Source organism: Sycon ciliatum, chromosome 3 (assembly GCF_964019385.1).
Source record: "Sycon ciliatum chromosome 3, ocSycCili1.1, whole genome shotgun sequence".
NCBI lineage: Eukaryota > Metazoa > Porifera > Calcarea > Leucosolenida > Sycettidae > Sycon > Sycon ciliatum.
This window is the reverse complement of record NC_088645.1, coordinates 44,678,687-44,750,775: the sequence shown is the minus strand read 5'-3', so window position 1 is coordinate 44,750,775 and position 72,089 is coordinate 44,678,687. Positions and strand designations below refer to the sequence as shown.

Below are 72,089 nucleotides of genomic sequence, written 5' to 3'. Positions count from 1 at the left end.
CAAATCCAAGTCGGCTAGCAAACCAACGATAGCAAGTATCCAAATTTACATGACTATCCAAAATATATGTGATGTGTATACACGCGCCTGAACCCCATTCTCCGGTTCTCTGATGACGTGTATACACGCACTTCGATTTGCATCAGGTATCGCGGTGTATAGATCAGTGTACAAACTTTCAATACTCTGTGAAACAACATCGAATCTCCACAAACGACACAATGGTGGAAAGGTCTTGATCTCAGCTTTAAAGAGATATAGAGTTTTACGCGATAGGTATAGGATATTGACCAAGACGAGGTCTATATGGGAAATATAGGCCGAGTAAAAGACCGCGGTCCGCCGAGGTCTTTTACGAGGCCTATATTTCCCATATAGACGGAAGTCGAGGTCAATATCCTATTTATTACGATTCCTTTGCCATAACCCCAAAATTTGAACCTTTAGGAGCTATATTTACCTTTTTAGTATAGCATTTGTACTATAGTGTACATAGGATGTTGCCTATTTTGGGTACAAGACAACATGAACACGGAAATCACGGACTGGATTGATCATGATTTTTTTTGTTCGTGACTTCGCAGTTTTTTGTAGCATGCCAGGAGATTTCCTTTTCTCACAGCACATGTGTCATGGCAGTCAAATGAATCGCGTGGATCTCAGCTTTGCGGAGCAGTTCGAATTGTGAAAACTGGTTGAATTTGAGCAAAGAGACGAAAAAGAGTATGTGATTGAGTTGTTGTTTCATTCCGAGGCATGGTTGGCCAGTTTTGAGAGGTTGCTGATGTCGCTTTGGTGGGGCTATGGAGCTGAGAGCCTCCTGGATGGATTAACTTGGTCCTGATCTTTCCAACAAGCCCAGGATGATGAAATTCCATCCAGGTGAACAGAAATGGTACTAAATTTCGCTAGGAGCAGTGCACCCAAACTCGACGAGGAGATTCCGTGCGCTGGAGTGCCAAAGTACTAGGGAAAACAGGCCAGCATGCAAAGGGTTAATTTTTCGTTTCAGGGGGGGGGGGGGGGAGTGGGAGGTGGTGGTGGGTCATAACTAAACTTTAACATTTCGTGAAAATGATCGATATTTACGGATGCCCCTTAATAGGTTCTTCATTAACATACCTTCGGTTAAATCCGCTGACACTTCGTGATGTTGACACTCATTATAATGTCCTTATTTCTGCAGGCGCTGAAAGCTTATCTAACCCAAGACGATGCAAAAATGTGACCCTTTACTATCGACAAGGATATGGAGAACTCGCGAATTCTGCTGAAGCCCGTGAGATGTGCCAGTCATGGGGAATGGACCTGCCCACAATGCGGCAGTATAATGGGCATCCTCTTACTCACCATTGCTTATTCGACGTGATTCAACCCTGGCCTCAGGATATTGTGACGCACAATGGTCATGATGTGCAGGTCAAAGGTGTTTTTGTTTGGGCACTTTATGATGACCAAGAAGCTATTCTATCGGAATGGACATCAGGAAAAGTTTGTTGAGGAAGCAGCACATCACCGGGTCGTTTGTGCTGGTACGTTGTTCCTTGTACTCATCATATCTGTACTGTTTTGAATCGGTTTAAGGCATACAGTCTTTCTTTGCAGCGGATCACGGGGCAAAAGAGCTCTGTCAAAATTCTTCATCTGTCAGAGGGTTAACGGTTTGTCATGAACCAGCACAACAAAACTGCGCTCACCAGCCAACCTTCCTGCGCTGCCACAGTATACCACCAGCAAAGCGACATATCCGTTGGTACTGGCATTTGTCGCATTGTGCGTCGAATAATTAACGGCATGGTTTACATCGCAGTACTGTGATGGTCCCGGTCTCACGCTAGCCCTTTCACACCTTTGGCTTTGTGGCTCGTGTAAAAACTATCTCATTTCCTCTGTCAAGCGTCTAGTACGGTCTAGTACGGCTGTGTACCACGTTCACGTGTGTAACAAACAACCCCACAACTAAAGTACAAACGAAACTGCCCACCATTGTGTGTGAACAGCTAGTCCGACTCATCCGACATAGTCGGCAGACTCCATGCCGGAGTCGGTGTCGAGCATGGACCAAAAAATCGGCCTAGTGTGAACCAGGCTTAACACAACGGGGCGAAATTACACTACACACTCGAGCACAAGAGAACAAGGTTCTACGGACTTCCTGCCGGGATCCAAGTCACCAGACACAAAACAATTTGAAAAATTCGAAATCAAATACAAGGTACGGCAACACATTGCGCAGAGCAGACAACTACAAAGGCATGCTCACCTGAGTAGGAGCTCTCATGAGAGGCTTGGACTGTCATGGGACACAAGCAGCTGGGCCATGGCTTGGACGGTCGTGAGACACAAGCAGCTGGGCCATGGCGAGGACGGTCGTGAGACACAAGCAGCTGGGCCATGGCTTGGACGGTCGTGAGACACAAGCAGCTGGGCCATGGCTTGGACGGTCGTGAGACACAAGCAGCTGGGCCATGGCGAGGACGGTCGTGAGACACAAGCAGCTGGGCCATGGCTTGGACGGTCGTGGGACACAAGCAGCTGGGCCATGGCGAGGACGGTCGTGAGACACAAGCAGCTGGGCCATGGCGAGGACGGTCGTGAGACACAAGCAGCTGGGCCATGGCGAGGACGCAAAGAGGACATAAAACAAACGCGGACACGAAGACGAACTCAGGGTCATGGATCGATGTGTTGGGCGCCAGCTGTCGTCTTGCCCGAAGGACAAGCTATTTCTCCACACACTCGCCACACCACACAACAAAAGGACCGGGAAAATAGTTGTTCTCGATACCGAGAAAGAAAGCTATTCAGTACCACACTTCATGAGCCGCCGAGAGAAGTGGCAACTGACAACTGGCAAGAGGAAACATTTTAGAAAGGTGGTGCCCTCATCAGCACAAAAGTGGTGTACGTGTCAGCAATACAATAAAGCAGCACAGCAGCATGCACCATGTGCAAGGGTCAGCAGCATGTGTGACACAGAGACACAAATACAGCAGTAGGTACGACAAAGAGACACAAGTGACAAGCGCAGCAGCATGTATGACGAAGAGCTACCTGCACAGCCAAATGTACAACATTGGTTCGAAGTCGGGTTATGCATTGAAAAAAAGGATAGAAAAAATGAAATAAGCTGTCATTATAGCATAATTTGAAAGATCTTAAAAGCTCTGAGCACTCGCTACGCTTTTCCCTGGCTCGTAATGTACATTAATCAAACTGATGGAAACGTTATTTAAAACACAATGATGGCTGAAATATGATGGCGGTACAGTGATGGCTGTAACACTATCAACTGTAACATAACACTAATCAACATTGGGTCTCCCGATGTTAGTTACCAGTGTTCTATGTGCCCTCTTCTGCAGACTATACGTGGTGTGCCCCTCCTGCCCCACATGCTAGCTTTCGTAATTTCTCATACATTAGTGGCTCGACAACTAAAGGAACAATGGACTGTAACCCTGAATTCATTCGCATTGGTACCCTGCCGATGATGTGCAGGGGTGGAAACAAGTGGAGTTCTCAATGCAAACGTGAGTCCAGAATCAACATTTACCATAATATTTTGCCCTTTTTTCCTGTATTTGTTCAAGTCACATCTTGCTCCATTTCGTGGTTTGTCACCCTTTCCTATACACCCGCACACTCATTTTTAGTGAAAGTGAGTTTGACGTGAGCGGCACTCAGGTCAACAAACCAGACTTTACCAAATTTGGGAATTGTTGCTGCTTGCGCATCGCCGATGGTGACGTATAGGAATTCAAAACAGAAGAAGTAGCAACCATTCCTGGCCAAGACATAACGCTTACTTGGTCCGCGTCAACAATATTGTCGCTTATCTTTCAGCTTTGTTTTTATGTCCCCGATGTTCACTTGGCAGCCCATTTCATCCCAATTTCGATTAGTGAGTTAGTTTACTAGTGTCTGAAAGGTCTAGCTAGATTTCGAGGTGTTTTTGAGAGCGACGGGTGAGTGAATTTGATTGATACCACTCCACATCAAAACAGATTATCTTGTCACACTGCACAGGCAAACTCAGTGTGACAAACAAGAAAGTAATCGGCCACTCGGAATCAGTTCTAATTTTCAAAACGGCTGAGGTCGCTCACTCGGAGTGTCCAGCGCATCGTGGAGATTTGCAAATAGTGTAAGCGTCGCCGACGTTCAATATAAAATCTTGCAAAGACTGGCGACTGATTTGAACCACACAGGTTGCTGTGCCGCCCAAGTGACGTCCTATAGAGAAGGCAACCGTCACGATCGACTTCCCTTTGGAAAATAGCCAGGCAGCTGGGAGGAAGAGAGATGAGCTTGCAAAAGCGAGAGAGTCGATCCAGAGCAAACATATTTTTCACCAGTGCCGAGAGCAGCGACGAGGAGGACCAAGAAAAGCATGAACCCTTCCTTTGACAATAAATTCCTCGTGTCCAGCTGTCATTCTATACCTTACTTTCAATCATATCAAGTTTATCACCTCAAGTGCATTCATTGCTGTCCAAAGTCTCAATTCAAATTGTAGAAAGATAAGCGACAATATTGCTGACGCGGACCAATTCACCGATTTCTTTATCAAACAATAAGAGGACGGAAAAGGGGTTTTAAGAGAGCATGTCTGAGAATACCAAAGTATGTGTGGAAGGTGGATCTCTCTAATCTCGCTCAAAAAGTTGCAGGAATGTTCCCTTTGCGGTGTAGATCGATTGTGCAAAGCCCTTGAAGAAAAGGTTCCTGAAGGGAACCTTGAAACTTGCATACCCCTCAGAAATGGCCAAAATATTACATTATTTATGGGTCTACAACCGAGTAACCCTACAGGTTATACAAACAAGCTACGAACAAAACTCCATCAAGCCGACATTCCCTTACCTTAGAAGAGTTCCTGGAGCAGTACTACTAAGCCACGCCAGGATCCCAGATGACGAGGGCCATCACCCCCTGACGCAACAAATGATCGTCTTCAAAGTAGCCAATTTACAAGCGATAGCAAAACAGCCAGCTATGTCCTCAATTGGCAAGAACTATACACCAGCAGATAGTAGAACACCTCTTCTACCATTGAGGGCATGCTCCCCCCCCCCCTCTTCCTTTCTGCTGTTTTCTTGAAATAAACCTTTTTGAATTTTTCCACTCGACCATGCTGAAATATGGCCAAAATCATCACCGGGCAGGAAAGCTCGCCTTTACGCGACGTCTCTTCAGCAATTTCTACTCCAACACAACTCCCAACGCCGCAGAACATAGTGGATTCTTGACTCAGACAAAGAAAAGCAGTAGTGGTCACTTGTCACTCCAAATGACAAGCTTCTCCTTGCGCCATCAACAATTTGTTGTGCGACTGTCGATGCAAAAGTGGCTGAAGTCCTGAGCGCAATTCTTGAATTTTTTACTACAAGAGGCACGGTGGAATCACGTGCCTTGTTACGCAAGAATGCCAAGTCGCGTGGATCACGGCTCACGAGATTTCAGAGACACCTTCATCATGTGCACTTGTTACTCTCCATGTACATCCATTGGTCTGGAAACGATCACACTCATCTTTTTACTGCACTCAAGAAACCTCTGACTGTGTTGTAGGCCTACGAGCAGGGACTTTCCCTGACCGTCTTGTAGGCCTACGAGCAGGGACTTTCCCCGACCATGTAGCTCAAAGACTAGGGAAATGATGACGTTTTTTTACGACGTAAGAAATCTGTTATGCAGTTCACGCGACAGGTGCATGCGGCCAGTGCTGTTAGCGTACCAGCCAACACAAAGGGACCAAGCTAGCAGCAGACATGAAAACAAGGGACTTTTACTGCTGGACTATGTTCGGTGTTGCAGGAGGTAATTATGAAAGAGGCATAACTCGCCCTGCTGTACGGAGGATATTTCATGGGCTTGCTGCCATTGCAACACTCCTAGGACAGTGTGTGGTTGTTCCGGTAAAGACTTCCAGACGAAAATCCAGCTTCAAATAGTTTTGTTCTAGATTCCTGCACTGATGACGTGTATGCATAATGAAGCCTGCCTGGGAAATGAAATTGAAGACACCACTGCAGCTGTACTTACCTGGGAAATGGGGGCAAAATCTTAGAAATTGCCTGGTGTTCCCCCTCTATTTTGACACTCCCAGACATGACGCCCACTTCAGGATAAGTGTTTTGTATGGTTGGTTGACCGGATGTGGATCTGTGTGTTTGTATGTATGTGTTTTTGTGTGTTCTGTTTTTCAGCCGTGTGCTCCCTGCCTGTAATTGCCAATAGTTCTACAGTCACGGGGGAGAATGAATTAAATGGAAAGTTTTACAAATACCGAGTCAAGTGTTCTGAAGGCTTTTACCCATCAACAAAATTTCCCCTGCCATGTAATGAAAGTGCAGGGACCTTCCTAAACCCGGTGACCTGTGATAGTGAGTCCACCATGTACAATTAAAACTCTTTTCTATGTAATTTTAAAACGCAATAAATAGAGTAAGCTGCGTACTCAGTACAAACACCATTAGCAAACACTTGTTGTCACGTATAAAACCTTGTTCCTTGAGCGTTTTCGGGGCCACCTTTTCTAAAGAAATGGCCACGAGATGGCCATGAACACGTTCAAGGAACAAGGTTTGCTAATGGTGTTGGTACTGAGTACGCAGCTTACTCTATTTATTGAGTTAATTACATTTCTATATCCACTTAAGCTTTCTATGTTATGCTAATGATATTTTGCGCATCAGATTATTTGGCCATGATCCCGTTTCACCTCGCGAAGTAAAAATAAAGTGTATGAACGCTGCGGAGACAACAGTAATAATTCAAAATAGGAATAAAAGAAAGTATCAATTCTTCCGTCATCTCAGCATCAATGAAGTCATTGAGGTTTAAAAAAATGTGAAATGCATAAAATGTTTTCAGTGTTAATGTCAATGTTTGTTACGACCAAACATCACCCGATATGGCCACATTTCCGATTGCGCTCAAAGTTGGCTCCTTTTCTCCCTCGGTGGACATCATTCACCCGGTATGACAGTTTGTGTAGAAACCCTACGTTCTTGAGAATATTGACCAAAATAAAAATCGATAAAAACACGAACTAACACAGCTTCAAAAAGGTACAAGTAGCAGGGGTCACTGCTGATCACAACAGCACAGCACAGCGCAGCGCAGCACAGCGCAGCACAGCGCAGCACAGCACAGCGCAGCACAGCGCAGCACAGCGCAGCACAGCGCAGCACAGCGCAGCGCAGCGCAGCGCAGCGCAGCACAGCGCAGCACAGCGCAGCACAGCGCAGCACAGCGCAGCACAGCGCAGCACAGCGCAGCGCAGCGCAGCGCAGCGCAGCACAGCGCAGCACAGCGCAGCACAGAGCAGCACAGAGCAGCACAGAGCAGCACAGCGCAGCACAGCACAGCGCAGCGCAGCGCAGCGCAGCGCAGCGCAGCGCAGCGCAGCCCAACCAACCATGGTCGCACAACAACCCAAGTCCACTTGGGAAATATTCCAATGTCGAACTCTCCAATGGGCATGCAACAGCTGAATCCAAACTTGTGGCAGTAAAGCACACACACAGAGTGTCTTCATATACGTTTTCGCTACACTACACGGAGACACAATGGGAATAATCCCTGCCTTCGTACCAACTCGAACGAAGCTGCCACGAAACTTTACTTGCCGAGGTCAGAAAGATATGCTGCACACGTTCTCCATGACATCTGTAGATAACAAACACAATCACACGCAGTGGTAAAGAATCTGCTGCGAAGACACATGTCGTGGTTTCCACAGGACTGGTCGCGCTAACTACAGACACCGCGCTAACATTTTCAACTGACGTAATGCCAAGTCATGGCTTTCTCTGTTCAACAAGCAGGCATACAAGCACTTACGGGAATTCGTACATCTGTACAATGTGCACAAGGACCATTGATTCACCTTCACTATTTGAGCAATACAAATTCATATTTCCCGCGGAAACAAAAACGTCTTGACTTTTTGACTACTTTTCGCTGCTTATATGTCGCTCTTTCTCTTATGTTTCTGTCAGCCAGAAACATTGACATGACATTTCTTAATCGTAGGAAAGCATGATGAATATAATTATTATGAGTAATCGGCTGAGTAAACCATACTAAGAGCGAATTTTGATAATGTCGGAATGAGCGAAAAAAACAAAAAAATTAAAATTCGATTCGATTTTGAGCTCGTGTGCAGTCGATCGAGACGACAGAAAAAGTTCTTGTCATCTTTGTTCTCATCTTGTTCAAGTGGCGGCGATTAGTTTGAAAAGGGCAGGAGAACATCAATAATGAGCAGTCAGAGACTAAGTATCCACCGGCAAAACGCTCCTGCCAGGCATCGACAGCAGCAGCCATCGCCATCCCCTGCAGTGATGACAATGAGTTCTTCTCTCAATGCGAAGAGAGCGGCTGCGATCAAGCAACTGGACAGGCTAGTCTGAAACAATACGTGTTGGGCCAGTTAGCTTGCAGCGTTTTTTTCAACAAGGTCATGTTATACAAACAATGCAATGAAGTTCTAAAAGAAAGTGGTGTGCATGAAGTCGGTTATGGTTCATTCCGGCAGGTGTGGAAGATGCATCTTCCCCATATCCGCGTCATGAACCTACCTGGAAAAAGAAATCCCTCCTTTTCTCCCAACTGAACCTGGTGACGATCTCCATTGGGCGTGGTTCATGTGATTGTCTTCCTAGAATGGCCTGTCAACTCCACCAGCCAATGCTCAGAATAGAAACGGTGACATACATTTGCTGGAATGCTGGATTTGTATGTGCTATACTTCAAGTATTGATTTGGACCATTTATATGTGTGAGATGGACCCACATTTCGGCTGCAGAAGCGAAAATTGAATTGACCCAAAAAGTCCTTATATGAGGCATCGGCAGTCCTGGCGATTTTTCAAAATACCAATATTTGCGAAAAACCGAAATGATGTCGTTTTTTAGTCACCGTGATCAAAGCGGAAAGACTTCTTGCGATATCGAAAGTGCTCTCCTCTTGGTGGCTTCGCTATAATTTGTTGTCATCGCCGTTGTAGTTTATCCACCACGCACTTAGGACGTCCAGGTAGGCGTTTTCAGCCACCATGGAGGCGTTTGCGCTCTGGGTAGCGTCTGCAAATCATGCGCTCAAAAGAGAGCGGAACAAATAATTTCTTGGCGGAACAATCCCGTCACAAATTCGCGAGCGACTAGAATATTTGGCAGCTGGACCTCCAGAGATACTCCGCTGCCTGTGATAGTCCCCCACAAGAAGAATCAGGTGAAAGTGAAGAGGTTTCGCTCAGATGACAAGCCATCAGCGGAGGCAGCGCAGACGATGAGTTTGAGAGCTCCGTGACACGAAGTGGCGACGCGGACAGCAGCGCTGAGAGTGACGAACGAGATTCAATACTCCGTGGCGACTATTCGCAGCTGGATAAGTTGGTGAGATACGGAGACAGCCCTGAATGAACTAAACCTTACTTGATACAAGATATTTTGTGAATAAAATTGTTGCAAGTAAGTCAACTCCAAAGCACGAAAAAGGCCAAAAACTAAACCAAGAACATATGCAATAACATGTTATTTATAAAGACAGGACAAGTGAATAATTAGTCAGTCCATTGTTCATGATGATCTCCGACGGTTACGTCGGCAAGCGAGCCTCCGCCACTGCCAAAGCAGCGTGGGCACCGCAGGAGGGTGCAAATTTCAAACCAAAATTTAAACGCCTACAACCGCGAATGCACATGATACAGGATTTCAGAAGGCTGAAGGAAATCCTGCATCTAACAAATGCCATAACATGAGAGTAATGCTCACCCCTCTTCTCCGCCAACAGATGAGCAATTCGTTTGTACAGTGCTGTTGATGCTGGACCCATTCCGCCACTGGCTGACATGACCGCCGGAACAAAGGAGGCTTGCTCAACCTGCCTCACCCGCTCCTCATAGTGCCTTCTCTTTTCTTTTTCACTCAGCCCATGTCTCATATGAAGCCAGAGAGGGCCAAGTATGTCTCCTATTTTGATGGTTTTGATGACGTCACGTGTGATAAGTATTCAAATTCTCTAAAACCAGAAAATGTGAATGGCTACAATTCCTAACCATACCACAACGAATCGATTGGCTACATCATTGTATTGAGAAAAGTTTCCATCTGTGCAAACAACATTCATGATGAGCTAGCAAAAAAACATAGCGTAGGGCCTTGAGCGAAAGAAATAAACTTTCTCTTTGCATTCGAGGGTAGTACGACACCGTCTACCACCTTGATGACCTAAGCAAAAAAGGATAGGGATGTTATAAATTTTTCATTTCTCCAATTTTTTTCAAGACATAACCTAGGATTCGAACCCACGCTATCGCCCTGCATGCATTCCTCTAATACACTTAGCATACATACTGTATAGCAGGAAATTTTCGGACGGAATTCATTTTCGTACGATTTCGTACACGGCCTCTTTTGTACTAAAATTAATTCCGTACTAAAATTTGTTCATGTGAAATTATGTACACTACGCATGGGTACTGCTTGCAAACACGTGCATTTAGCATGCAGCACTGTTCGAAAATAAAACCCGGACGAAGGTCGAAATTCGGCTTTGTCCGAAAATATTTCCGTCCGAAAATTTCCTGCTATACAGTACTCATTCTTCCAAGCTGATTCATGCTATCATCTTGCATTTGAGAGCCCTATTTGAATATTGTGGCCTGCTGTCTTTGATGGTACAGTATGCGACAGGTACAGGATAGCGCCAGGCATGCCGACTGCACAAACACACACCTTGATGGTACGGTACGGGACAGGTACGGGATAGCGCCAGTCATGCACAAACAAACAAACGCACACCTTGATGATACGGTGTGGTACAGGTGCGGGATAGCGCCAGGCATGCCGACGGCACAAGCAAACAAACGCACACCTTGACGATACGGTACGGGACAGGTACGGGATAGCGCCAGGCATGCCGACGGCACAAACAAACAAACGCACACCTTGACGATACGGTACGGAACAGGTACGGGATAGCGCCAGGCATGCCGACGGTGCAAACAAACAAACAGTCAAACAAAATCGGAATTAAAGCTGTGTGGATCCTGGCTAGCGCCAGACGTTACTGAAGCAACGTCTTTTGCTTAGCTACGGGAATAAACCTAATATTGCGCTCATAATCGGTTAATATATGAAATATAGACATTGTAAAGACCTCGGCGGACCTCTGTCTTTTGCCTGTTCTATATTTCATATATTGACCGCTTTAATAGTGCAATCATACTAATACCACGAAATTGTCGTTTAGGAAATTTCATTGCCATATATGTTCAACATTCCTTCTTCATACACACTTGGGGTGGTGCTCACTGTATTCCTTAGTGTTTGAGCTTCGGAAGTAATATCACATTCCAAAGACTAAACAGGTATCCAAATTTTCATGAATATCCAAAATAGTTGTGGGTCAAGCCCGTTTACCGCTCATCATGTTGTTAAAGAGACTTGTTCTCAGAGTGATTGTTGTGTACCATTTTTCTGAACTTGGTTTGCATTTGTGCAGGTTGGCAGCGCTGTGATAATGTGACTGATTTGGATTATTTGGTAGTTTCATCTCAGAAGACCAAATCTGAAGCATCTCAGCATTGCCAGAGTTCCTCACAGGGAGGGGAAATCGCTTCTCCCCGGAATCAAGCTGAAAATGATTGCCTGCAAAGGTTTTACCCGTCGACTTCAATCTATTTGGGAATCTCTCTTGTAGATAACAAATGGCAATCTTCTTCTGGAGAAGTAACTTGGTCGAACTTTGCGCCACGTGAACCTAGCGGAAATGGTTATTGTCTACAAATGTATAATGCCGCTTATCCTGGCAAATGGGATGACTTGCATTGTGTGCACACATTACATTTTGTTTGTCAAAGAGGTAAGGGACTTTTCCTGTTTTAACTCTCAGCGTTTTTTCTTACGAATTTTATCCCAGCACCTTTTCAGACTCAGCCGTTTTCTCTCCTTCTGTGGAATGTTGCTCAAAGTGCTTCGGCGGTGGTGCTGACCTGTCTATCAGCTGGCTCGTGATCATGACAAGAGCGTTGAAGTTTGCTGACAATTAGAAAAGTTTATCTTAACATCTGTAAAGTTCAACTCGGAAAACAACTATAAGTGATTGTAAATACAGACCCATTCAGTTTCTGAAATGTTTATCCATCAGAATTAAAAATAACATGGCCAAAATTGTCAAAGCGTTCATCAGGAAAATCAAACCACTTATATGCCCATAAGACTCATTTGGCAAGATTACGAGGCAGTAAAACAATGTGCACAGTGTTTGGCACCGATGTATTAACTGCAGAGAACGCAAGTTGACTGAAGCATCTACACGAAATGATGTTGATCTTAAAGGCAAGAACAAGAGGGTGGAGCGAATGAGGCCTGCGTTCGCAAAATGCAGAGTCAAACTTCGAACGCTCCACACGGCATTTGTTGAATGCGTGACCCACATATTTTGGCCCCTATGTCAAGTTGACGATCTCCGTGACCTGACTGGAAAGTTTGAGCCTAGTACGACCATCTTAACGGCCTAAACTCAACTTCCTCTTGTATAATGTCTCCAACCGTACTGGTTCAAAGGCTCCTGGGCCTAATACGCATTTGGGCCACCACATGCCATTCACGGGCTTGGAGGAAATGCTGAATACACCGTCGTGGCTGCGTTGGCTCTGAAATAGGGGGAACTGGTACAAGCACCAGGAGGTATATCTTACCCCTATCATACTACTATGCAGCTCAACGGGATTGGCCAGAGTTGTGTAGCAAAGCTGTGAAACATTGACAATGTCACAAAGTATAAAAATGTAAAAATCACTGATTAATCTGAGTATCCACACTTTTATAATAGCAATAAAAAGAACAAATCCTGCAGTCATCGCCACACTACAACGAAGTCATGAAAGTTTACCGGAATTAATTTTCTTGTCACATTCATCAGTGGAAAGTCGTGACTGAAGAGTAACCATGCTGAATAATGATTAAATATACATTCAATGATGTGTTACGAGAACAAAATACAGTGCCAAAATAGAATGAGGGAAGGTGAGACAATAGAAGTGAAGTGAGAGCTAAGTGCAACGGTGGGTGAAAAACTAATAATTATAACGCTAAAACTGTGTAGTGAGACAAACAATCATGCTGTGCACCTACGAAAACAATTTTAACGCAACTACATGTTTCTTCTGCTTACAAAGATCAGGCTTATGCAAACGAATACAAACAGCCTCAAGTACTTTCAACTGACTAGCATACCGTGCACGACAAAGAACAGAAAAACTAAAATCATCATACACCTGCAGACACTTAGGGTGAGACAACAAGTGAAGAAAAACGGCAGACTTCTTACGATCACAATCACCATCTGATTCCTCGTCTCCAACAACCGCAGCCTCGTCCTCCGTCTCATCTCCCAACTCGTCCTCCATGTCGTCCTCAGTGCCATTCTCCTCATCAACACTGATCGGTCCCAGGCTCGTTTGACGTTGTTTAACCTCCGTTCGTTGACTCCTCCTTTGATCTTGATGGCAACTTGTTGTTGTTGTTGTTGTTGTTAAATCTTGTGTTCCCAGTGTCCTCGCCAATGCTTGATCTCCAGTACTGTAATAATTCATTGAATAATTAGCCGTTGATCGTCTAGGTCTTTGAATGTTGATCGTGTTACTTTCTTTGTTGAATTCCGTTCCCTTCAGCCTTCTTTCTCGTTGTTCACAATCAGTGCTTGCCTCATCCATATATGCACGTGCCACCGACACCACAGACTCAGCCCCAGTACCGCCGATGATAGATGTAGGTGGCATGGACGTCAAAGAGTGAAATAGTATTATTCAGCTGAGGTGATGTTCACATGGTGGTTGTTCGGTCGCAGTCGACTCGGATTGTACTGGCACTTGCTTTTGGTCCCAAACTGCAGATATATTTTGGGTCCATTTCAACTGAGGTGATTCACAGTGTCGATGTGACATAGCGACTTTTCGTGCAGACGGACCGTGGTATCTTTACAATTCTTGAAGCCCTTGGAAATGAAGGCCGAGTCCTTCGACGGCGCTCTCAGCTTCCCTTGCTGATCAGCAACGGAACACAAATGGCAGGTCACAGAATCTCTCGACTCGTCGTAGTGCATCCAGTTGAATTAATCGAACCAAGCTAGTTGAAACGGACGCTCGACGATCGATGTCCTACCGAAACTTCGCTTTGGAAACGCAAAATTCCGAAGCTGATCAGCCTCCATGGTGTCCGCACAAACAGCAATCAAAGAGGAAAATGACTCACAACTTCGAGAAGTATTTGGGAAATGCAGAAAATAAAGGCAGTGAAGGCATGCAAGCGAAAAGCTTTTGTGGATGCGCACCCCACTTTCAGGGGCCCCTACACATACCCAGTATGTCTACGGCCCCCATTCACTGTGTGCCGCACACCTGTATAGCCTAGACCAGAGAGGCCTACACATATCCGCTATGTGTAGGGCTCCCTGGTCTAGCTCCCTGGTCTAACTCCCTGGTCTAACTCCCTGGTCTAACTCCCTGGTCTAACTCCCTGGTCTAACTCCCTGGTCTAACTCCCTGGTCTAACTCCCTGGTCTAACTCCCTGGTCTAACTCACAGTACACGGTGGTGGAGTTGCAATCTGGGTGCGATCTACTCTCCCAGCCTTGTTCATCGATGAACTGGCCGGCCCTCAGCATGAAGTCTTGTGGGTATCCATCCAGCTCAGCGTCGGGCACAAGATTGTCCTGGGAGGTGTCTACCGGCCGGGTTCTTGCGGGCCCGGTGACCTCTCACTTATCCATCATCTCAACGACACCCTTCCTTTGGCCCGTCAACATGGCGCTAGTTCTTGCTGGGGACTTTAACGTTCACAACTGTGCCTGGCTAAACAGCTCTAAGACCACACCGGCGGGCGAAGCACTTGAGGACACTTGTGCCGCGCACCTCCTTACGCAGCATGTTCAGACTCCTACTCGTGGCGACAATACCCTTGACCTCGTGATGTCTACCTTCAACTCCCCAGTATTGACAACCGCCACACCCCATCTTGGGCGGTCTGATCACGTTATCATTCTATCCGACTTCGTAGGCATATTACCTTGCCACGAACCTGCAGCAAAGCGAACTGTCTGGCGGTACAAGAGCGCAGACTGGCATCGCCTCCGAGCTTTCCTTCGCAACTCTCCATGGCACGACATCATAACTGATGACCCGGACACCTCCTGTGAGCGGGTAACCTCCACTATCAGAGGCGCAATAGCCAGGTTTGTCCCATCTAATGAACCGATTGATCCAAAATGGTGGACACCGGAATGTACAGCTGCTATGAGGGAAAAGGACAAACGTTGGCGTTCCTGGAGAAAACACCCGAACGATCTCTCACTCAAACAAGCTTTCCTCCGCTCCGTTACCACAGCCGTCAACATCCTAAGGCGATCCCAGGAAGCTAAAGAGGCCACTATTCGTCACAGCCTGTCCACGGGCTCACTCAAGAACAAAGAATGGTGGACCAAGTTAAAGTATGCTAGTGGGGACGGACGTAACACGGACATTCCTCTTATTGTTGATGCGGGCGGACGGGAGTTGGCGACAAGCCATGAGAAATCGGAGGCCTTTGCCACCTTCTTCTCCAGGAAGTGCAGTGTCACTGGCCAGGATCTTACTTCTGACAACTTACCCGACCTTGTTGCAACCGGAGCACCGGCACTCGCAGCCGTTCATTTTCGCCCCGCCACTGTCTACTGTCTGGTAGCGCGACTCGACATATCAAAGGCGACTGGTCCTGACGGCATTTCAGCCCGGGTCCTGAAAGAGTGTGCCAAAGAACTTGCGAAGCCTTTGTCCCAGCTATTCGCTCTCTGTTTCAGGCGCGGAGTTCAACCAGAATCTTGGAAGACAGCTAACGTGGTACCGATCCACAAACGGTCCTCGCGCTCTGTTCTGAAGAACTACCGCCCAGTCTCGTTATTATGCATAATGTCCAAAGTAATGGAAACTATTGTCAATCGCCAACTGATGAACCATCTTAACCAAATGTGTGTAAGGGGTGTAGTAGGTTGCGTGTATTGAGGCTCCCGTTTTTCCGTAGTTTTTAGGTAGCTTTTGGGGACTAGCCCCAACCGCCTGGGTGGGATGGCTAGCCCAGATCACACTGAGCAGCTGGTGAGCGCCGAACAGGTCCATACACAGCTTCGCTCATTGCCTGGCATCGAACACAATGTTGTAGAAGTGCTGAGAACTCTAGCTCGTCTTGAAAGCCAACTTCAGGACCAGGAGAAACGATATCAACGAAGGATTAGTGGATTGAGCTCCGAACTTTCCCAGCTGAGAGAGGACCTGGCCGACACTCGCCTGTGCCAAAATTTGGACATCGGCAATGTTACGTGTGCGTCTTGTAAATCAAACTCCTCCGCCATTGCAGACCTAGAGAGAGAGCAAGAAACAACCAGCCAGAGGCAGCGCCGAAATCGAAAGAAACGTAGTACAGGCACAGAAAGTCGTTCACAGTCCGCCGTACCCGTAGAGAGTTCACGACCCATTGATCCCGAGATGGACCTGACTAGCAGTGTCAGATCCGATGTTGACAGCTCAAACAACAAGCCATCCAACTCCCGTACACATGGTACACCCGGACCCAGCTCGGAGTTGACCCCGCCACGTGTGGATCGCTTGCCGAAATTTGAAGAGATGAGTGAGGATTCGGACGCCACATGGCGACTCATCACCTCCACCAAACCCACAGCGAAGAAGAGAGTCTTGTTTGTCGGAAATCTGATGCATGCAATTACTGCAGACCAGCTGAAGGAGTTCATCGCAGCAAGAGCAGCTGAGGCTGACCACAATGTCCAAGTGTTTGACGTAAAAATATTTCAAAAAGAAAAATCCTCCACTGCGCGTATTGTTGCCAGTGCAGCGGACGAATCGTTTCTCAGCAACAAGCGCTTCTGGCCAAGGCCTGTGTACACAAGAGAGTGGAACTTCGATAAGTACACCCAGTCTGATGCCAGTGGAGATCAACAAACAGCGCAGAGCAGCACCACGACCACCAACAGCAGCAGCAGCCGCACGGACGACAGTAAGAGCGGATACGGCGTGGATTGCGATATCCTAGATGACACCTGTGGAGCACCGGCCCGGACTCCAGGCCAGAAATCACGGGGCTATCAGCGTGACTCGCCGCCCGAGACGCAAGCTGCGAAGTTTAGTGTCACTGTTGGCAACGCATTTGCATCTCTAAGTCAGGATGTGGATAATATATCTGTGCAATGACTGGAAGAAGATTAGGCAACGACCCTGCTGCTCATGAACTGAATATGCAAACGCAAACTCCAACAATTCGAATTTTACTGCTGAACATTAGGAGCCTGAGGAACAAAGTTGGAGAGCTGGCATGGCTTGCCGACCTTCACAGTCCTGACATCATCTGTGTAAACGAGACCTGGCTAGACGACACCGTGTCTGATGGAGAGATAGCTTTGGATGGCTTCAACATACTGCGCTCAGACAGAAAAGATCAGGCCGGTGGAGGAGTCTGCCTGTACTCCAAGGCATCCCTCCTGGTCAAGCCAAGAATGGACCTCACAGAATCGGCAATTGAGAGCTGCTGGGGAGAAATCCATTGCCAATCTGGAACTTGTTTGATAGGAACCATTTATCGACCTCCATCTGAGCCAGTTCGATACTGGGACTGCCTGGACGACCATCTCCATTCAGCTATAATGCCCGGGAAGAACGTGATTTTTTGTGGCGACATCAACATAAACACCAATCCAACAGCACCTCCAGATCCACAGCTTCATTATCTATCTGACCTCGTGGCCAGCTACAGTTTATATCCCGGAGTTCACCAGCCGACTCGGTTCTCAGCAAACTCTGCACCAACCACACTGGATCAATTTTACAATACATTCGACCCTCTAAATATGGCTACTGTTATCCCCATCGCGTTCAGTGACCATGCAGCAGTTCTCAGTGAATTTCAACTCAGCCCAGTAAGAAGTACTGTAACTTCTGGGCTACGGCGACACTACCGAAACATAAATCATGACCAGTTCAAGGCAGATTTGGTCCAACAGGATTTTTGTGAAATTGACGGAAGCCCAACTGTCATGTGGACTGAGTGGGCCAGCCGCTTTCTACAAGTGTTAGACAGACATGCCCCTCTTGCACCAAGCCCTCGACGCAAGAAAAAATCAGTACCATGGATGAACCGCCAGTTATTACACCTCTTGACCAAGCGCAACCGGCTCCATAGGAGGTGGCTTAGTGATGGAACAGAACATTCCCACTCAGCTTTCAAGGCTGCCAGGCGGGAAGCTACCAGCTATAATAGGCAACAGAAAGAGACCTACTACCAATCCAAGTTTCGAGCTGCGTCTGGCAATACCAAACAGACATGGCACACGATCAAAGAATTGAGTGGTAAACATCGACAATCTCAGCCACCTCAATGTTCTGTTGATGCCATCCGAAACACCTTTGCAGAGATAGTAGAGGACGCCAGCCGCCCAGTGCATCTCTCATTTCCCTACGGGCCCGCCTCAAGCACTGATCTGACAGCCTTTGCGCCAGTGTCTATTGCCAGAGTGAGGAAGCTCCTCGAACGTTTAAATCCGGCCAAGTCCAGCGGTGATGATGACATTTCTGCAGCCCTTCTCCGCGCACATGCAGACGTACTGGCGCCATCCCTGACTTTGATCTTTAACAAGTCCCTGAGAGAGGGCATATTTCCTGCCCAGATGAAAAGTGCTAGGATATCGCCACTCTTCAAAGGCGGAGATCCGAGCATGCCAAAGAATCATCGACCAGTGTCCTTGTTATCGATTGCATCCAAAGTGTTGGAAAGGATAGTCCACGAGCAACTCACACGATATCTAGTCCAGAGCAATTTATTCCCGCCTACTCAATTCGGCTACCGATCCCACCACTCTACATCCGACGCACTAGTGCTAGCTGTGGAAGGTATCTGTGAGGCCCGTATGAACAAACTCAACACAGGTGTAGCCTTTGTTGATATGTCAAAGGCATTCGATAAAGTGAAACATCAAACTCTTGTGCAAGATCTGTTCGAACTTGGCATCTGCGACACGGCACTCTGTTGGCTGGTGGATTACCTCTCTGATAGAGAACAGTACGTTCAGGTTGGCCAGACTAGAAGTCTCCCGTACACCAGTTACTCAGGTGTCCCCCAGGGGTCGGTACTGGGCCCACTGCTATTTATTGTCTATGCCCGCGGCATAGCAGAAGAACTATCGCCGTTTAATGTGGGAGCAATTCAGTTTGCTGATGACATCTCTATACGATGTAGCAGGGAGTCTGCGGAAGCTGTTTCTGCACACCTTTCAGCTGCTGTTCAGCACCTGGCCACCTGGCTGAAGGGCCGTGGTTTAATTCTTAATGAAAGAAAGACACAGATATTGCCTATTCCCCCATCCCCATCTCAAGCACTTGAGCTGCATGTCATTTGTAATGGGCAGACGCTGCCTGTTGTGAAAACGGCCAAGTATCTTGGCCTACATTTCGACTCAGACATGAGCTGGAACACCATGACAAGCCATGTTGCACGCCGCGTTGCCACTAAGATTGGGCTACTAAATCGAAGTGCAGCATGTTTGCCTTTTTCTTGCCGTGTTCAGTTTTTCAGGTCCTTTATACTATCAGAATTTGACTATGCATCTGCTGCCTATGCCCCTTTCTTATCGTCTTATCAGGATAAGCGCCTAAATAGTTTGTTCAAACGTGCGGCTCGCTCGGTGTGCAGGGCAGCCCCTCGCACTCACACGGCTCCCTTACTTGAACGCATGAATGCCCATACCCTCAGCATATACACCCACATGCACATTCTTGTATTCATTTGGCGCTGCCTGAACAAATCTTCAAGTACTCTGTTTGCAAGCTTTTTCACCCGTAGTCCCTCTCTCCGAACACGAGGAGGGAGCAGCAAGTTACTCATCATTCCTGTCTCCCCCACTGCATCCTCAGCTAAGCGCATTAGCCATGCTGGAGCTATCCTGTGGAACCAGCTCCCAGACACAGCATGCCTCGAAAGAAAGCGCTCCACTTTCAAATCGCTAAGCCTGGCCTTTCTGTTAGGCAGTACCGCCAACTAGGATGAGCTCATCTGCTTCACTACCTCTCTCTCTCCCTCTCTCTCTCTCTCTCTCTCTCTCTCTCTCTCTCTCTCTCTCTCTCTCTCTCTCTCTCTCACTCACTCACTCCTTTCTTCCCGGTTGCCGTGCTTGTGACTTTTTTTCCCCTGCTGCCGTGCTCAAATTAGTTATCTAACTACAGCTGTATCTTCTTCTTGGTTCTGTTTGTCCGCTTATTATTATATATTTTTCTTTTCTCTTATTATCAGTGGGACCATTGTCATTAGGTTTAGGCCTGTTTTGGAACTCCACTTTAAATAAAGCCAAACAACAACAACACATCTTGAGCGCCAGCAGCTCCTCACTCCCAACCAGTTTGGGTTCCGTAGAGGTCTCGGCACGGCAGACGCACTACAAGCACTTCATAACGCCTGGGTGGACAATGTTGGCCAAGGTGGCGCGGCACGAATTCTCGCAGTCGATATAGCCGGGGCCTTTGACCGGGTCTCCCACGTGGGCCTCCTCTACAAGGTCCGGCAGCTCGGCATTACTGGCACTCTCCATAGCTGGCTATCGTCTCATCTTGACGGCCGTTCACTCCAGCGCTTAGTCGGCGGTCAGATTTCTTCTCTCTACCCAATCTCTGCAGGGGTGCCCCAAGGCAGTATATTGGGCCCCACGTTGTTTCTAATATACGTGAATGACGCTGCCGATGTTCTTGATGGCAATGGTCTAACTCCCTGGTCTAACTCCCTGGTCTAACTCCCTGGTGTAACTCCCTGGTGTAACTCCCTGGTCTAACACCCGGTCTAACTCCCTGGTCTAACTCCCTGGTCTAACTCCCTGGTCTAGCTCCCTGGTCTAACTCCCTGGTCTAACTCCCTGGTCTAACTCCCTGGTCTAACTCCCTGGTCTAACTCCCGGTCTAACTCCCTGGTCTAACTCCCTGGTCTAACTCCCTGGTCTAACTCCCTGGTCTAACTCACTGGTCTAATTCTCTGGTCTAACTCCCTGGTCTAACTCCCTGGTCTAACTCCCTGGTCTAACTCCCTGGTCTAACTCCCTGGTCTAACTCCCTGGTCTAACTCCCTGGTCTAACTCCCTGGTCTAACTCCCTGGTCTAACTCCCTGGTCTAACTCCTTGGTCTAACTCCCTGGTCTAACACACTGGTCTAACTCTCTGGTCTAACTCCCGGTCTAACTCCCTGGTCTAACTCCCTGGTCTAACTCCCTGGTCTAACTCCCTGGTCTAACTCTCTGGTCTAACTCCCTGGTCTAACTCCCTGGTCTAACTCCCTGGTCTAGGCCATACAGCTACACTAGGTAACCGTGCATGTATGTACTGTGCACTTGTAGGACTCCCTTGGGCAGGCTACGGAGTCGTACAACCCACTGATGCATGCCAAGCATCCTTGCAGGGCCTTAAAAAAACGTGGTCGGGCGCAACAAATGGTCCGGCCAAAGCCGGACCGGCCGGTGCGGCTGCTACGCCGCTGATCCGTTGACAGTTTCTTGCCACTGTTTGCATGGGCTTGGGTCTGGGCGTTCCTGATGGTAAGTTTGACGCCTCGAGATCTTTTCGGACATTGTCGATGCAACACGAGGAGGGGGGTGGGGGGTGGGGGGGGGGGGGGGGGGCGTCCGCGTGGCTTCTTGTTCTTGATGTAGGAGATGTAAGTTGCTGACATCAGTGCCTGGTATGATGTTTTGGCCTTGTTATGGAATCACAGCCATTCCGTTACCCAGGCCGCAGGACACAAAGGACAAGACTTGTTTGTTACAGCATTTATATTGACAAGACGGAAAAGCAAACTGCTCTGACAGAGACGAACAAGAAGACTGACAAAAGGACTCTCAACTACAAAATCGCGCATGCTCATAATTACACATGCACGCGACTAGACGAGACAGTTTGGGGAATGCCATCACACAGAAAAACAACGCATCATTTTACAACAGCCTGTCGGACAACGTGGCCGCTCTGATTCATAGCCATCACTAAAAAAACTCATGCCTTTTATTCCATCAGCAGCAACCAAACTTACACAGCTAAATTCAATGAAGTGCACTGGGCATGTTACGGCTAAAAAAGGTCATTTCAAGACAGAGGTAGTTCCGCAGCCAGCGCAGATCTCGCAATGATCTTGTATTCTTTGCAAATGTACTGAGTTGTTGATGAAGTAGAATGTCAAGGACATTGTTGGGGCTAGAGAGGGACTGGAAATTTGTATCAAGCAGAATGCCTGAAAATCGCTTGGCGACATTGGTGGGTTCGCTCGAGGAAATGGGATTAGCCTTTTGGATGATGGTAGAAACATCTGCTCATGATTAATCAGCCAGAGCAGGCGCCATGCGTAGGAGCTCGTGTCCTGTGGAGAAATTCAAAGTGTGTGAGGCTAGGCGCGACCAAATTTCAACCTTCCTGGAACTTGATTGTTCGGAACGATATTGTTTTGTCCATTAATATCAGCAACGATGCCTTCAGCTCCACGTGAATCTCTCAGTCCGACAGAGTGTAGTCCTGGGACGTTATTCTAGACTTCAGGCAATCATCTTGTGCAATAATTCTCGTTTGTTGTAGCTTCCAATGTTATCTGTAACTATTTACACATCAGTACTTAGATGGTGAGGCAAGGAAAATATTAAATGTGGAAACAAGGGAAATTTTGGGGCACAAGTTATGGGTTAGAGTTCACGAAATAAACCAGATTTTGAAGACTCAAATGGGCACAAGGCAGCGCCAGACTGACAAGGAGTACTGAGACATTCCACGGCAAAAAAAGCAGTTATCACTAATATCCATGAACCTTCCTAGTTAGAAGGCTGTTGGTTAGCGCTATCGACTCGTGCTCAAAGCTCACTTCCTTTGTCGTGGAATGTCTCAGTACTCCCTGTCAGACTGGCTTTACCTTGTGCACATTTGACTGTTCCCAATCTGGGTAGTTGGTGAACTCTAACGCAAAACTTGCTGCCCAAATTTTTCCTGTGTTTCAATTAATTTTAATAATAATTATACAAGTCAAAGAGAAAAGGATATATGGATACGAGTTTAGAGTAACTCTCCATCACTGTAACATGATACTGTATACAGTCAGAAAGTGCAATAACTAGGCACAAAACTGACAGAGTACTGAGACATTCGACGTCCTGACACCTAACTTTAACACATCTCCGTAGCGCTAACCGACAGCCTTCCAACTTGGAAGGTTCAAGGTTATGGAAAGACCAAAGAGGGGAAGGCAAGCGCAACGAAAACGAGCAAAAGCTACAGTCCCAACGGAACAAAGAATGTCGATTGTTACTGGACGATGACGAGACCAGTACGATATTTGACAAAGCGGTCTAACTACAATTCGAAGCAGCAAAGCAGCACACCACCCAACTTGGGTGGGTCATAAATATCAAAGATAAGTAAAGAAAGGGAAGCTTTGCGAAAACGAATTGTACGAGCCGAAAGCCAAACTCCTACAGTACGTACTCCTCATGCATGACATTGTGATGGACTAGTTGACTACAAAACAAGTTGTTTCACACGACGTATGTTTCGCCGTATGGTTCGTGACGGCTCATGGTGTCAGGACGTCGAATGTCTCAGTACTCTGTCAGTTTTGTGCCTAGTTATTGCACTTTCTGACTGTATATAGTATCATGTTACAGTGATAGAGAGTTACTCTAAACTCGTATCCATATGTCCTTTTCTCTTTTACATTTATTTATGGCTCAACATCCGAGTTTCAAATATACAAGTCACTAGGAAAACTGCTACAATTTCGATGCTGCGGAGGAAGTAGTGTACAGGAAGCTTGAACATTATTGTGTTGTCAATCTACGAATAATGCTCTCTGAAGGAAAGATGTATTTCCGCCATTGAATCCTGATGAGACTTTCCTAAATTTCCCTTTGTCTTCTTGCAGTTGCTGTGAAATGCAATGTTTCGGCACCAGTTTCTGGCAGCGTGAACGTTACCTCCATCCACATTGGTGAAAGTGTGCAGTATCAATGCAATACTGGGTATGAACTGGTGGGCCCAGCAACCGCTCAATGCACTGCTCAAGTAGCGCTAACTGAAATGCCTATTTGTCGAGGTTGGTCACACATATTCTATGTTACAGCATGGCTTAGGATACATTGTCTACTTTAAAGTATGAAAGCCTTTGCTAGAGATTCAGTCTTTTACCATTGCACGGGAATAGTGCTGCCACCTATCCACTACCGACCAGCGAAAATGGATCATTTTACTGAAAACACACGACACCCAAAATGTTCATAACTCAGGTATCCATTCTCCAATTTACTCGATCTAGACCTTCCTGGAAAGCTGCAGCGACAAAAATACTATGAACTGATGCACAAGTCTCCACAACGCCAAACTCCAGCTATAGAGTTTCAAACCTAAAAAATGTGCAAAAGAAGCCATGGGTGGTGGGATAGGGCCCCTCAACGTGGCCCTGGAATCGGTCAGAACGGAACGAGTGGGCGTTCTCTCACAGACTCCCACAGACCAAAGTCAACTTTTGATTTTTTTTAGGTTAAGCACATGCTACGAGGTCGTACCTTTCATACAACATCCAGTGCTGGGACCTCCACAGGATGCCATTTCCACAGCCTTGCACACCAAATCCAGGATACCCTCAAAAATCGGCAAAGACTATCACTTATGTTCCACTACTGCCTAGTACTGAATCCTACCTGACTTCTTGACACGACTCAAACTTGCCTAAGTCACTAAATCAACGTCAACTGCAACAAGTTATGGCCCAGTACAGCCTTCGACACGCACGCACTTGGCACCTCCCACCCTCCAAAACCGATCGCTGTAAAGGCTCCCCACTGTACAAGTCCCTAGAATACTACAATGCCCTCCCTGCTAGCATTCGTGACGTCTCTTCCCGACCTGCTTTCAAACAAGAAATCTGCTCACTGCTGATTAACTCAATCTGCTCCTGCAGCGCTCACCCTCTCCCATACTTGTAAAGTTCAAAGTGATGTAAATCACTTTCCAACTGTTTAACCCACAATCTCACCTTCTCATAATTATATTTATCTCTTATTGGCGATGGTGCCATCGTGAGAATAAAGAATTCAAAAATAATCAAGCCACATATCTGCAACGGCACGAGTGTGATGGCAAAGGTCCTGCTGCACGGCGGCGGGCTTCATCCGCCGTCATGCAACCCAATACACGGCTAAAAAACGTGATTTTTTGGACTTGGAGCAAAATTCTGCACACTTTCGCGTGTTTCCATGATACGACAAGTTGCGCACGGTCTGCTCAAATTCAAATACAGTGCTGCAAAAAAATGACAGAGTACAAGAAAAAATCTTTCCTTGCATGGGCACATTTTCGGCCATAACTCTTGAATGCCTGGTCAGATCGAGACAAAATGTTCAGAGATTGTGCAGCTGGTCATGCTCTTTCAACTGATGTAGCACACAATATGAATTAACAAATTCGATTTTTCAGGGATTTTACGACCAGACTGCCTGCCCCCTTAATAGCTTCTTCATTAACATACTTTTCCATTAAATCCGCTGATACATTGTGATATTGACACTCATTATGGTGTCCTTATTTCTGCAGGAGCTGAAAGCTATTCCAATCGAGTGCGCTGCGAAAATGTGACCCTTTACTATCGACAAGGATATGGAGCACTCGTGAATTCCTCTGAAGCCCGTAAGATGTGCCAGTCATCGGGAATGGACCTGCCCACAATTCGGCAATATAATGGGAATCTTCTTACCGGCCATTGCCTATACGACATACTTCAACCCTGGCCTCGTCATATTGTAACGTATCATTTTCCTAGATTTGAGGTCAAAGGTGTTTTTATGTGGACACTTTATAATGGCAGAGAAGCTGTCGGTTTATTCTTTCGGGATGGATATCAGCAAAACTTTGTTGTGGAAGCAGCACATCACCGTGTTGTTTGTGCTGGTACGTTGTTCCTTGTACTCATCATATCTGTACTGTTTTGAATCGGTTTAAGGCATACCGTCTTTTCTTTGCAGCGGATCACGGGGCAAAAGAGCTCTGTACACAGTATCGGTTGTACCGAAATTTTCGGTGCGTTTTATTTTCGGTAAAAATTGTCGGCACCGAAGTTACCGAAAATAAAACACCACCGAAAATTTCTGCTTTCACAGTAAGTTGATACTGAATGGCCGAACTCCTGAAATATGGTGGTGAGAAACTCCTGGAGGCTATGATCCGCCTGTTGAACAGGGTCTTCGAAACCCATCAGCCATTAGACCTCGGCCTAGGCACACTGATTGCTCTTCAAAAGCCTAAAAAAAAGAAGGGACCACCTGGAAATCTTCGTCCCATAGTGCTTCTAACTGCCCTCAGCTTGGCTAGCTTTGGTGTCGGCTTGAATCTCACCGACCCGGCAGGCGACATCTGAAGTGAAGTTCTTGGCATGGCTCCTCACCCAGTACACGACGTTGAGGGAATCGGTCCAGAACACATGTTCAGCAACAGGAATAGCGAGGGCTTGGCTGACAACTTTGCTGGTGCGCAGGCCAAGTGCTGCACCTTGCAACTCCAACTTAGGGATGGTGACTTTCTTGATTGGGGTTGCCCGCGCCTTGGCGAATGCAAGGCTGACCTTCACAAAGCCATCCGGATACGCCGCGCGGACATAACTGACAGCTGAAGTGGCGTGCGCCGAGGCATCGGTGAAGGTATGTACTGTGAGCTTCGCGGTGTCAGCCTGGCGCTCCATGCTTTTGAAGCATCGTGGCACTTTGATCCCAGCTAGATCTGGTAGTTCTGCAAACCACCTCTGCCACTTGGTCTCCAGCTCTGATGGGAGACGGTCATCCCAGGAACAGCCGAGAATGCATGCCTCCTGGAACAGCAGTCGAGCCCTTATCGTAAACGGCGAAATATGCCCTCTTGGGTCATAGATGCTGGCCATCTTGGATAGGACGCTTCGTTTCGTCAGCCGCTGGTCGTCCGGTGTGTTGTAGCGATAGCTGAACGTGTCAGACGCTGCGTCCCACACGACACCAAGTGTCTTCACGACTGCCGCTGATGCGGCGTCGCTGCAATCATCGATGCTCACCAGTGCGTCGGCTGCTCGGTCGGCCTCCGGGATAGAACGGAGCACGTCACGGCTGTTACTGCGCCATTTCCGCAGGTGGAACGAGCCCATGTGGAGCAGGTCCTGCACCCCCTGCCGTACTGAGATGCCGGCTGGTACTGATGGTTGTGAGTTCAGGAAATCGTCAACGTAGAACGATTCCTTGACCACTGCTCGGGCTGCTGAGTCGTACTGTTCCCCATGCTGTGCGGCTACCTCCCTCAGAGCTCGGCAGGCGATGAACAATGTCTTCAGTCCGAACACGAGCCGAGTAAACTCGTAAATGGATGGTTGCTCGTCTGTCGACTTGCGCCACAAGAAGCGTACGTACCGCCGATCTTTCTGTTGTAGCTGGACCTGCAGGAACATCTCTGCAATGTCTCCTACGATCGCAACCGGTTCACGGCAGAACCTGAGTAGGACGTGAATCAGGTCATGTTGCAGTTTCGGACCAGTGTACATCTCATCATTGAGAGACACACCCCGCTGACGAGCCGCTGCATCGAAGACAACCCTCACTTTCGTGGTCGCCTTGTCGTGGCGCACGACAGGAAAGTGCGGTAGTAGCCATTGGTCACCGTCTCTGGCGGCACTATCCTCACAGCGGACCACATATCCCTTGTCGGTGTATGATTCGAAGACTCTGTCGTACTCTGCTTGGATGTCCGGCTTCTTGAGAAGAGATCCCTCGAGGCTGATCAGCCGCTTCTCTGCCATGGCTCGGTTTGGCGGCAGCTGTGGCTGGTGGTCTGGCCGAATCCAAGGGATGCCTGTCGTGACACGACCATCAGTGATTTTCATCCTGTCAGCCACGAGGTGCTCTGCTTCTATCTCAGCCATCGTCTTGTCAGATTGTGGTTGCATGCCCACCTGGTCATCCTCCCAGAACTTAGCGACCAGTGTATCGAGCAATGGCTCACATACTGCAGATGCGCGCAGCGTGCACTCGGATGTGGCACCCGTCGGCATGTCCACCGGCCCAAAGCAAACCCAGCCGAGTGGTAGACGGCGTGCAATGGGCTCTCCCGCACGCCCAGTGGCCTCCTCCAGCACTCGGTGTACGTCAATGACATCGATACCAATCAGGATGTCTACCTGCCGCGAGTCGACCTGTGGTAGCGGTAGTTGCTGGAGGTGGGGGAATTGTTAGCTCATCTGATGCCAGTCAACGGCCGGTAGCGGAGCTGTGATGTTGGGCTGGGTCCATGCTTGGAACGCCGTGCTGTAGTCACCATCATGACTGTGGATGGTCAGGTTGACTCTCTGCCGGCGGCCTGTTACTGTCGTTCCGCCTAGGACTGAGGTGGTGAGCTGCTCATCTGGCCCGCTGACACCCAAGCTCTCAGCAACGTCAGCCCTGATATAGCTGGTCGATGATGCCGAGTCAATTAGTGCCACTGCTTCATACATCTGGTCTTGGTGTTGCAGCTTGACTGGCACAGTCATGAATGCAACATGGACCCCAGTGTTAGCGGTGCAGGTGGTTGCTGTGGCCGTCGCTGCTGTGTCGGATGGACGCTGTGGCTTCTCACGTGATCCACCGCCTCGCTGTGGACTGTCCAGTCGATTGCTTTGATTCATGCTGGCTGGCTCTTTGTCCGTCTTCCTGCTGTAGCTCTGCTGTTGTCTCACAATGTGGAGCATGTCATGGTGTTTTCCACCGCACTTAGCACATGGGTTGCTCCTGCACTCAGCAGAACGATGGCCAGCAACGCGCAGGCAGCAGGTACACACATTCAACAGCTTAACGAATTTCCACCTGTCTGCTGTTGACAAGGTGGCAAATGCCCGGCAGTCAGCTAAGGCCCCGGTCACACCGAAACAAGCCACTTTGGGCTTGTTATCGCTGGCGCTCAGCTGGCTTGCGTGATCCCTGTGACGCGGTCACACCAGACCTTGAGTGCAAAGCTTGAATGGCTTGTTTTTCTTACCCGCCAAATTTTGAATATCTCGAAACACACCAATGTTTGCAAGAAACTGGAGAGCAGAACGTTCGCGATCTAAAACTGTACTTGTTCTACTGTTCAGTTTTGATGAAGAAGCAAAGGAAGCCCGGATTCTGAATTGCGAAGTCGTGCTCTTTTATTTGTTCGGTGTGCATAGACACGATGGTTCGGGTGGTGTTTCCTGATGTCGAGCTTTCTGCCCCGCCGGTTGCCGTTATGGAACTCAGTTGCAATCCACTCTCTTCTTCCCACATGTACAACATTCGTACCCGGCTTTCTTCATGAATTCGGTCGTGAGTGTGGTGCCTTGTCTTGGCCTCAAACCACAGCTCCAACAATCTACGCAGCAGTCTAGAGGCACAGCGGCAGAAATCCATGGTCGTCGGACAAAAATCCAAATCAAACTGAATACAGTGTAGTTGGGGTAGACCGTGGTAGACAGACTCACGGTCAAAACCAAAGGCACAGGGATAGCACGGTTCCACGGACACAAGAGAGAACATCAATATCAGTTCATCATGTCAACTAGCTACATGGTGTGCTCCGGAGCTCCAAGCGCACTCAAATTATTTTTTGAATTTCGGCTTTCAGCCGCTTGTACAAGCTGTGGCTGAAACAAGCTGGAAAAAAACGGCTGAGAGTCAGCCACGGCTGAAAGTCGCTTGTAGGACATTTTTCAGCCATTTCCATGGTAATAGTGACGTAAACAAGCGCTTGTTTCGGCTGAACGGCTGAATCGAGCTCGGTGTGACCGCGGCCTAAGCCGTGGCCCTCTCCGCACTTCTTGCATCTGGCCTTTGGCGTCTCATTTCCTGCTGTAGTTGCCAACGTTCTATGTGGTCGATGATCGTGTCGGCTCTGTGACTTCTGCAGCACTGCCGTTGATGTGGGTGTCTTGTGGGTCTCTGCCTGCCTCTCCTCTACCTTCCTCAGCATATGAACCAGATTCAGTAGCCAGTCTGCAAAGTTGCAAACATCGCAGTTCCGGTCCTCGTGCAGCTCAAAATACCTCAGCAGGAGGGTCGGTGGTATTTTCTGGGTTGCTGCTAGGTACAGTTCACGGCCGGGAGCAATGCCACACAACTTCATGTTGACCAGGGTACTCCGCAGCTTTAGAGCAAACTGCTTTAGCTTGTCGGTGGCTTTAGCGTTGTCAATCTTGGGCCAAGTCAGGATATCTTTCTCGTGACGCTCAAGTTGTCGCTCCTCACCGCCATACCAGGCTTCTATTTCCACCAATGCTGCTTGAAAGGCGCCTGTTCCGTCCATAATGTCCTGGACGAGTTCCTCGGCACTCCCTCCGGCGAGTGACTCTCTCAGTCTCGCCATCTTGTAGTGCTCAGTTGTGTGGGGGTCTGTTCCCACCAAACTCATGAATTTCTGTCTCCAAGGGACATAGTTCACCGGCGCTCCGTCAAACTGCGGTAGCTTCAACGGCTTCAAATGGGATCTGTATGTCCCGGCATGAGGGTAAGCAGCTGGTGATGTATATGGACGTTGTCCATCTGGCTGACTATACTGCGTAGCCAACTGACTCTGTGCAGCTGCTGGTGCACTTTGCTGCTGTACATACGGTGAGTAGAAAGTAGTTGCAGGATTCTGGCTGCTGGCCGCGTGTGGGTCTGGCTGATTGACCTCTTGCACTCACTACTCTGGCCTGTCCAAACTGGCTAGGCACTTTCTGCTGGACTGTGTAGCTACTTGGCTGCACTTTAGATGTCACAGCAGGGTGATACTTCTGGTTAGCTGGTGTCTGATACTGTGGGCCTTGGGGCAGTTGTGGCTTCAGACTAGTTGTGGTGAATGGTGCAAAGCTGGACTGCACAGTGACCCTCTTTCCTGGTCTGTATTGTGCGTTGTTACTAGTATTAGCCACAGCTACTGGGGCAAAACTGTTACTCTGCAACACAGGATTCACTGCACTAATACCAGACATACCTGCATGTACTTGACTGCCGCTAGCGCTGTCGCTGCTCACTAGACCATCAATGACAATGGACTGTGGTAGCCGGCTCTGGGCCTGGGGACTTCTTCGTTCCACATCCACAGCACTCAAGCATGGAGGCAGACTACCAGCTGGTGTTTGTCTTGGCTTGGTCGGCTGGATGTCAACTGCGTCCACCACGCTGAAGGCGCGCCCTGCTCTCCCAGACTCTGCGCTGGTAATTTTGAGCTTCTCAAGGAGTTGATGATGGCGCACAAGTGCTTCTGTCGTGAGCCCTTGCCCAACACCTGCGTGGGACAGTCTCCGTGCACTTTCATCTCTCCGACTCCTGCGGCTGCTCGCGGTGGAGCCTTTCTCTGAGAGCTCCAACTCCAGCGCTGCTCTGTCTGCAGCCAATCGCTTGATCACCAACTCTCTGTTGAGTTTCAATCTCTTTTCGACCGCCTCAGCCTCCAGCTGGACTAATTCCTAAGCAGCTTGCTCTCTCTCGCGTATCCTGGCCACGAGTTCCAGTTCGGCTTCCTTACTGGATTTCTTGGAAACTTGGGAGACACTATCCCACTCTCCATATTGCGAAGGAGGCTTACCCTTCATCGACCTGACGCTCGTTCTTTTTTCCATCGACTCCGATTACTGCCTCGGACTCGGATCCGGCTCGAAGGACCAGTTGTTCGGTCACAGAATCTGGACTCCAAAGAACACTGTATTTATTTCTGTTCTTCGTAACTGAACGAAAACCTCTAGACTAATAGTATGCACACATCATCGTGCCTTGGCACGGACATACCAAATCTGCTGTTGTCCTCTCTCCAGGACAAAAAAAACTCCTTTCCAAAGAGACAAAAAAACTCTCTCCTCTCCAAAGTGAAACTGGTACTATAACAAAAAAGCACAGCTGATAAAGCGAACAGACCTACAGCCAATCAGCAAACCAGTTCCGTCATATGATCCGGCAGGTATTGCATGCCGTGCATGTACTAGATTAATGCTACGGTACAGACAATCGCATGCCTAGACAGGTCCTAACAGTGTCTAGTCAGTACTAGCATCATGCTCACATGTGCCGGGTCAGCACACAATACATCGACCTAGCAAACGGTAACCTACGGGGTCTACTCGAACAACAATGATGGCTGTACAATGATGGTTGTTACATGGGAGTGGTTCTGACCGTAGATGTTGAAGCGTCGGCAGAGGGTCCAGGTGGATCGCGACCTATCGCTTTTCCTCGTGATCCCTGCCGGCGTCCCTCAGGGATCTGTTCTTGGGCCGCTTCTATTCCTCATCTACACCATAGACCTTCCACGCGCATATGAGAATCCCCGCACCACCTATTTAGCCGATTTGCAGGTGACACCGCTTTGATTTCCATTGCGAGAACTCTTCAAGACTGCACCCGAAACCTACAACAGAGTGTCACAGCAGCTGGAGACTGGCTTCAAAGATGGCACCTGCTGGTTAACACGAAGAAAACAGTCATCCTCCCGTTCTACCACGACAACCCCCGCCCCCCCCCCCCTCCCCCCCCCCCTGAACAGCTACCCCAGATCACCCACAGGAATGGTCCGCTTACCTTAGCACAAAAACACAAACACCTCGGAATAATCTTTCAGCATGACCTCCGTTGGACAGAAAAATCACTCAAGTCTTTCAATATTCTTTTTACACTAATGTCTACACTCACCATCTATCAGACATACATCCTACCTATATTCTCATATGCGAGCAATGCTCTCACACCGTTGTCACACATTTCCCTTGACAGGCTAGAACGACTCCAGCGGAAAGCCACCAGAATATGTCTCCACCTTCCCCTTTACACACACTTAGAACACTCCCACCTTTTGCATCCCATCAAGTGGCCAACATTATGTTCACACTTTAAAGTTAAACATATACTCTTCGCACATTCTCTGCGCCACAACGCCACAATTATGCCCCACCTCACATACTCTCGCCGCATACTGCTAGCAGCGTGCAACCTTCGTATAATTTTCGTCCACTCTCGTACTTGGTACTTGCCAACTCCGCGGACTGATCACTGTATCCATTCTCCTCTGTACAAGGCCCTTGATTACCTTAAAATTGCTTGCCCACCCAGCTTCGAGAAATCCCTTCTCGTACGCTCTTCAAATACCAGCTATCCCTGCTGTTGCACAACTCTGTAGCGACCAGCCCTGCCCGTACACTTAAGTAGTCGTTAATCCTTAGGCTCTGCCCACCCAATTCTTGCTCATTTTTTCTCCCTTCTTACACTATTATCTCTTTTTGGGCACTGGCTTTCGTGAGAATATAGATTTGAAACATATTCTTTTTAGGCTTAAATCAACTCTACACACCAAATCACTCTCTCTCTCTCCCTCAGTTACAAAACATATATCCTGCCTATAATTGAATATGCATGCTTTGCTGTCACCCCGCTCTCAAAAAGTGCTTGACCGTCTTGAGCGAATCCAGCGCAAGGCGGCCAGAGTTTGCCTCCGTCTCCCCCTCTATACTCCTCTGAATCATTCAACACTGCTCCATCGGCTCAAGTGGCCGACAATGTTCTCTCGCCGCAAAGTGAAGCTCACCCTTCTTGCACCCTCCATAAAATACAAATATGCCCCACACATACGCATGCTGAACAACCCCGCTCCAGTTACGGCCCATTGATTAACTCAATCTGCTCCTGCAGCACTCACCCTCTAGAATACTTGTAAAAATCAAAGTGATGTAAATCACTTTCCAACTGCATAACCCACAGCCCCACCCACAGCATCTCACCTTCTCATAAACTTATCTGTTATTGGCGATGGTGCCATCGTGAGAATAAATAATTCAAACTCAAATTCAATTCAATACTAACAACAGTAAACAAATTGAAAATAAAGTAAACTATCGTATCCGTTCCCGAAGGGAACTCACGACGGCCGCTAACACCCGATAAACCCTAGCGGCAGATGCAGCGCCTAACGGTGGGGGTGAGTGGGTAAGTCTCAAAACCACTGGCATAAGTGCTAAAAACAACCCCAGTAGCTGCATCCATGTACCCCTTGTGCCTGGCCACAAGTTCCCAGTTGACTGTGGGTAGCAGCACGGCTGGAAAAACAACAGTAACATAACAATAATTATATTCAACGTTGGGTGTCCCTATGTAAGTTACCAGTGTTCTATGTGCCCTCTTCTGCAGACTATACGTGGTGTGCCCCCCCTGCCCCACATGCCAGCTTTCGTAATTTCTCGTACATCAGGGGCACGACAACTAAAGGAACAATGGACTGTAACCCTAGATTCACTCTCGTTGGTACCCTGCCGATGATGTGCAGGGGTGGAAACAAGTGGAGTTCTGAATGCAAAGGTGAGTCCAAAATCAACATTTACCTTAATGGCAATAAATAATGTTAGGTGCCTCCTCCCGTACAATCTTACCTACAACCTTTCCTAAGCTGGCCTGCCTGCATGCACCCGTGCTAGGTCATACTCACCTTTTGTTCCGTTGGCCCGGGTAGCTACTTGCGCGCCCATATTTGCCATAGCTATCCAGGCCCTTTATATTGGGTTGTTTCTCAGTTGATCTCTCTCTCTCTCTCTCTCTTCAATAATCTCACTCGTCAACGTAGTTGTTCGTTCGTCTTGGTCTCTTGTCTCGTTGTCTATAATATATGTCGGTCCCAATAACTTGTTCCCGATGTCCGTTGTAATGTCTGGAGAAGGTGTCGTCAGTTGGCTTTCTTCGGACCCAACATTTGCGCCGACTATTGATCGACCCACGACCCTGAGACCATCCCATGCCCAGTCGTCCTCTACCGCCCGACATTCGTCTCATCTATGTCAACCTCGTCTCGTCGTCAATAATCCTCATCTGGTCTCCAACCAAGTCTCGTCTATGTCAACCTCGTCTCGTCAATGTCAACCTCGTCTCTTCTATGTCAACCCCGTCTCGTCCAAGTCATGCAGATCAGCTATTTTCATTATTTCTCCCTTGCTTGTTCTTTTCATGTGTCCCTTCTTCATCAAATTTTTCTAGTTTATTTATTTTTGATTATTTTATCGTAGTGTGTGTGCGTGCGTGTGTTCTTCATAAAATATTAGTAAAATTAGAGTTCTGATCATGGTGAGCCACGCTCTAATTTTTAATGTTAGCAAAATTGTAACTACGCTATTTTTAGCCATGCAATCAGTATCAGTAGGTTCCTCGTCACTTCTAGTTTCCTATTTGTGCCAATTTTGTTCTTGAAGGGTTGCTTGGCCCGCTGTTGTTGGCAATGTTGGGTGGTGCATACATGTACACCTTAAGACTTAGAGAAGTACAGGAACATTAACTGCAATGCATGATAGTAAACACTTTTGTGAGATCCGTGCAGTGTGTGTGTGTTTGTGTGTGTTTGTGTGTGTTTTCTTCCTCAGTCATTTTTATCTCTATTTTTCTCTTCGTCTTATTATTTACAGCGAGGTCGCGGTTCTTTTTTCACTCAGGGGAGGTATGTTAGGTACCTCCTCCCGCACCTTTTCTAGCTGGCCTGCATGCACTTGCGCACTCACCTTTTGTTCCGTTGGCCTGGGTAGCTACTTGCGCGCCCATAATTGCCATAGCTACCCAGGTCCTTTATCTTGCCGCTCAGACTTGATCTCTTTCTCTCTTTCTCACTCTTCAATGTAGTGGTTTCATTCGTCTTGGTCTCTTGTCTCGTCATCTATAACGAGAGAGCTTGGAAGCTCAGTGCCCTACGCTATGCTTTTTTGCTTTGATGACCTAGACAAAACAAAGCATAGGGATGTTATAAAATTTTTTATAAAATTCCTTTTTTTTTAAGACATAACCTGGGATTCGAACCCGCACTATCGCGCCCTGCATGCATCCCCCGATATACTTCGCATACATACTAATTCTTCCAAGTTGCTTCACATTATGATCTTGCATTTGAAAGCCCTATTTGAATATGCATTGTGGCCAGCCGTCTTTGATGGTACGGTACGGTAGGGATAGGTACGGGACAGATACGATCGAGGGTAATACGACACCGTCTCCCGTACCGTACCATCAAACACAGCTGGCCACATACAGCTGGCCGCAATATTCAAATAGGGCTTTCAAACGCAAGATCATAACGTGAAGCAACTTGGAAGAATGGGTATGAATGCGAAGTGTACGGGGGAATGCATGTAGGGCGATAGTGCGGGTGCGAATCCCAGGATATGCCTGAAAAAATAGGAGAATTGAAAAATTTATAACATCCCTATGATTTTTTGCCGTCAGATACGGGATAGCGCCAGGCGTGACACAAACAAACAAACACACAAAAACACATATACCAAATTAAAGCTGTGTGGACCCTGGCTAGCGCCAGACGTTACTGAAGTAACGTCTTCTGCATAGCTACGGGAATAAATGTCGTTCCCACTAACTTGTTCGCGTTGTCCGTTGTAATGTCTGGAGAATATGTCGTCAGTTGTCAGATGGAGAGCCAAGGTTTAATTTATACAAAAGAGAGCAATGAACTACAAGTTATGCTATGCTGTCCACTATACTGTCCATTGTGTCGTGCAATGTTACCGCATGAGCTGATTGTTTAGTAACTTGTAGTTCCTTGGTCTTTCTCTTTTGTATAAAGTTATGTTCCATAACGTTTTCTTGTGACCTTCATCAGTGGAACACCGTCACTTAAAAATGCAATAACTTAAACATATGTAATCAAGCACGCTGAGGAGGTCATGATGGCTGAATCTTGCCCGAGCCTGCAGCCCTCGGGCCTACGGCCCCTGGGCTGGAGGCTCGGGCAAGATTCAGTCATCATGACCTCCTGAGCGCGCTTGATTTGATTTCTTACAGTGCGAAGCAACATATAAGGGAAAATCAAAGATCGAAAGGTCGGAAGGTCGAAAAATTATTCCCGAGGTGACATCAAACGGTCCTGAAACTCCCGAAATGACGTCAAACGGTCCTGATGGCCTGATTATGCCTGCGGCGGGAAGATGGCCTATTGGCCATGGCCCTGGCAACGATCACGTGTCATGTAAGAAACACATTTATATACATGTAGCTAATATGGTTTCAGGTAGAAATACAGCAGCCAGCAAGTACAAAAAGCGAAGTTTGCACCTTTGCAATGTGTGAATATAGTATATAGAATATAGTATAGATTATCACTCTCTTATTATTGACCCCCACAGAAACTTGTGATCTCTAAGCGGTCAAATATCAGCATAATTGACCGCTTATATTGACCACTTATTATTGACCACCTAGCCCGAGGACTTCTTTTTCGAGTCCTGAGCATACTTGCAGAAACTGCGGGACCAAACATCAGTTGCCTCAGCGGTTCTCTTTGGAATACGATCAAGAATCAGCTTGTCCCTTTCCTCCTTTGATGACAAAGTGGAAGGTGACGACGACGACTTTTCCGCCATGAACAAAACACATGAACAAAACACAAATAATTTACCAACTTGACTAGACCAAAATTTACCAACTTGACTACACCAAGCACGTGGAGAAAGAGAACGATCATCGAGCATGCTTACCTACTTGACTACACCAAGCACGTGGAGAAAGAGAACGATCATCGAGGATGCTTACCTACTTGACTACACCAAGCACGTGGAGAAAGAGAACGATTATCGAGCATGCGCCTGGATATCATTCATGGCCGTTCAGCCAGTTAGCAGAGAGTCGTAAAATACCGGTAGTTTACGACTCCCTGCATTCAGCAAACTAATACTTGTCGAGAACAAACACTCCAAAATAACAGCTGTCCACTAATTTTGTTGTTCGAGATTTTAGTAGGAGTTTTTCTGGTTGAATCTAAATACAATAAATGCTCCGGCCTTGGGTTTATGACCAATAACAACTCGGCCTACTCATTTATTGTATACATAATAGTATAGAAAACGTTATGGACCCTAACTTTCTTCCTTTTTTGCTTTTGTTATGAGTGCACAATTTATCTTGTTTATTGCTATTTACGACTAGTTTTGTCTCCTCGTCGATTATTTACCATAATATTTGCCCTTTTTACCTGTATTTGTTCAAGTCACATCTTGCTCCATTTCGTAATGTGTGATCCTTTACAGTGCACCTGAACTTTTTGAGTGAAACTGAGTTTGACGTGAGCCGCGCTCAGGTCAACAAACCAGACTTTACAAAATTGTGAAATTGCTGCTGCTTGCGCATCACCGATGACGACGTATTGGAGTTCAAAACGGAAGAAATAGCAACCATTCCTGCCCAAGACATAACACTTACTTGGTCTCATCAATATTGTCGCTTATCTTTCAGCTTTGTTTTATGTCCCCAGTGTTCACTTGGCAGCCCATTTCATCCCAATTTCGATTAGTGAGTTGGTATAAAAGTGTCTGAAAGGTCTAGCTAGATTTCGAGTTGTTTTTGAGAGCGACGGGTGAGTGAATCTGATTGATACCACTCCCCATCAAAACAAAATTATCTTGTCACACTGCGCAGGCAAAAGCAGCGTGACACAAAAGAAAGTAATCGGCCACTTGGAATCAGTTTCAATTTGCAAAACGGCTGAGATCGCTCACTTCGGACATCGTTTGCCTAGCTGAGATCGCATTTCCCCCACCTCCAGCTCAACGTTTGGAGTATCCAGCACATCGTGGAGATTTTTACAAGTACCCGGTACTGTAAACGTCGTCGTCGTTCAATATAAAATCATGCAAAGACTGGCGACTGATTTGAACCACACAGGTTGTCGTGCTGCCCACCTGAAGTCCTATAGAGAAGGCAACAGTCACGATCGACTTCCCTTCAGAAAATAGCCAGGCAGCTGGGAGGAAGAGAGATGAGCTTGCGAAAGCGAGAGAGTCGATCCAGAGCAAACATATTACATTTTTCACCAGCGCCGAGAGCAGCGACGAAGAGGACCAAGAAAAGCATGAACCCTTCCTTTGACAATAAATTCCTCGTGTCCAGTTTTCATTCTATACCTTACCTTCCATCGTACCAAGTTTTATCACGTCAAGTGCATGCGTTGTGTTCCAAAGTCTCAGTTCAAATTGTAGTAAGATAAGCGACAATATTGCTGACTTGGACCAAGTATCTGATTTCTTTATCAAACAATAAGAGGACGGAAAAGGTGTTCTCTTCGACCTACATATTTTAGTTTTTGGTAATAACCCAGGAATGACTGAATTACGATAGCTTGAAATTTTGAATAGTTTCGATTCTAGGAGATCGAAAGTTGTACAGTCCGTACACAAAGGGTTAAAAGAGCCTGTCTGAGAATACTGAAGTATGTGTGCAAGTGGATCTCTCCAATCTCGCTCGAAATTTGCAGAAAGTTCCCTTTTGGGGTGTAGATTGATTGTGCAAAGCCCTTGAAGAAAAGGTTTCTGAAGGGAACCTTGAAACTTGCATACCCCTCAGAAATGGCCGAAATATCACATTATTTAATTATTTATGGGTCAAACGAGTAACGCCACAGGTTATACGAACAAGCTATGAACAAAACTCCACCAAGCCAACATTGCCTTACCTTAGAAGAGTTCCTGGAGCAATACCGCTTAGCCACGCCAGGATCCCAGATGACGAGGGCCATCACCCCTGACGCAACTAATGATCGTCTTAAAAGTAGCCAATTTACAAGCGCTGGCAAAACAGCCAGCTACGTCCTCAACTAGCAAGAACTACACACCGACAGATAGTAGAACACCTCTTCTAGCACTGGGACCATGTCTCCCATCCGCCTTTTTGGGTTTTCTTGAAATATACTTTTGGAATTTTCCACTCGACCTTGCTGAAATACGGCCAAAGTCATACCTTCACAGGAAAGCTTGCCCCTCCGCGATATCTCTTCAGCAATTTCTACTCCAACACTACTCCCAATGCCGCAGAACAAAGTGTATTATTGACTCTGACGAGGAAAAGCAGCGGTGATTACTTGTCACTCCAAACGGCAAGATTCTCCTTGCGCCACCAACACTTTTTTTGTGCGATTGTTGATGCAAAAGTGAATGAAGTCCTGAGCGCAATTCTTGAATTTTACTACAAGAGGCAAGGTGGAATCACATGCCTTGTGATGCAAGAATGCCAAGTCGTGTGAATAACGGCTCACGAGATTTCAGAGTCACCTTCATCATGTGCGCTTGTTACTCGCCTTGATTGCCCGTTGGTCTGGAAGCGATCACACCCATCTTGTTACTGCACTCAAGAACACGCTGACCATGTTGTAGGCCTACGAACCGGGACTTTCTCTGGCCATGTAGCTAAAAGCCAGTGAAATGCTGATGAAAAGAAGTTCTTTACGACGTAAGAAATCTGTCATGCAGTTCACGCGACAAGCTGTATGGGGGATATTTCAACTGATTGCTGCCATTGCAACACTCCTAGGACAGTGTGTGGGCGTTCCGGAAAAGACGTCCAGACGAAAATCCAGCTTCAAAGAGTTTTGTTCTAGATTCCTGCACTGATGATGTGTATGCATAATGAAGCCTGCCTGGAAAATGGGGGCAAAATCTTAGAAATTGCCTGGTGTTCCCCCTCTATTTTGACACTCCCAGAAATGGCGCCCACTTCAGGATAAGTCCTCTGTGTGGTCGTTGACCGGATGTGGGTCTGTGTGTTTGTATGTATGTGTTTGTGTGTTTTTCGGTTTTTCAGCCGTGTGCTCCCTGCCTGTAATTGCCAATAGTTCTACAGTCACGGGGGAGAATGAATTAAATGGAAAGTTTTACAAGTACCGAGTCAAGTGTTCTGAAGGCTTTAGCCCATCAACACCTTTTCCCCCTCCATGTAATGAAAATGCAGGGACCTTCGTAAACCCGGTGACCTGTGATAGTGAGTCCACCATGTAGAATTAAAACTCTTTCTCTATGTAATTTTAAAACGCAATAAATAGAGTAAGCTGCGTACTCAGTACAAACACCATTAGCAAACACTTGTTGTCACGTATATATATATATAAATAGAGAAGTAGGCGAACAAAATTTATATACACACAACAACAAGGTTGTCAGTTTCATAATACTAAAAGCTTTTCACCCATTTCCATCAGTAGTTACATGGGAATGAGCAAGAACGAAAACGAAGCCAGAATTTATACTGGGGTTAGAGAGTCAGCACGAATATTCTTACGCGGCTGAAGTTCACACTACACTACCATAAGGGTGTGGTCCTCCTGGATATGTCAAAGGCGTTCGACAAGGTTCGCCACCAGCAACTAGTCGAAGATCTCTTCTGTGTGGGCGTCACCGGAACAGCGCTCCAGTGGCTCATGTCAAACTTGTTTGATCGTTGCCAGATTGTCCAGCTGGGATCCCAGCTTAGCACAGTGGCAGCCTGCTCCTGTGGAGTACCACAGGGGTTGGTATTAGGTCCACTGCTGTTCAGCCTTTACGCCCGGGACATGCCATCTGTTGCCCAGCAAGCTGAGTCCATCAAGTTCGCAGCTGACATCGCACTGACCTGCAGTCGCCCAACACAACAGGAACTGACCGCCACTCTCTCCAGAGCAGTGACATGCATTGCTGACTGGCTGAAGCAGCGAGGTTTGATCCTTAATGCATCAAAAAGTCAGGCATTGGTAGTGTTGTCCTGAAGACTGAACTGCTGTTACATACTAGAGAGACCGAATATAAGGTAAATAGGTGCAAGGTACATATTGTGACATAACTAACTCCAGGGTACTAAAGGTGACACCTACATAGTATCTACCACCACATTACTCCAATGCTTTAGTAAAAAGCTAGCAACCGAATGAAATGGGCAACGCAATATATTAATAAAACAACCGAGTAAATCAATTTCGAATGATCATATATCTTGCTGAATCGAATGATTAACCCAACACTTTAGCAACAAGAAGTTGAAAAGAATGATCAACCCAAACACTCTAGCAACGAGAGGATATTACTGCTGTCTATTCTTGCTCATAACTTTGATAGAATGAATGCTGCTATTGTCACTACTCCGGCTACTAAGGATGCCATGCTATTATAGTAAAATTGTTTCAATCGTATCCCAGCCGCTCCACAGGCATGCTCACTCTGCTAAAACGTCGAGGCAGCTGTGGCTGGTTGTTGTCGGCTCGGGCTTCTTCTTCCGTTGTGCCTGCAGCATCTTTGTCAGACCCAGGGCTACGGCTCCGCTCGGTGGTCGCCTCAGTTGCTGATGGCGGGATAGTCTCCCTGACTTGCCGGCGGTTTCTTATGGCCGTGCGCACACCGTCTTCCACCACCACTTGACGGCCTTCCTGTAGTACGACACACCATTCCTTGGCCGGTTGACTATATCCGTCTTGCAGTACCACTTTACTGCCTGGCTCGAGAGCAGGGAGCTCCCGCACGCCTCTCTTCTGATCGTGTTGATGGGCCATTCGCATTTTTTGGTCAATTTGCTTCTCCCGGTTGATGATTTGACCGTTAGCTAGATTCGGCAATCGTCCTCGAAGGGCCCGTCCAAAGAATGCTTCTCCTGGTGATGTCCCAATCATCCGATTCATGGATGTACGAATGCCGAATAACGCTTGCTGGAGTCGCTGTCTCAGAGGTAGTGATGAAGGCATCCCACTCAAGCGCCTGCGCACGACGCCATGGAATCTCTCCACCATTCCGTTGGAGCATGGATACCGCGGGCTCGACTTGATATGCTTGACTCCTGCTTTCCGGAGAAAAGTTTCTGTTTCGTCCGACACCAGCTGTGGCCCATTGTCGCTAACTAGCTCCACCGGTAGACCATGTCTTGCGAATACTTCCGACAATGCTTGTATTATGACTCTCGACGTGGTGCTGGATAGCAAGAGCAACTCGGGATATCGGGATCCGTAGTCGATGACCGACAAGAAGTGATGATCCTCGATCTCCACGAGGTCCACCGCCACCCGATACCAGACTGGTAGGATTTCTGACGGTTGGAGGGGTTGTGGAGGATTCCGCTGCCTCTTCCAGCATGTCGAGCATGTCCTAGCGAATTCTGAGGCATCTTTGCTCATGGACGGCCACCATACACTTTGTCGCAACGTGTCCAGAAACGTGTCGAGTCCTGGATGGCCTTCGTGTGCGATACGGAGGACTTGGTCATACAAGGTACCGGGTATGACGATGCGATTGTTATGCATGACGATGTCATCAACCACTGACAACGAGTCCCTAATTCGAAAGTATACCTCGGCGCTGCCGTCGCATGTATTCCACTTGCCTTGTAACACTCTGTTCCTGACTCGACTTAGCTGACCATCAGTGTCTGTGGCTAGCCGGACATCTTCGCAAGAGATTGGAGCTTCCCCCAGGATTAAGCCAACATACTCCTTCATTGACCTGGCTTCTGCCGGACTGGCTTCAACTGCTTGGGAGGGGGCTCTCGATAGCGCGTCAGTACAAATCATTGACGTTCCTGGCGTATAGGTCAACTGAAAGTCGTATGGGAGGATTGCCAGCAGCCATCGCTGCACTCGGGCTGGCACCTGATCGAATTCCTTCTTTACGATTGCCACCAGAGGCTTGTGGTCAGTGAATACGATCACTTGTCGCCCCAGTACGAATTGGCGGAATTTTACCAAGCCGAAAACCACAGCCAGCATCTCTCTCTCGAGCTGCGAATACCGTGTCTCGGGATCCTTGAGAGCTCTGCTAGCGCATGACACGGGTTGAAAGCGGCCATGATTGTCCTTCTGCCACAGTATAGCTCCCAGGCCACATGGAGATGCATCCACACTAATGGCCGTCTCCCTGGTTGGCGTGACGTCGAAGAACGACAGACGTAACAATCTAGACGCGGCCTCCTCTTTGAGTGTGTTGAACTCCATCCAGAGCGAGTTGTCTGCGACGAATGGCTCGCGTTTTGCCAATGTCCTGACCGGTGCCGTTGCGTCCGCTAATCCAGGGATGAATTTTCCGAGGTATGTTAGCATACCAAGGAATCGCCGTACATCCGACTGAGATTCTGGCAGAGGCATGTCTAGGATTGCCTTCACTTTGTCTGGGTCAGGATTGACGCCCTGGGCATTCAGTATGCTGCCAAGGTATCTAACCTCACTTTGCTTCCACTGACATTTGTCGTTGTTCAATTTCAGCTGTGCCGCTTGTAGTCGCTCTAGGACTCGCTGCAGTCGTTCATCGTGTTGCTTGATGCTGTCACCGGTGACCAGTACATCGTCTACGTACACGAAGACTCCTGGGATACCAGCGAGCAGGTCAGACATGACCCTTTGGAAGATTTCCGGGGCGCATGAGATGCCGAAGGGTAACCGCTTGAATCGGAACAAACCTTCCTCCGTCGTGAAAGTTGTGTACGGCTGTGAGCTGGATGACAGCGGAATTTGGTGGAATCCAGACTCTGCGTCCAAGACCGAGAAAATCGTTGCACCCTGGATTTGGGCTGTTATTTCCTCAGCGGTAGGCATGGCTCTCTTCTCCCGAATGATGTTTTGGTTCAACTTCCTGTAATCTATACACAAGCGAAGCTTGCCGTTAGATTTGCGGCTAGGAACTATCGGTGAGATCCATGGAGTCGCCTCTTTCACTGGTTCGATAATTCCAGCCTCCAACATTCGACTTAGTTCTGCCTTGACCTCCTCGCGGATGCTGAAAGCATGTCGTCAGCATGCAGACGCCACGGGCACGGCGTTTGGGTCCACGGCGATGTCTACCGGCCGCATAGTCACTGTGTTGATGTCGGCAATGTCTACCGGCGGCATAGTCACTGTGTTGATGTCTGGCTCATCAACGGTGACAGTGACCAATTGTAACTGCTGAATGACGTCCTGTCCGAAGAGGGGACATTTCCCGGGTGAGACCACAAAGCACCGACAAGCTATCAATCTGCCATTTGCTTCAAACGTTGCGGTCGCCGTACCAAGTGTGTGGACTTCCTGGCCACCGTATCCACGGAGTCGTCTGTCCGGTAATTCCTCTGGCTGGACGACCGTGCAGGGCATTATTGTCCGTGTGGCACCCGTGTCTAACAGACCGTGTACTATCTTACCATCAACCCGCACATCGACCCAATAGCGGGGGTCATGAGCTGCGCGTAGCGTTGCCGCAGGCTCCATGGTATAAGCCTCTTCGAATTCGTCTTCGACCACCAATGTATCTTCCTCTATTTTATTGCTGAGTCTGTCTTTCCGGAGGCAGACCTGAGGAAAGTGGCCCACTATCCCACAGTGCCGGCATCTAGTCCGGCCTGCCGGGCAAAAGGATCTTCCCGGGGTATGTTCTCCCCCACAATACTTGCACGGTCCTTTCCGCCTTTTATGTCGAGGAGGTTGTGCCGAGGCTCCTGCCACTTTCCTGGACTCCTCTCCTGACATGACTCTGTTTACCATTGGTGTCGATGATGATGATAGCGGCTGCGGAGTCGGTGCTACTGGCTGCTCGTACAGTAGCGAGTCCAGTATAGATGCTTCCATTCCTACTGCCTTTGCCGATGCCGCAGTTAGCGTCAGATCTGCGGTCGCTAGGAGTTCTCGTCTTATAGCTGATGACTGCAGTCCTTCAATGAACTGGTCTCTGATGACTCCATTCACGATTGTGTCCACATCGGTGCTGTCGAAGCTGCATTGTTGTGCCATAGCCCAAAGGGCTGACAAATAGGCTGTCACAGTCTCCCCATTCCTCTGCTTCCGACCTCTAAACCTGTGCCGTTCTGCTGTCAGGTTGATGGAAGGCTTGAAATACTTCTCCAAGGCCGTTTTCAGAGGAGTGTACGTGTCAGGTGGGACATCCCCTTCTGCCTCAGCTGTGGTCACAACCAAGCCTTTGGTGATCCGCCGGAGGTCGATTCCGCCAATATTCAGCAGCAGTTTCCTCTTCTGCGCGGCTGCGTCGATCTTCTGTAGGTCAAGGTAGGCTTCGAAGTCTTCCAACCACAAGGCGAATTCCTCAGCTTGGTTCGTGTCCTCAAAGACTTGAAAGGAACTTGGGGCTCTGCCGAGAGAACTTGCCATCTTGAGTCCTGCTTGTTCACTGCGCCAATGTTGTCCTGAAGACTGAACTGCTGTTACATACTAGAGAGACCGAATATAAGGTAAATAGGTGCGAGGTACATATTGTGACATAACTAACACCAGGGTACTAAAGGTGACACCTACATAGTATCTACTACCACAGGTAGTACCGGCTGGGAAGCTAGAAGCGCAAACTGAACTGGACGTATGGTGTCATGCGACTAAGCTGCCATCTGTCTCTTCTGCTCGCTACCTCGGAGTTCACATTGACAGCGCCATGTCTTGGAACGCCCAGATGGATAGGTGCGTTGCCCGCCTCAACAAGAAAGTCGGTGTGCTGTGGCGGATGCGCCGCTGCCTCAGCATGCAAAGCTGCATCCAGTACTTCAAGTCTGTGATAATGCCTGATTTCTCATATGGCTCCAATGCCTTCTCAGCATCGCTGGCGGGTAAGCACCTAGACCGTCTCCAAGTTCTGCAGAATCGTGCGGCTCGAGCTGTGTACGGATGCTCGCCGCGCACCTCTGCCAGAAACCTGCTAGTCCAACTCGGCGCCTACCGTGTCCGGGAGCTCTTCATCCAGAAGCTCATCTTCCTGGTTTGGCGCTGCCGCTACTCCCGTGCTAGGCCCACACTGCAAGTGCTGTTGCTACCAACCAGTGGCGCTCCTACTCGGCTGCAATTATCTATGGGTCTAAGACCACCGCCAACCCGCACTGAGCTGGGTAAGGGTTGTCTCGCGTTCCAAGGAGCTAGGCTCTGGAATGTGTTGCCCAGCGAGGTGCGGGCCATACCGCACCCGGCCCAATTTCGCACTGCTGCTGTTCCACACAGCATGAACCCTTGAGGTCAGACGGATCACTATCGCCATATTTTCATTATATGCCTGCCTGCTGGCCTGCCTGCCCGTCTCTCTCCTTGTTCTCTGACAACTTGCTTGTTAATTCGTGCAGTTGTTTTCAGACGTAAAGCCCTGTTGTAGAGGTCTCAGCCCTCATTTGTTAGTCTCTCTGTCTCTGTCTCTCTCTCTCTCTCTCTCTCTCTCTCTCTCTGTCTCTCTCTCTCCCTCTTGGATCTCTCTCTCTCTATCTCTCTATCTCTCTCTCTCTCTGTTTTTGGTGGACAAAAATATCTCCGGCGTTGATTGCTTTCTTCCTTCGACTCCTGCCGCGCCTTTGTTCTCGTACTCCCCTTTATGTACAAGTGTTGTGCAGACCCTCCCTTAATATAGTCTGTCTCATTTTGTCCTGAGATGTTTTGATGCATAGTGATTATGACGCTCATCATTCGCTCCCTTGTCACTGGACAGTTCTGTCCGTTTGGTTTTAGCGAATTCAAATAACGAAAACAACAACAAGAATGTATGGAGCAGTGGAAAAATGCGTGAAACAACACATGAAGGGAATGCAGTACCGGAACAAACACGTGATAAAGTTGTCTGTCCGGTTGCAGCTTGAACAGCCGCAGCACCTTGATGTGCTTCTTTTGTCTACACAGCTCTGGCCTCAAACTGCGAATGTACAGCGCCTCCAGTGTGAATCGGTGCGCGCTGTTCCGGGCTGGTGTGATGACACTGAAGCTGCTGTTGCGTTCCTGCGGGATGCATTCAGGTTGCGCCTGCAAATGCTTTGTGATGGCGCTATCACCTGTTGCCACACGTTTTTAAGGCGGCTTCTTGTACAGCTTTTCTGGGATATGCTGCTTGATCCTTTTATATATATAGAACAATAGAAGTATTTCTTGCGTCGGCAAAAAAGTGCTCAATGTCCTAAGACAGAGCGGGGTTATATGTAGGACTCAGTGAGCAGTCACGTCTCGATGACCGATCATGATCCCCGTGACCAATCAAACAGTCACAAATCCCCGAAGAGCAGTCATAAAGTCACACACCAGTTTGAAGCCCGATGACCGGTCACAAACAGCCGCGACTTTCTCTGTGAACGGTCACAGGGTCCACGTCAAAATATTACGACTCAACTGTGGGCATTCACGCGATCAGCATACTTTTTTCCTTCACAGGTTTCAGAAGTGAGCAAGAAAGATTTCGATCAACTCTCGATCTCCACGTAGTTTACTTGTAGCTCGAGTCTGGTGTGTGTGGGCTAATCTCCAAAACGAATGGGGGTCGAAAATCTTGCAGGTTTCAGATAGGACATCTTTTGAGAGGACGTTCTGGCTAGTAGATTGTGCTATTCATCATTATTAATTTTGAAGAACAAACTTCGTCGTTCAGAAAAGCTATTTCGGAACGTTTTCAGTCAAGTATTTTTTTGCATGCCGATCTTGCTAGAACGGAGACTGATTTCAACTGATCCACCATACAAGCAGCACTCGCTTTGTGTTTTTGGAGAGGATGGGTGACAAGATTACGGAGTCAGAAGTGGACATCGTTGACGATGCAGAGACGAAAATATAATGAAGATGGAAAAGAAAATATGTTCATCTCCAAGAAGGTACTGAGTACATCAAGCACCTTCGTGTGTGTAGCTCTGTCTTTCTTGTGGAAGACTCCACAGAAAAACATTGTCCAGCTTGTTGAAACTGAAACTGGGTAGTGCCTCTCAGTTGAAGTCGTTCAGGGAAGACATCTATTCAATACATCATTGATCCATTCTCAAGAACAATCGTAAGAAATTAAACCAAGTCATGTTAGCGATAAGAATGGCGAACTACAATAGACCAGAGAAGTGTGAGTGTCTTGTTTTGACTGCAGGAAACTGTGTTTCACTATTGTGGCTCAACGTATTGCTTACGCAGTTTACTGCTTCGAACACATCTTCATTCCTACTTCAAAAGAAGTACTCCCAAAATAACTCTGTAAAATTTATTGATGTAACATTATGGTACATGTACATGGTCTTTCTCGTTGTGCTGCTATAACGTGTATTATAAGTACAGTCAGACCTCGTTTATCCGGTCCTCGTTTATCCGGATCCCTCGCCATCCGGAAGAAAATCGCTGGTTACTGATGTGCAGCATATGTCATGCATACAACATAACCGGACCTCGCGATCCGCATACCGGTGCATGATTTTGTGTACAAACTGGTTAAAATGTGTGCAAAAAGCTTCGTCGTATCCGGTTGCATGTGGCTGGCTAGCGCTTGCAGAAGCTAGTATCAGGGAGTTGTACAAGCAAATGAGGTCCTTGACCTGCTGGGTGTATGCGGACAGCACTCAGTTGCATGCACTTGTCATTTTCCTCACTTGTTTTACATACTGGGCACGCTAGTTGTACTGCATAGGACCTGTCTGCATGTATGTACGATGTCACTGCTTTTGACATGCCACATGCTTATACAGTATGTGTGTTCAGTTATCCGGTTATCTCGCCTATCCGGATATTTTTGTGGAAAACAGATGTGTGCGGTTAAGCGAGGTCTGACTGTACATGCATACGAGTACTGTGTACCGTTTACTGTCTCTGTACTGCTGTGTCAGTGTTTTTGGGCGATCCTCCACACCTTCATTTTTCCATTACATTTTTTTTGTATTGAGCAGGGAGTGGTGCTTTCTTGCAGGTTTGCCGAGTCGAAGGTTCGATGGACTTCTCGTGTGCTCTGGATGGCAGTCGTGAGTCAGTCAAGTGTCAAGTAAAGTCGGCGGAATAGCGCGAGCTCCGGTGTGGGGAGCAAACCTTTCTTACAAAATCATCGCCGAAGTCGCAACCACTACTTCGTACTTATTAACTTTATAGAAATATTCACTCACTACAACTTCTTGTGATTGCTGGTGCGAATGTACCCTGCAATGCCTGCTTGTTAGCGAGTGTGCACCAGACATGTATCAATATGTGAGCCCCAGCCAGCAGAAACCTGAACATGTGTAATTTTTTCAAAAAAAATTTTTTCGCTCGAAATTGATTCTACACTAATAATCATTCAAGTTATCAAGTTTGGTGACAATCTGATAAGCCAAAGCTTGGAAAATAGAGTTTGAAGTCACACAGGTCAAAATTCGGTACAGTTGGCGCAGCATCCATGCCCAGTGACTCCATGCAAGTTGATCCTACAGTTTCTGATTGTGATGTGGAACAGGTACATGTAAGTAAATAGAATGCAAGTCAGGCTTGCCCTCTTGGTGCTGCAGGCATGAGTAGTTCAGAAGTGTGACGATATTCCGTATACACCGCTACCTTCTTTACAACACCAGAGTGCAAAACGATGATTGGTGGCTGGTCTTCCAAATTGTGTTCAGGGACCTCTGTGCTGGCAGTTTGAGCGTTGTCCCAAAGCTTGCCATACTGATAGATGTACTGACCAATACCACTGACATCCACTCCCTTGCACACTTTCACTAAGACCATGATTTCAGCATAATTGTATTTCGATGATATGAGCGAATACTCGCGTTTTGTAGCACGTGAAGATGTTGCCCCAAAGCATTCAGCCGGTTTGACTTTTTAGGAATCCCCTTTCTCAGCACAGGCAGCAGCCAGCTTGGCGTCGTCTGGCAAGGTAGAGTACTGTACTAATAATACTACGCTCTGTTTTGCGCCGTGAGAAGCCCTCCATCAGTGTCTGGAACATCATTGTTGTCGATGTAGAAATACGGATCGCTCAGCGGGTCGACATTCAGCTTCTCGCAGTCGCTATTACTCCAGCACTGACTATCGTCGCCACCAGTATCCAGTGTCGATTTTATGAGGGCTCTTCGTTGCTATGAATATGAGACTCGCCACTGCTGGACAAACTCAGCGAGATCGCCACCAAAGAAATAATTCCGATCGCGAACTAACTTTCAGCGCCGCTTCGTACAGGGAGTCTCACGCTGACAACTCTGGACCTAAGTCCTTGTCGCGACACCTGTCGCCATCGCTGTGTCTAAACTCAATCTCCGTTTGACGAGCTCTCACCTAGCACTAAAATCTATTGACCAGACTCATTTGAAGAAACTTGAAACTCCTTTGACAACCAAGACACCCACTCGATCGAAAAAGAATCTTCAAAAGCAAGCTCACTGCGCGTCCCAAACTTTGACGTCACATTTTGATGATTGATATCAAGTACACAAGTGCTGGTTTTCGCTGGCCGGGGCTCATGTATGTCTGACGAGATGTTCTTGAACTGGCAAATCAGTATCATCAAGAGTACGGTTCTTCCGTCTACGCATCTCTTCTTGGCTTGTAATAATAATAATAATAATACCACAGCACGCGTAATAATATAATTATGTGGGTATAATTATACGTTCCGCTTCTGTCCTATCTCCTATGATCAAATTCCATTGTCAAGGTAATTATTAACACGGCGCACTGATGACCTGTGACGCCAGATCATGGATTGTCGGCCAGATTTCTCCATGTAGGCTTGTCCAGAGCGATGGCCCTCACATTCCCCAGCTGACTGCTGCGCTTCAAGTCGATGTTCCTCCTCTGTAAGTCGCTTGTGATGCGCGTCGCAATGGATGTCCTTGGACGTCCACGCCCAGCCTTGGCATCTCCCGCAAAATAGCCCGTCAGCGCGATCCATGGCGGCGCATCCCTGTCCATACGGAGAATATGGCCGGTTAGCTGCCATCTTCTCCTGTCCACGATGTCAGATAGTGGTTCCGTGTTGCACCTCTCATACAGCTCAGTATTTGATATCCTGGCTGGGTAGACTATGCCAATGAGCCGTCGGAGCTGCTTCCGGTGGAAAACGTTAAGCGATTCTGCTTGTGCTGCCGTGAGCCCCCATGCGCCGCAGTTCTTGACTTGTGGATTGTTTGAAAAGAGATAAAATAATGATACAGAAATACTTGTGTCCAAGTGTCGTCATGAAAACAAGTTCTACCTCCGTAACTTTGTCCGCAAGGTCGCGTGAATCTAGCTGGTAGTCCCGCTGCCAATTTGTGTGTGTGTTTGTGTGAGTGTGTGTGTGTGTGTGTGTGTGTGTGTATGTGTGTGTGTGTGTGTGTGTGTGTGTGTGTGTGTGTGTGTGTGTGAGTGTGTGTGTGTGAGTTGCCGATGAGATTTTCTCCTCCCATTGCTGACGCCGAGATACACAAAAGATGGAGCGAATGCACCGGTGGTGAAAGTTGTCCAGCAGATCCAAGTCGTGCCGAAGCGGAGCCCATGACTCAGCACCGTAGAGTAAAACCGACAGAACACAGGCTGTGTACAAATGACGCTTTGTTGCCACCGTCAAGCTGGTATCCTGGAACACTGGTAGGAGGCAGCCAAACGCCTTTGCCGCATTGGCAATCCGTCGCTGGATGTCAGGTGAGGATCGGGTGTCTGGCGTGATGAGGGAGCCCAAGTACACAAACGATTCAACATACGAAATGCTGTCGCCACCCATGTCCATCGGCATCCTGTCCTCCGGGGAAATACCAACACCAACTACCATGAATTGTGTTTTCGACGAACTGACGGACAAACCAAACGAGGATGCAACACGATGAAAAGTCTGAAGCGACTGCTCAGCCTTAGCCCGACTCATTGACAACAAAACGGCATCATCTGCAAATTCAAAGTCGTGGAGTTGCACTTGAAGGGTACCCTTAGCACGGGAGTAAAGCTGACCATTGATGTTGTAGGACAGTGATATACCAGAATCAGTGCTGGCCTGACGCATCGCATCTCTCCAGCACATCATAACAACACCAAGGAAGATATTGAACAAAACCGGAGCCATGGTGCATCCCTGGCGCAAACCATTTTCAACAGGAAACGAGCCACTGACTTCAGCACCAACACGCACCTCTGCTTCCATGCCGCAATGGAACTGCAGGATTAGCTCTGTGAGTTCCTCAGGTACGCCCAGCTTGAGAAGGCATGCAGCGAGAGCAGGGCACGGCACGGAATCATACGCTTTTCGTAAATCCACGAAAACGAGGCAGCCCTTCTGACGATGCTCATAAAACTTCTCTACTAGTTGGCGTATACAAAAAGCTCCGTGCGCGCTGGGGTGACACTACACCGGTGTCAGACCTTGTTCGGCGTCGGCGGTTGGAATGGCTCGGGCACGTCGCGCGCATGCCTGCAGACCGTGCTCCAGATTTTGTTTGGAAGGTTGAGTGGTCGTCGCCCTCCTTGTGGTCCCCGGCGGCGCTGGAAAGACGTTGTCCAGAGAGACATGAAGGCAGCTGGCGTGGATTCCTGGTTTCAGAATGCGCAAGACCGGCAGAACTGGAGGATGTTCCTTGCTGAGCCACCACCGCACACAGATGATTCGCCACCTTTGCGCTGCTTGCTGTGTGCCAGAGACTTCCGCCGCCGTAACGACATGGCCCGACACAAGTGCATTGCTCAGCGGAAGTTGCCTGTGTCACAACAGAAGGGTGCCAGGCAATGTATGAAGTGCATGCGGTGGTTGAGGAGCGCTGGAGGACTGGCTGTGCATCGCTGTCCTGTGTCCACGGATGTCCCCACTGTATCTATTCGCCATGAATCTGACTCTTTTCGATGTGATGTTTGTCGCCGCTCTTTCCGCTCTCGTTCTGGTTTGAGGCGTCATCACTGTGACCGTGCGAAACGGATGTCACGTGCAGCCAGGAACAACTGCCGTCATGAATGCGAGCATTGCGAAAGACGGTTCTCAAGGCCACAGGACTTGCAACGCCATGCCAAATATTGTTTACTTTGCGATTTCTCTCTCTTCTCTTCTCTCTTCTTGTCGTTGTCTCCCGCTTCTGGGAGCGGCGTAGCCCGATAGGGTAGATGTAAATAGTAGTAGTAGTAGTAGTGTGAGAGTAAGTGTGCGCGCGCATGTGTGAGTGTGTGTGTGTTTGTGTGCATGCGTGCGAAAGAGAGTGTGTGTGTGTGAGAGAGAGAAAATGTGTGTGTGTGTGAGAGAGATTTAGAGAATGAGTGTGTGTGTGTGTGTGTGCGCGCGCGTGTGTGTGTGTGTGCGTGTACGCGCGTGTGCGTGTATGTGAGAAAGGGGACAGAGTGTGGGTGTGTGTGGGTGTAATGGTGTGGGCATGTGTGGATTTGGCATTTAAGTCTCCAGCTCTATTCTATACTGTATCATTCACGCTGGAACTGCTGCTGCATAGCCCCAAGTCTGAAGACTTGGCAACTTCACGCCTGCACCTGACTCTTGCGCTATGATGCACATCGCCTATGATACCCCTCGGAATCTCCCACCTTACTCCCCCTTATGTTCAGGCTGCCCGTTTTGGAGCCATCAGTTGCCTGACGATCGTAGTAATACGTGAAACTCAGAGTTGTGACAAAGCTTCCAATCTCTCTTGTAATGCAGAAATACCTATATTCTGTCTGTGACTACTCACAGAGAAAGCGTGGTCACAACTGTACAGTCTGCATATAACTGTTCGCTTGGAATTATAGTGGTCACAGCAGCAGGGCCTGCTGGAGAGCCGGGTCAGCCGGGTCACGCACCCGGCTGGGGAACTGCACGACCTGGCTGAATAGATAACACCGGGTCCAGTCTGACCCGGCTGAAAAATGTCTCAAACTGACAATGGATTCCTAAAATACCGGTATCAGTTTACGACTCGCGGACCCCATCTGTTGCAAATCTAGCGCAACCGTACACACTACAGTACAGTCTACAAGCGACAGACTCGGCTAGGGTCAACTGGGGTCAACTGGTTCCAGCGCGATCTGGCCAGCGGCGAGCAGGAAGTCAGGACATTCAAAGTCGATGGGGCAGGCGCATGCAGTCAAAAGCGTAACTAACTTTAGCTATACATAGCTTTCGACACAGTTGCAAGTTTTCATCCGACTGGTGATTTGGACGATGGAGCTCGCAGCGAAGAGAAAAAGAACTCACGCTTTCCAAGACTCTTGGAAGAAAGGTCGACCCTGGCTGGACTACGAGCATGCCAGTCTATCCATGTCATGCGCTTTGTGCAAGACGCATTTCCAAACTTTGGAAATCCACCGCCGCTCGTGTTCCGGGAACACGAGTGGCGGTGGATTTGGTCGCGATGCGTGGTTGAAAGGTAAGAACTCACTGCTTCGAATTATCGGCATGCTTCTCGGCTCCTGGGTGCTGCAGGCACCCCCAGTGCTCTATTATGTGAACATGGTCGTCCTACTACTAGCACTAATTAGAAAACAGAATTCCTTTTTTTCAAATTGTTAAATCAGAATCCAATGGAACTGCTTTGCATTCTTCACGTAATGTCGTTTACCTTCTACGTTTGCAGACTTTGATAGTTCGCCTTGTTCTCTAAACGATTTCCGGTAATAAATTCGCCTTTCTGTTTTCCTGCGTTTTGAGCAGGCTTTTTGGTTGTTTTTCTGCCGGATGATCTGACCCGGCTGGCCTGCATGCGCCAGGTACACTCTGACCGGGCTGTGTTGAATGTCTAGAGCAGGCCCTGCAGCTGTATTCTGTGACCGCTCAAAGAGAATTATAGTTTCCACAACAAATCCTGCAGTACGAAGCACTCCGCGAGCAGTCACGAAATGTGTGCTTTACACATGTACATGTATGGTGATTTGTGACTGGTCATGGGGCATTGTGACTGGTAAACCAATTTGTGACTGGTCATGGGGAGTTTTGTGACTGTTTGACTGGTCACGGGGACCGTGATTGGTCATGGGGCCTTGACTGGTCACTGAGTCCTACATATACACTCAGACACAAAGGATCTCCAAGTTTCTCAGTGTTGCTACTCTGAGTTTCGTGCAAAAGCACTCTTCAGGCAACTGAAGATCCTTTGTGTCTGAGTATATAATATATATATAATTTATATATACTGACGAATCCACAAAGGACGAAACAGTTCTGTCCGCAGATTGAGTATAATTTATATATATATATATATATTTAAACAGAGAGGTAGGCGAACAAAATTTATATACACACAACAACAAGGTTGTCAGTTTCATAATACTAAAAGCTTTTCACCCATTTTCATCAGTAGATACATGGGAATGAGCAAGAACGAAAACGAAGCCAGAATTTATACTGGGGGTAGAGAATCAGCAAGAATATTCTTACGCGCCTCAAGTTCACACTACACTACCATACGAATGTATGGAGCGGTGGAAAAATGCGGGAAACAACACATCAAGGGAATGCAGTACCAGAACAAACACGTGATAAAGTTGTCAGTCCGGTTGCAGCTTGAACAGCCGCAGCACCTTGACGTGCTTCTTTTGTCGACACAGCTCTGGCCTCAAACTGCGAATGTACAGCGCCTCCAGTGTGAATCTGTGCGCGCTGCTCCGGGTTGGTGAAACATCCTTCGCGATAGACCTGAATGCGGGTCTGGTTGTATAAATTACAATGGGGGATACTGTAGGATAGCAGTTCAAAATTGCAGCTTTAATCTTTTTGCGGAAGGCAATGCAATTTTGCCCTTTCCAAGGCAATTTTGTGATAATACGCGTTGCATATTCAAGTTGAGCAGAAGCTGTATCTGGGCTAGGTTCAAGAACGCTTGTCATGACTTGCTTGAGTACTTTGAGTGGGTAACTGTTACAACACAGATTATCCTCTAGCTTAGCAATTTCAGCTGACAATAGTGATGGTGAGCAGATGTTTTTAGCTCTGAAAGTTAATGATCTGATCAAATTGATTTTGTTTCTAGTGTCACAAAACGAGTCCCAGCGGGTGTAAAGACCTGCAAACGTCCGCTTTCTATATTCTTTATACAACCAGACCCGCATTCAGGTCTATCGCGAAGGATGTTTCACCAACTCTTGAAAATAGTAATTTTATTTATAAGTATGCGTGTCGCTGTGAGCGGACGTACGTTGGTGAGACATGTCAGCGATTCTCGGAAAGGATCAAGCAGCATATCCCAGACAAGCTGTACAAGAAGCCGCCCGACAAACGTGTGGCAACAAGTGATAGCGCCATCACAACGCATTTGCAAGCGCAACCTGAATGCAACCCGCAGGAACGCAACAGCAGCTTCAGTGTCATTACACCAGCCCGGAACAGCGCTCACCGATTCACACTGGAGGCGCTGTACATTCGCAGTTTGAGGCCAGAGCTGTGTCGACAAAAGAAGCACATCAAGGTGCTACGGCTGTTCAAGCTGCAAAATTCTGGCTTCGTTTTCGTTCTTGCTCATTCCCATGTATCTACTGATGAAAATGGGTGAAAAGCTTTTAGTATTATGAAATTGACAACCTTGTTGTTGTGTGTATATAAATTTTGTTCGCCTACGTCTGTCTCTCTCTCTCTCTCTATATATATATAGTGCTGCGCTGATGATTTCAAAAAGAACGAAACCGCATGCTGTCCGCAGATTGAGTATATATATAGTTATATAGTTAGATTGAGTATTTCGCTCCTGCTCTTGTAGCAGTTGAGCACTCTTGCGTGGGGTAGTGCCTTTGCTGATTGCGTTATGCAGAGCTCACTGACTTGTCAGTTTGAGCACTCTGGCAAGGTACGTTCGGGCCTGATCGGAAATTTTTATTTCCATTGCTTTCAGGTTCGGCCTCATTTTCTCTGTGCTGCGCTGATGAGTTCAAAAAGAACGAAACAGCATGCTGTCCGCAGATTGAGTATTTCGCTCCTGCTCTTGTAGCAGTTGAGCACTCTTGCGTGGGGTAGTGCCTTTGCTGATTGCGTTATGCAGAGCTCACTGACTTGTCAGTTTGAGCACTCTGGCAAGGTACGTTCGGGCCTGATCGGAAATTTTTATTTCCATTGCTTTCAGGTTCGGCCTCATTTTCTCTGTGCTGCGCTGATGAGTTCAAAAAGAACGAAACAGCATGCTGTCCGCAGATTGAGTATTTCGCTCCTGCTCTTGTAGCAGTTGAGCACTCTTGCGTGGGGTAGTGCCTTTGCTGATTGCGTTATGCAGAGCTCACTGACTTGTCAGTTTGAGCACTCTGGCAAGGTACGTTCGGGCCTGATCGGAAATTTTTATTTCCATTGCTTTCAGGTTCGGCCTCATTTTCTCTTTGCTGCGCTGATGAGTTCAAAAAGAACGAAACAGCATGCTGTCCGCAGATTGAGTAGTTATATAGTTATATAGTTCTGGCTACAAGCGAGGGTCCCTGGTTCGAGTCCTGGTGGTGACAGTCAATTTTTTCTTCAGACTTTTCCCGTTTGTCTCTTTCCCTCAAATCAGTTAATATATATATATACACACAACAACAAGGTTGTCAGTTTCATAATACTAAAAGCTTTTCACCCATTTTCATCAGTAGATATATGGGAATGAGCAAGAACGAAAACGAAGCCAGAATTTATACTGGGGGTAGAGAATCAGCAAGAATATTCTTACGCGCCTCAAGTTCACACTACACTCCCATAAGAATGTATGGAGCGGTGGAAAAATGCGGGAAACAACACATGAAGGGAATGCAGTACCAGAACAAACACGTATATATATATACTCTTGCGTGGGGTAGTGCCTTTGCTGTTTGCGTTATGCAGAGCTCACTGACTTGTCAGTTTGAGCACTCTGGCAAGGTACGTTCGGACCTGATTGGAAATTTTTATTTCCATTGCTATCAGGTTCGGCCTCATTTCCTCTGTGCTGCGCTGATGACTTCAAAAAGAACGAAACAGCATGCTGTCCGCAGATTGAGTGTATATATATATATACACCCAAAAACAAGGTTGTAAGTTTCATAACACTAAAAGCTTTTCACCCATTTTCATCAGTAGGTACAGGGGAATGAGCAAGAACGAAAACGAAGCCAGAATTTATACTGGGGGTAGAGAATCAGCAAGAATATTCTTACGCGCCTCAAGTTCACACTACACTACCATAATAATGTATGGAGCAGTGGAAAAATGCGGGAAACAACACATGAAGGGAATGCAGTACCAGAACAAACACGTGATAAAGTTGTCAGTCCGGTTGCAGCTTGAACAGCCGCAGCACCTTGATGTGCTTCTTTTGTCGACACAGCTCTGGCCTCAAACTGCGAATGTACAGCGCCTCCAGTGTGAATCTGTGCGCGCTGTTCCGGGCTGGTGTGATAACACTGAAGCTGCTGTTGCGTTCCTGCGGGATGCACTCAGGTTGCGCCTGCAAATGCTTTGTGATGGCGCTATCACTTGTTGCCACACGTTTGTCAGGCGGCTTCTTGTACAGCTTGTCTGGAATATGCTGCTTGATCCTTTCCGAGAATCGCTGACATGTCTCACCAACGTACGTCCGCTCACAGCGACACGCATACTTATAAATAAAATTACTATTTTCAAGAGTTGGTGAAACATCCTTCGCGATAGACCTGAATGCGCGCCTGGTTGTATAAATTACAATGGGGGATACTGTAGGATAGCAGTTCAAAATTGCAGCTTTAATCTTTTTGCGGAAGGCAATGCAATTTTGCCCTTTCCACGGCAATTTTGTGATAATACGCGTTGCAGGTTCAAGTTGTGCAGAAGCTGTATCTGGGCTAGGTTCAAGAACGCTTGTCATGACTCGCTTGAGTACTTTGAGTGGGTAACCGTTAGAACACAGAATATCCTCTAGCTTAGCAATTTCAGCTGATAATAGTGATGGTGAGCAGATGGTTTTAGCTCTGAAAGTTAATGACCTGATCAAATTGATTTTGTTTCTAGTGTCACAAAACGAGTCCCAGCGGGTGTAAAGACCTGTGAACGTCGGCTTTCTATATACTGTGGTGAGCAATTCTGTGGAAGAATGCTTAATCAATACATCAAGAAACCGCAATTCTCCATTATTCTCCTCCTCCATTGTAAACTGGAGAGCTGGGTGAAGATTATTTAAACGCTCAGAGAATTCCAATGCCAGTTTCCGGTTGTGAAATGCTGCGAATGTGTCATCCACATAACGCCTATAGAATTGGGGCCAATGACTGTCTGGAATTGTGTTCTCATAATATCCAACAAAGATATTGGCTAGCACGGGGCCCAAGGGTGAACCCATGGCTACTCCGTCCCTCTGTGCGTACATATTGCCATTGAAACTGAACTGCACGTCTGATGTGGCTTTGAAAAGCAGCTTCTTGAAAAGATCTTGGGGTATTTGCGGGGCTGATATTTCATCATCATGGTATAGCGACTGTATGCAGATATCTATTGTTTCCTTGAGAGGCACGTTTGTAAAGAGGCTGACTACATCGAAAGAGCACAGGAACAGCGATCCAGAGTTCTCTGCCTGCTGCTGGCCAAATTCCCTTACTTCATCCACGAACTCGAAGGTATCCTTAGTTGCGTGGGCGGAATATTTATTGAGGACTGGTTTTAGTAATTCAGCTAACCACTTTGCCATTTCGTGTTGGGGAGCATTGATCATGGACAGGATTGGTCGAAGCGGCACGTCTTTCTTATGTATTTTCGGTACGCCATAGAGCACAGGTCGGCACGAGCCAACGGGTCGGATCCGGTCGTAATCTATATTGAGTATTTTTCCAGCCTTTTTGTATCGCAATAGGTATGCCTGCAAGGCGCGTTCATCCAGGTAAGTGCGGTCATGCGTTTCCGTCGGTCCCAGGAGTTGAAACTTCGATGCATCAGCCAGAATAGCATTCATCTTGTCATTGTAATCACTTCGCTGCATTATCACCACTCCATTCCCTTTGTCCGGCCTGCTGATTATTATATCTTTGTCATTCTTTATTTTCCTGATGGCTGCCATATGCTTGTCGTTGAGGGGATAATCGGTTTTATCTGCTTTACTGTTACTAAACTCTTCTGCAAGATTCGCCAACGCTGCTTGACACGTATCCCTCTTGGCATCACTCACTGGTACGCAGCGCTCCAATTGATCATTTGTTAGTTCGAATTCTGCCTGCACAATCTCCTTGTCCATTCTGGTTCTAGGGGGGACTCCAAACTTCAAGCCCCTGCACAGTACGTCTTTTTCAATATTAGTTAGCATAACTCCGGCCAGGTTGAGTAGGTGGGAGTGTTTTAATTCGCTTGAGCCCTTCTCATAGCGCACCTCCCTCCTGAGTGCATCGTCAAACTTACTTTTGATCCGGCATTGTAATCTTGAGGAGGTCTGGTTGATGAGCTTCGCGAACCTGAAGCGGTCCAGCACGCTAAGGCTCCGATTGACTTCGTGAAGAACACGGCGGTACTCGAGGAGAAAGTGTTCCAAGTCAGCGGCGGTCCTCTCCAGTTCGTCCTTGATAAAGGCGCGTTCGATTCTCCATGGCTTCTTGGCCTTAACTCTCTGCACCCGCTTCTTGATAGAGCGGGGCGCAACGCCGCACGTAAGGCAGTTCCGTAAAAAGTCTGCATTCTCACGACCACGGATGATCCGGCCCTTGCACTTTAAAACATAATTCAGGTCCTGAATTAGTCGGTGGTCCAGTCGCCGTTTAAAATATTTAAACAGAGAGGTAGGCGAACAAAATTTATATACACACAACAACAAGGTTGTAAGTTTCATAACACTAAAAGCTTTTCACCCATTTTCATCAGTAGGTACATGGGAATCAGCAAGAACGAAAACGAAGCCAGAATTTATACTGGGGGTAGAGAATCAGCAAGAATATTCTTACGCGCCTCAAGTTCACACTACACTACCATAATAATGTATGGAGCAGTGGAAAAATGCGGGAAACAACACATGAAGGGAATGCAGTACCAGAACAAACACGTGATAAAGTTGTCAGTCCGGTTGCAGCTTGAACAGCCGCAGCACCTTGATGTGCTTCTTTTGTCGACACAGCTCTGGCCTCAAACTGCGAATGTACAGCGCCTCCAGTGTGAATCTGTGCGCGCTGTTCTGGGCTGGTGTGATAACACTGAAGCTGCTGTTGCGTTCCTGCGGGATGCACTCAGGTTGCGCCTGCAAATGGTTTGTGATGGCGCTATCACTTGTTGCCACACGTTTGTCAGGCGGCTTCTCGTACAGCTTGTCTGGGATATGCTGCTTGATCCTTTCCGAGAATCGCTGACATGTCTCAACAACGTTCGTCAGCGGGAAACAACACATGAAGGGAATGCAGTACCAGAACAAACACGTGATAAAGTTGTCAGTCCGGTTGCAGCTTGAATGGCCAACAGTCATTGGCCCCAATTCTATAGGCGTTATGTGGATGACACATTCGCAGCATTTCACAACCGGAAACTTGCATTGGAATTCTCTGAGCGTTTAAATAATCTTCACCCAGCTCTCCAGTTTACAATGGAGGAGGAGAATAATGGAGAATTGCCGTTTCTTGATGTATTGATTAAGCATTCTTCCACAGAATTGCTCACCACAGTATATAGAAAGCCGACGTTCACAGGTCTTTACACCCGCTGGGACTCGTTTTGTGACACTAGAAACAAAATCAATTTGATCAGGTCATTAACTTTCAGAGCTAAAACCATCTGCTCACCATCACTATTATCAGCTGAAATTGCTAAGCTAGAGGATATTCTGTGTTCTAACGGTTACCCACTCAAAGTACTCAAGCGAGTCATGACAAGCGTTCTTGAACCTAGCCCAGATACAGCTTCTGCACAACTTGAACCTGCAACGCGTATTATCACAAAATTGCCGTGGAAAGGGCAAAATTGCATTGCCTTCCGCAAAAAGATTAAAGCTGCAATTTTGAACTGCTATCCTACAGTATCCCCCATTGTAATTTATACAACCAGGCGCGCATTCAGGTCTATCGCGAAGGATGTTTCACCAACTCTTGAAAATAGTAATTTTATTTATAAGTATGCGTGTCGCTGTGAGCGGACGTACGTTGGTGAGACATGTCAGCGATTCTCGGAAAGGATCAAGCAGCATATTCCAGACAAGCTGTACAAGAAGCCGCCTGACAAACGTGTGGCAACAAGTGATAGCGCCATCACAAAGCATTTGCAGGCGCAACCTGAGTGCATCCCGCAGGAACGCAACAGCAGCTTCAGTGTTATCACACCAGCCCGGAACAGCGCGCACAGATTCACACTGGAGGCGCTGTACATTCGCAGTTTGAGGCCAGAGCTGTGTCGACAAAAGAAGCACATCAAGGTGCTGCGGCTGTTCAAGCTGCAACCGGACTGACAACTTTATCACGTGTTTGTTCTGGTACTGCATTCCCTTCATGTGTTGTTTCCCGCATTTTTCCACTGCTCCATACATTCTTATGGTAGTGTAGTGTGAACTTGAGGCGCGTAAGAATATTCTTGCTGATTCTCTACCCCAGTATAAATTCTGGCTTCGTTTTCGTTCTTGCTCATTCCCATGTACCTACTGATGAAAATGGGTGAAAAGCTTTTAGTGTTATGAAACTTACAACCTTGTTGTTGTGTGTATATAAATTTTGTTCGCCTACCTCTCTGTTTAAATATATATATATACACACAACAACAAGGTTGTCAGTTTCATAATACCAAAAGCTTTTCACCCATTTTCATCAGTGGTTACATGGGAATGAGCAAGAACGAAAACGAAGCCAGAATTTATACTGGGGGTAGAGAATCAGCAAGAATATTCTTACGCGCCTCAAGTTCACACTACACTACCATAAGAATGTATGGAGCAGTGGAAAAATGCGGGAAACAACACACGAGGGGAATGCAGTACCAGAACAAACACGTGATAAAGTTGTCAGTCCGGTTGCAGATTGAACAGCCGTAGCACCTTGATGTGCTCCTTTTGTCGACACAGTTCTGGCCTCAAACTGCGAATGTACAGCGCCTCCAGTGTGAATCGGTGCGCGCTGTTTCGGGCTGGTGTGATCACACTGAAGCTGTACAAGAAGCCGCCTGACAAACGTGTGGCAACAAGTGATAGCGCCATCACAAAGCATTTGCAGGCGCAGCCTGAATGCATCCCACAGGAACGCAACAGCAGCTTCAGTGTGATCACACCAGCCCGAAACAGCGCGCACCGATTCACACTGGAGGCGCTGTACATTCGCAGTTTGAGGCCAGAACTGTGTCGACAAAAGAAGCACATCAAGGTGCTACGGCTGTTCAAGCTGCAACCGGACTGACAACTTTATCACGTGTTTGTTCTGGTACTGCATTCCCCTCATGTGTTGTTTCCCGCATTTTTCTACTGCTCCATACATTCTTATGGTAGTGTAGTGTGAACTTGAGGCGCGTAAGAATACTCTTGCTGGTTCTCTACCCCCAGTATAAATTCTGGCTTCGTTTTCGTTCTTGCTCATTCCCATGTAACCACTGATGAAAATGGGTGAAAAGCTTTTGGTATTATGAGACTGACAACCTTGTTGTTGTGTGTATATAAATTTTGTTCGCCTACCTCTCCCTAAATAGAGAGGTAGGCGAACAAAATTTATATACAAAAAACAACAAGGTTGTCAGTTTCATAGTACTAAAAGCTATTCACCCATTTTCATCAGTAGTTACATGGGAATGAGCAAGAACGAAAACGGAGCCAGAATTTTTACTGGGGGTAGAGAATCAGCAAGAATATTCTTAGAGTTGGTGGACAAGCCGTTGATTATTCACTCTCATTGTAATATCGAAAAGTATTCTTTCTAGACCAAAGAGTGGTATATTTGATAACATTTAATAACGATAGAAATTTTTACGATATTTCTCCAGACGTGTCGTTGTTCTTAACAACATCGTCAGTGGACGCCACTGGCGATGTTGTTCAGAACAACGAAACGTCTGGAGAAATATCTTAAAAATTTCTATCGTTATTAAAATTAATGTTATCAAATATACCACTCTTTGGTCTAGAAAGAATACTATTCGATAAGAATATTCTTACGCGCCTCAAGTTCACACTACACTACCATAAGAATGTCTGGAGCAGTGGAAAAAATGCGGGAAACAACACATGAAGGGAATGCAGTACCAGAACAAACACGTGATAAAGTTGTCAGTCCGGTTGCAGCTTGAACAGCCGTAGCACCTTGATGTGCTTCTTTTGTCGACACAGTTCTGGCATAAAACTGCGAATGTACAGCGCCTCCATTCTTCCACAGAATTGCTCACCACAATATATAGAAAGCCGACGTTCACAGGTCTTTACACCCGCTGGGACTCGTTTTGTGACACTAGAAACAAAATCAGTTTGATCAGATCAGTGCTAAAAACATCTGCTCACCATCACATTATCAGCTGAAATTGCTAAGCTGGAGGATATTCTGTGTTTTAACGGTTACTCACTCAAAGTACTGAAGCGAGTCATGACAAGCGTTCTTGAACCTAGCCCAGATACAGCTTCTGCACAACTTGAATCAAGCAGCATATCCCAGACAAGCTGTACAAGAAGCCGCCTGACAAACATGTGGCAACAAGTGATAGCGCCATCACAAAGCATTTGCAAGCGCAACCTGAATGCATCCTGCAGGAACGCAACAGCAGCTTCAGTGTCATCACACCAGCCCAGAACAGCGCGCACCGAGTCACACTGGAGGCGCTGTACATTCGCACTCGCTGACTGTATAAGATCTGGTTACGTTGGTCGACAGTTAGTCATAACTCGTAACATTTTGTCCTTCTTCTTTTCACAATTATTATTATTATTTGAAACTCGGATGTTGAGCCATAAATAAATGTAGAAGAGAAAAGGACATATGGATACTAGTTAAGAGTTAATTATCCATATGTCCTTTTCCCTTCTACATTTATTTATGGCTCAACATCCGAGTTTCAAATTGCAAACCTGATGAGCCGTTACGAACCATACGGCGAAACGTACGTCGTGTGAAACAACTTGTTTTGTAGTCAACTAGTTAATCACAATGTCATGCATGAGGAGTACTGTAGGAGTTTGGCTTTCGGCTTGTACAATTCGTTTTCGCAAAGCTTCCCTTTCTTTACTTATCTTTGATATTTATGACCCACCCAAGTTGGGTGGTGTGCTGCTTTGCTGCTTCGAATTGTAGTTAGACCGCTTTGTCAAATATCGTACTGGTCTCGTCATCGTCCAGTGACAATCGACATTCTTTGTTCATTTGGGACTGTAGCTTTTGCTCGTTTTCGTTGCGCTTGCCTTCCCCTCTTTGGTCTTACCATAACCTTGAACCTTCCAAGTTGGAAGGCTGTCGGTTCACACTACGGAGATGTGTTGAAGCTAGGTGTCAGGACGTCGAATGTTTCAGTACTCTGTCAGTTTTGTGCCTAGTTATTGCACTTTCTGACTGTATATAGTATCATGTTACAGTGATGGAGAGTTACTCTTAACTCGTATCCATAATTATGTCCTTTTCTCTTCTACATTAATATTATTATTATTATTTTTATTTAATCGTGCAATAATAGATACTTATACTGTGAAATTGTAGTGTGTGAAATTTCATTGCCATATATGGGCAATATTCTTTCTTCATATACACTGGGGGCGGCGCTCATTGTATTCCTTGGTGTTTTAGCTTCGGAAATAGTATTACATTCCAAAGACTAAACAAGTATCCAAATTTACATGATTATCCACAATATTTGTGGGTCTTAAAGGGTTATGGTTGATAAATATAGTGATAAAGACACACCTGGCAATATGGCGGTAAACACACGCCTGCCCACACACGCTCTTAAAGGGTTAAACCCGTTTACTGCTCATCACGTTTTTTAAAGAGACTTCTTTTTTTGTTTTTACCATTTTCCTGCACTTGGTTTGCATTTATGCAGAGTGGCAGCGCTGTGATAATGTGCCCGGTTTGGAATATTTGGTAGTTTCATCTCGGAAGAACAAATATCTAGCATCTCAGCATTGCCAGGGATCCTCACAGGGAGGTGAAATCGCCTGGCCCCGGAATCCAGCTGAAAATGATTGCCTGCTTAGGTTTTACCCGTCGACTTCAATCTGGTTGGGAATCTCTCTTATAGCTAACAAATGGCACTCTTCTTCTGGAGAAGTAACTTGGTTGAACTTTGCGCCAAATGAACCTAGCGGACTTGGTTATTGTCTACAAATGTGGAATAACCGTCACCCTGGCAAATGGGATGACTTGGCATGTGCGCATACATTTCATTTTGTTTGTCAAAAAGGTAAGGGACTTTTCCTGCGTCAGCGTTTTTTCTCACGCATTTTACCTAGCACCTTTTCAGACTCAGTCGTTTCTCTCCTTCTATGACACTTTGCCCCTAGTACTTCAATGGCAGTGCTAACCTGTCTATCAGCTGGCTCATGATCATGAAAAGAGCGTTGAAGTTTGCGAACGATTAGAACAGTTTATCTAAACAACTGCAAGTGATCATTATTATATAGAAAGGAAAAGGACATAAGGTTACGAGTTAAGAGTAACTCTCCATCACTGTAACTGGATACTTTATACGGTCAGAAAGTGCAATAACTAGGCACAAAACTGACAAGAGTACTGAGACATTCGACGTCCTGACAACTAGTTACTCTTAACTCGTTCCCGTAGCTATGCAGAAGACGTTACTTCAGTAACGTCTGGCGCTAGCCAGGGTCCACACAGCTTTAATTTGGTGTTTGTTTGTTTGTGTGTTTGTGTCACGCCTGACGCTATCCCGTATCTGTCCCGTACCGTACCGTACCATCAAACACAGCTGGCCACATACAGCTGGCCGCAATATTCAAAGAGGGCTTTCAAACGCAAAATCATAACGTGAAGCAACTTGGAAGAATGAGTATGAATGCGAAGTGTATGGGGGTATGCATGTAGCGCGATAGTGAGGGTTTGAATCCCAGGTAATGCCTAAAAAATTGTAGAATTGAAAAATTTATAACATCCCAATTCTTTTTTTGCCGTCATTAAGGCGGTAGATGGTGTCGTATTACCCTCGACCGTACCTGTCCGGTACCTGTCCCGTACCGTACCGTACAATCAAAGACGGCTGGCCACAATGCATATTCAAAATAGGGCTTTCAAATACAAGATCATAAAGTGAAGCAACTTGAAAGAATTAGTGTGTATGCGAAGTGTATCGGGGGATGCATGCAGGGCGATAGTGTGGGTTCGAATGCCAGGTTATGTCTAAAAACAAAAAGTAGAAATTTATAAGAATTTAAACATCCAAATAATCGACGTGGAGACAACAATTTTATAATAGCAATAAAGAGAACAAATTCTGCAGTCATCGCCACACTACAACGAAGTCATGAAAGTTTACCAGAATTAATTTTCTTGTCACATTCATCAGTGGAAAGTCGTGACTGAAGAGTAACCATGCTGAACAATGATTAAATATATGTAGGACTCAGTGAGCAGTCACGTCTCGATGACCGATCACGATCCCCGTGACCAATCAAACAGTCACAAATCCCCGAAGAGCAGTCATAAAGTCACACACCAGTTTGAATCCCGATGACCAGTCAGAAACAGCCGCGACTTTCTCTGTGAACTGTCACAGGATCCACGTCAAAATATTACGACTCAACTGTAGGCATTCACGCGTTCAGCATACTTTTTTCCTTCACAGGTTTCAGAAGTGAGCAAGAAAGCTTTCGATCAACTCTCGATCTCAGTTAGTTTACTTGTAGCTCGAGTCTGGTGTGTGTGGGCTCCTCTCCAAAACGAAGGGTGGTCGAAAATCTTGCAGGCTTCAGATAGAATCTCTTTTGAGAGGACGTTCTGGCTAGTAGGTTGTGCTATTCATCATATTTGAAGAACAAACTTCGTCGTTCAGAAAAGCTATTTCGGAATATTTTCAGTCATGTAATTTTTGCATGCCGATCTTGCTAGAGCAGAGACTGACTTCAACTGATCCAGCATGCAAGCAGCACTCGATTTGTGTTTTTGGAGAGGATGGGTGACAAGATTACGGAGTCAGAAGTGGACATCGTCGACGATGCAGAGACGAAAATATAATGAAGATGGAAATGAAAATATGTTCATTTCCAAGAAGGTACTGAGTACATCAAGCACCTTCGTGTGTGTAGCTCTGTATTTCTTGTGGAAGACTCCACAGAAAAACAATGTCCAGCTTGTTGAAACTGAAACTGCCTCTCAGTTGAAGTCGTTCAGGAAGACATTCAAGACATCATTGATCCATTCTCAAGGACCATCGTAAGAAATTAAATCAAGTCAAGGTTATTCGATAAGAATGGCGAACTAGACCAGAGAAGTGTGAGTGTCTTGTTTTGACTGCAGGAAACTGTATTTCAATATTCTGGCTCGACGTAGTGCTTACGCAGTTTACTGCTTCGAACACATCTTCATTTCTACTCCCAAAATAACTATGTAAAATTTTATTGATGCAACATTATGCATCATGGTCTTTCTCGTTGTGCTGCTATAACGTGTATAAGTACATGCATACGAGTATTGTGTACCGTTTACTGTCTCCTTGTCAGTGTTTTTGGGCGATCCTCCACACCTTCATTTGTCTTCCAATTATTAATTTTATAGAAATATTCACTCACTTCAACTTCTTTTGATTGCTGGTGCGAATGTAGCCTGCGATGCCTGCTTGTTAGTGAGAGTGCACCAGACATGTATCGATATGTATGTCTGACGAGATGTTCTTGAACTGGCATGCTGCTTTGCTTAGATAAGGTTTAGAATTGGGTGCTCAATGGCCTGGAGGAATTAATCATGTTTGCGATCAGTATCACCAAGAGTACGGTTCCTCCGTCTACGCATCTCTTCTTGGCTTGTGGATTGGTTGAAAAGAGATGAAATAATAATACAGAAGTACTTGTGTCCAAGTGTCGTCGTGAAAACAAGTTCTACCTCCGTAACTTTGTCCGCAAGGTCACGTGAATCTAGCTGGTAGTCCCGCTGCCTATTTGTGTGTGTGTGTGTGTGTGTGTGTGTGTGTGTGTGTGTGTGTGTGTGTGTGTGTGTGTGTGTGTGTGTGTGTGTGTGTGAGTAAGTGTGCGCGCGCATGTGTGAGTGTGTGTGTGTGTGTGCATGCGTGAGAAAGAGAGTGTGTGTGTGTGTGTGTGTGAGAGAGAGAGAGAGAATGTGTGTGTGTGCGTGTGTGGATGTGTGTGTGGAAAAAAAATAGTGGCGGTCAATTCATCAGCCTTGCAAGCTGTTGGATGGTGTAATCCCAGCACAAGTTGCTATGTCTAAAAACATAGCTGTTCGCTATCATCGCTCCCGCGATGGGCATGTCTGAGGTCTGAGGTGTGTGTGGATGTGTGTGTGTGTGGATGTGTGTGTGTGTCTCAAACTCTCTCTTCTACTCCCCCTGTCTCGGGGGCGGCATGGCTAAGCATTTGGCAGCTGTACACCAGGCCAGGTGTGTGTGTGTGTGATGTAGAGAATGAATGACATATGTGCGTGTGTGTGAGAGAGAGAGATTTAGAGAATGAGTGTGTGTGTGTGTGTGTGCGTGCGCGTGTGAGTGTATGTGAGAAAAGGGAGAGAGTGTGGGTGTATGTGTGTGTAATGGTGTGGGCATGTGTGGTCCCCAGCTCTATTCTACAAGTATGTCATTCACGCTGGAACTGCTGCTGCATAGCCCCAAGTCTGAAGACTTGGCAACTTCACGCCTGCACCTGACTCTTGCACAATGATACCCGTCGCCTATGATAACCCTCAGAATTTCCCACCTTGCTCCCTCTTATGTTCAGGCTGCCCGTTTAGGAGCCATCAGTTGCCTGACGATCGTAGTAATACGTGAAACTCAGAGTTGTGACAAAGCCTCCAATCTCTCTTGTAATACAGAAATACCTATATTCTGCCTGTGACTACTCACAGAGAAAGAGTGGTCACAACTGTACATTCCGCATGTAACTGTTCGCATGGAATTATAGTGGTCACAACTGCATTCTGTGACCGCTCATAGGGAATTATAGTTTCCACAACAAATCCTGCAGTACGAAGCACCCTGCGAGCAGTCACGAACTGTGTACTTTACACATGTACATGTATGGTGATTTGTGACTGGTCATGGGGCATTGTGACTGGTAAACTAATTTGTGACTGGTCATGGGGGGTTTGTGACTGTTTGACTGGTCACGGGGACTGTGATTGGTCACGGGGCCTTGACTGGTCACTGAGTCCTACATATACATTCAATGATGTGTTACGAGAACACAATACAGTGCCAAAGTAGAATGAGGGAAGGTGAGACAATAGAAGTGAAGTGAGAGCTAAGTGCAACGGCAAAATTGTACAGCAAACTTACTACGCGGTACATTTTGTACCCGTTTTCACAACTGTACGTGCGTTCACGGTGAGGAAGGATGTCCTACCAACCCAACTTGCATCTAAATTGGTATACCAATTTGAGTGCCGACAATGCGGTAGTCGGTACGTTGGTAGGACTCTTCAACATCTGAACGCACGTATCAAGCAGCACGTCCCACTGCATATGCTAACTGGCTCGGCACGGGCACTGCGACCCAAACGCGGCAGGCCACTGAAGAACCCTCGGCCACAGCCATCGTTAGCACAATTTCCGTCATCGGCAATAGTGCCTACATTGCCCGTATCGAGAGCCTTGGAGTCGGGTAATGGGCATATTGTCACCACAACACAATGCACCATAACAACACAAGATAACACACCACAACAACATTCAGCTCAAGACCAAAGTGGACACTGTGATGAGGTAATGCCCTCATCGCCGTCTTTGCCGTTGCCTCCCCCAGAACCGCCACCTACATCTATCATCGGCGGTGCTGGGGCTGAGTTTGTGGTGTCGGTGGCACGTGCATATATGGATGAGGCAAGCACTGAACGTGAACAACGAGAAAGAAGGCTGAAAGGAACGGAATTCAACAAAGAAAGTAACACAATCAACATTCAAAGACCTAGACGAACAACGGCAAATTATTCAATGAATTATTACAGTGTAACTCGTATACTCTCAGCACTCAAAGCACAATCATACTTGTAGTTACGTAAGTAGTTATCATTCCTTCATTGTCTCACAAGGAGAAGAAGAAGACAAGGCAGTGCGAGTATGCGCACTGCCATCCATGCATTCCTATGGTGTACTATTTATGTGTATACAAATTACGTGTCATAAAGTAGCCATGCTACACTATCCTCCTCCTACCAAAAATTCACGCCCTCGTGAATAGAGAAAGAAAACAGAAACATAAAAAATAAAAAAAACTCAGGACATAGCAAAATTAGTAAACCGAGCAGGCAGTCCAGGATTGCGAGCGAGATGGGCTCTGACGACAGCGGACAACAAGTAGGGTCATGGTCGAGGGCTTGCAGAGTAAGCACCGTGAGGCATCAGACGCGAACCGAATGTTCCTTCTGATCCAACTGCATTAGCCGAGAACAAACGCATGGTACGACTAGTGCCAGAAACCTTCGGGAGGGCGAACAAATTTTCCACTCACCGCATTGTACATGGGCAAACTGACCACTGAGAGGTCGACATTCACAGCTTTGGCAGCAGCCAACTCAGTTGCGGAGAGACCAGCAAGTACAGAAGTGGCGACATCCACAGACGCAGTTGTGGCAGAGGAACTAGCTTGCTCTGGCTGATTTGCGGGAGTCTCGAGATGGGAGGGTTGCACCTCCGGCAACAAGGAA

At 47.1% G+C, this 72,089-nt stretch overlaps 1 protein-coding gene and 1 long non-coding RNA gene across 2 annotated transcripts; one reads left to right on the top strand and one right to left on the bottom strand.

The window, feature by feature from the left end:
- Positions 1–11,793: 11,793 nt before the first annotated feature.
- LOC135812795 (uncharacterized) lies at positions 11,794–25,838 on the top strand. The gene is made up of 3 exons (XR_010552980.1): positions 11,794–11,878; positions 23,989–24,159; positions 25,656–25,838. It is a non-coding gene; the product is annotated as an uncharacterized LOC135812795 (long non-coding RNA).
- A 568-nt stretch (positions 25,839–26,406) lies between these two features.
- On the bottom strand, positions 26,407–28,125 carry LOC135813132 (uncharacterized). The gene has a single exon (XM_065326350.1). The coding sequence runs from the start codon at positions 28,123–28,125 to the stop codon at positions 26,407–26,409; it is 1,719 nt and encodes a 572-aa protein (XP_065182422.1).
- Between the last annotated feature and the right edge of the window lie 43,964 nt (positions 28,126–72,089).

Coding starts and splice junctions, on each gene's coding strand:
- LOC135813132 (XM_065326350.1), bottom strand. CDS start 28,125: ATGCCGACGGGTGCCACATCCGAGTGCACGCTGCGCGCATCTGCAGTA.